This window comes from Physeter macrocephalus, chromosome 12, assembly GCF_002837175.3.
Source record: "Physeter macrocephalus isolate SW-GA chromosome 12, ASM283717v5, whole genome shotgun sequence".
NCBI lineage: Eukaryota > Metazoa > Chordata > Mammalia > Artiodactyla > Physeteridae > Physeter > Physeter macrocephalus.
In genome coordinates this window covers 36,516,953-36,569,728 of record NC_041225.1, presented here as the reverse complement: position 1 = coordinate 36,569,728, position 52,776 = coordinate 36,516,953, and the positions used below count along the sequence as shown (strand labels likewise).

Below are 52,776 nucleotides of genomic sequence, written 5' to 3'. Positions count from 1 at the left end.
CGCGTACCGCAAAAAAAAAAAAAAAAAAAAAAGAAAAAGGGCACCACTTTTATCGAAGTTTTTCTCTACAGTAACCTCTGCTGCATAGTATAATAGCAAGGGCTCCAGCATGAATCTAAACTATATTTAACTTTAAGACACGTATCAGCTGGGCCATGTGCAGAGGGTACACGATGATTTACAGGATCAAGAAACATCTGGTCAGGCCGTTTAAAGCAGCAGCTCTCAACGCATAAGCACCACCGGGGATACCAGGCCCCACCCCAGATGAATAAAATCAGAATTTCTGGAGGTGAAGTACAGATACTGGTATTTTCTTTTAAAGCTCCCTAAGGTGCTCCCAATGCAGAGCCAGGGCTGAGAACCACTGACCTAAGGGAAGGAACCTCATTAAAGGCGGTGGACCAGCCCTGGAAGCCAGGCGACTCTAGTACTGCAAGCACCTCCCTCTCAGGTGTCCTTTTCAGTCATCTTGCTTGAGTCTTGGGGTAAAAGAGTGCAGTGAGAATTAAAGATCTAAGAGCCATTTGTCCGTAACAGCGTTTCCTGATGTGTAGTCTGAGGTCCATCTGCATCACGATCTTCTAAGGAATTTGTTAAAGTGCAGATTCCAGGCCCCACTTAGACCTGGAGATCTCTGCCTGTGACTTATAACTAGAAGTCAGGAGCATTGTTAGGATCAGGTCCAGGCCTATCTGACTCCAGGTTCTTTCCAATTCCCTACCAACACTTTTGACCAGTACAAGTAGAATCTCTGTAAGAAAAATCAGAGCTTTAAATGGTTTTAATGAAAGGTAATTATTTAAATCCACAGGACGTAAAAAACAACAGTAAAAATTCCCCTGCCACTCCTCCCACTAAAGGAATCCTCCATCAATTACTCTGGAGGAGCAAAATACTATCCCTCCCTTTCCTTCCTGTTCCACTGCATTTTTTCCCTTTTAACAAATATTCCTTTTTCTCCCAAATAAGGTCACCTGGAAAAAAATTCCTGATAGATGTCAGCATCTATAGGGAAATAATAAAAGTATTACATAAAGGAAACTACCCCAGATCTCATGTATATTTACCTACACATTTTTCATATTTTACATATCTCATTCAAGCTGTGGTAAAGTATACAGTTCCCTCTTAAGGCAGAAGAATAAGGTGAAAAACTTGACTGCGTAGTTTTGCCCATTTAGAATTGGCTCTGAACCAACTTTTATTTTTGAATCTGGACCGTTCTCGATCACTGTCTCACACACACACTTCTACCTTAAAAAGAGAAGGAAAGAAGCCTTGCACCTTATTTACAGTAAATTTGGATCCTTGTTTGTAGCATAATGATGGCGGTGGGGCAGGAGAGGGGAGGGCGTGGAGGCTAAGGAGTCATGTGCAAAGAAGCTGCCGGTTGGACATGCGGACCTCCACTCTCCAGCACCAACTCACACAGTGTGTGAAGAGACAGGACAAAAGCAAACTTTAAATGCAACAAGTACTATTTCAGTTTGTAAAATAAGTTGTACAGAGCTCTTCCTATATTGTTAATGTGAACGTCGACCGGTACCACCCTTTCAGAAAGCAATCTGAAAATGACCCTGAAAAATCTTCATAAGCTTCATTGGTTTTAATTCAAGAATCCAGTTTCTAGGAATCCAGGTGAAGGAAACAATCCAAAAGAGAGAACGAAGATGTTGACGGTAACACAGGACAACTGTAAACGGTGTAAATACCGGAAAATGTGGTATGAGTGCCTCTTATCTGCTGACTTGGGCTGAATGTTTAACATAATCCTGAGTGATGAGAATTATTTTCACCATTTTTATAAACAAAGAAACAGAAGCTTAGAGAGCTGAGGACCTCGCTTCAGTCACCCTGCTAGTAGGGTCAGAGCCGGAATCGCATCCGGGCTTGACATCTGAGATTCACATCCTCTTCAGTTTCCCTCAAAGCTCATGAGTTACAGACCACAGCACTTTCAGTGGATTATGCAGCCATTAAAGTATTTATAACAAGAAAAATTCTTACATTAAATGAAGATATTAAAATTGTACATATAGGTAAGGTCTAAACTGTGCACCAAAAAGTGTACAGAAAAAAAGAAATGAGCCAAAATGTTATTTAGTGGTGACTTTCTCTGCGAGTGGGAATATAAGTAAAAAAGTCGGAAGGGGTGGGGGTTACTCTAACCTGAAGTTCTCATTTCTGTTTATAATAGAAAAATATGTACTAAGAACCAGGTACAGAAAGGCTTTGGCAATCTATAACTAATCCCACTAGCTGGAGTCCTTTAGAATCAGTTCTCTTAAGGCAATCATCCCTAGGCAATGAAAGCATTTGGTCCTTCTCTTCAGTTTTCGATGTTCTCTCTCGGGTGGCTCTGTCCTAATAAGAGGCTCCCGGTATCTTCCAGATTAGCAATACCGTGGAGACATAACCCAGAGTTAGAGAAGCTCATGTAAGTTTATTCGAATTTGGACAGAAAAAAAAAAATCCCCAAACACAAAAGCACTTGTCACTATGAAAAGTATAATTCTAACAGAGCTTGAAGGTAGCTTTGAAGGGAATGAATGGTGAATAGAAGACGAGATGCGTGACAAGGAGAATGTGCTGAGACTCATAAGACCCGAGGGCATGTCTATGAAGTGTTGAAGGTGGGGCCGGTCTAGGCATTTCTGTGCAGAGGGGAGACTGACAGTAAGAGATCTGTGAGCACACTCATAAATTCTTACTCTATACAGTAGGCAGAGCTGACTCCATGAGTCGGAAACACTAACATTTGCTCGTTGATATTTTAACATTTTCTGGACCTTCAAGTGCCTCTAGTGTCTGTGCTAACTGGGGACCTAAACATACTGTACCAGGCAGCCTCTGAGAGAGGGTGGCAGCTCTTCCACAAGGCCACCCAGGTTCCCTCTGTCTTACTGCTCTGCCACTTCCCAAGGGTAACACTTTTCTAACGGTGGACACTGCCTCACTAATACACCAGGTTCCGGCCTGAGGGGGGAGGGAAAGGGCAGGTGGAAGGACGTGACACATCACCCATCTCAGACCTCACTGACCAGAACCTGGGAGGGACAGTCTCCAGCCAGGTAATCTAGTGCCAACTGAAGCTCAGGAGGCTCCATTTCTAATAGGAAGGAGGGCCGATGAGCATCTCTCATGGCTCAGTGACCACAACATAACCAGAATTTAACAATCATTCACATCCTTAGCGTTAATCGGAGGCTGAAGAACGGGCACCCGGAAGCAGGGACCCAGGGACTTCCCTGGCGGTGCAGTGGTTAGGACTCTGCGCTTCCACTGCAGGGGACACAGGTTCAATCCTGGTCAGGGAACTAAGATCCCACGTCCCGTGCGGCGATGCCTAAGAAAAATTTTCTTTGTAATTAATAAATTTTGTTTTTAATAAAATGGAAGCAGGGACCCAGCATAAAGGGAAGGATTCATGGTGATGTGAGTGGAAAGTCAGGTCTCCAGGCAATCCCTCCCCTGGTCTGATTACATGTCACTTCCTCTTTTAAAAACTCCATTGTCTGAGTAACGGCATTTAGACAGTACTTTGAGGAGAAAAACCAAATACCCCTCCATGGACTCCCAGCTCTATCTAGCATTCCTCTCTAACCTCCCCATTTGGACCTGAGAATCATCTTCCAAAGGGAGACCCAAGAGTAAAAGCTGAAACTAGGAAACCCAGGTTCTGGTCCTGGTTCTACCAACCGGGCTGTGTGAACACATACTCCTGGAAACTCAGTTTCTGTACCTACAACACGAGAACATGAACAAGATCAGAAAGACCTCTTCCAGCTCTAATCTTTTTTTTAAAATTTATTTTATTTTTGGCTGCATTGGGTCTTTGTTGCTGCACGCAGGCTTTTCTCTAGTTGCAGCGAGCGGGGGTTACTCTTTATTGTGGCGTGAGGGCTTCTCATTGCACTGGCTTCTCTTGCTGTGGAGCATGGGCTCCAGGTGCGCGGGCTTCAGTAGTTGTGGCTCGCGGGCTCTAGAGCGCAGGCTCAGTAGTTGTGGCGCACGGGCTTAGTTGCTCCACGGCACGTTGATCTTCCCGGACCAGGGCTCGAACCCATGTCCCCTGCATTGGCAGGCGTATTCTTAACCACTGTGCCACCAGGGAAGCCCAGCTCTAATCTTAAATGCTCTAAATCTCAAGACTTTTCCTTGCCATTATGTCAATTCAAAACTTGTTTCTAAAGCAGTGATTAATAATGGGCATGAACACGGCAAGGAGCTCATCACATAGCTTTGAGATTGGTTATGGTAGTTCTAGGAAATCACCAAAGACAGTGGTCTAACTAATATGTATAAAATAGATAACTAATGAGAACATGCCGTATGGCACAGGGAACTTTACTCAATGCTCTGTGGTGACCTAAATGGGAAGGAAATCCAAAAAAGAGGGGACATATGTATACATAGAGCTGATTCACTTTGCTGTACAGTAGGAACTAACACACAACATTGTAAAGCAACTCTACCCCAATTAAAAAATAAAGTTATGCCAAAGAAATATTATGCAAACATATGAATAACTATGTGTAAAATTGTTCTCAGTATTGTTGAAATTAGTGACAAATTGGATTTACCCTAAATATCCAGCAATAGAAGACTGTTAAAATAATATATGGAACACCCAAACAATAAAATACTATATAGCTATTAAATAATTTTTTTATAGAAATCTCTTTGCTTTATCTCTTCACTTGTTTTACTTTTGTATCAATATCTGGAAAATAATATATACAATGTTAAAAGTGTGTTTCCCTGGTGCTGGGATTTTGAGTAACTTTTATGTACTTCTTACTTACAGATAACGTATTATGTAAATTTTTAAAAAACTATGTAATATAAAAATAGAAAGATCACTAAATATATGGAAACTTATTCTTAATAGCTGTTAATTAAGAAAAGTCACAAAAGTCACAAAAAAGAATTAATCTATTCTGTAAACCACCCCCCTTACTTGCTAAATAAAAGAAAAACTACTTGTTCTATGTAGTAGAAGTAAAACAAAAAAAAGCAAAGACAGTGGTCTAGATATAAGTGAAAGAATGGAATCCTCATAATCATTTCACATAAACTATGACTCAATATACTAGGTAATGGTTTTCCCACTGCTTACACAGTGAATTTCACTCAAGATTTTGTTTGAAGAAAATATTTCAGTGCTAAAAGATGTAAAAACCACCATATAAGAAAATTATAATAGCCTGTGCTATTAAGGAATCTCTAGGGTAAGAATAATTTTCCCAAAGAAACTACTTTATAAACAAGTGTCAAAAGGTACAAAGCAACAATTCAATTGTATCTAATATAAATCTTCCCTTTTCCTTCTGGTATTTTAGTCAAGAGGATTTGAGGAAACGTATCTCAAAGAACGGCCTTTAAATTTAATTTTAAGACCTAGAGGGACATCGGAAGAGTTTTATCTTTACAGTATGTATCACCAGGAAAGAAAGGTTCTGAAAAAGAAGACAAACCTTCAGAAATACATCTTCACTGTCACCATCACCAAATCAGTCATCAGTCCTTAGACACAGAACCTTTTGTAAGTCCCTAAAAAACTCTAGGCCTCCAAACTAACCTAGCTGTCCTTCCACCCGAGGACCATACACTTTTCTTTCATGTCACGACTCTTCCCTAGCTTCAACATATACCGAGGCGACCATGATCGTCTCAAGGCTGTCTCTGTTTAGGACCACTTCTTGTGAAAATTCCCCACAGGTCCTCTGCCGAATGCACATACCCATAAACTTTACTTCATAAACCCAGAGCTTTCTTGAAAAACTATAAAATAATTTTAAAATAAGACACAAACTTTCATGAAAATATAGTCATCAAATTTATTGTTTTCATTAGGTTGCCATTCTATGAAGAATTCCTAAGACTGATGTTTCTTGACATGCAAGAGTTAGCATTGTAGCTTAAGTTACTATAAATACTGCTGCTTGGAAGCAGTACAACTATTTTAGAGTTTTAAGACTATAGACTTTTATTATTCAAATCTTATTCAGTGTACGTTAAAATCAGATCAGAAGGTTCTGAACAACTGGTTAGGAAGGTAGCCAAGATGCAGGAAAGACGTCTGTGCCTCCTTTTCAAGGGCAGCCAGCTCTTGAACCGTAGGTGCCAAAATATCCACATGGCCTTTATAGCTTCCACCTGTATCACACACACGAATCACAAAGTAATGTAAATGACATGCTTGAAATAACTTGTCAGCAATGCTTTGGCTCAATTACATCAATTTAAACGTTGCTCCTAGCAATAAAAATGTACTACTGAGCAAGTTATCTACAAAACTGAGTTCTAAAAGTGTTAAATCAATTAAAATAAATGATTAGGCCTTCCTTACTAACAGCTGTCCCAATACCCCTACCAACCCCTCCCCTATTCTCTTTTCCTTGGTTTAGAAACCACCACTTTAGCCTGAATCTTTAAAAAATTTCAGGAATGAGCTAAGAGCATTGCAGGCAAAGGGAATAAATAGTATCCTGGGTTACCCCTTGTTCAAAATTACCATTCTTCTCGTTTCCTAATAATTCCATAAATTTTCAACTACTCTTATGACATTAACACCTCAAGAGAAACAGCTAAGCTGCTGTCCATTCACATACAGATCACACAATAAAAAATGCTGCAAGACAAGTATGAATAAAGTGCTATAAGACTAATAAGGAGGGAATGATTAATATGCTAAAAATATACACTAAACATTAGGAAATGAAATACTCTCTTCTTAAACTGAAGCTCAAAAAAGGGACACATTCACATTTAAAACAGAATTAAAAGTAATTCAAAGCTTACCACCAGCAGTTCTTTTTTGACCATAAGTAACTTTCCCATCAAATTCATCCACTGGTACCTTTATATCTGGCTCAACCTGAGAAATGGTACAGTTCAGATGTTCTTCTATCTCAGACAGCAACTAAGAAAGGGAGAGGAAATCGACAGAGTTGTGTTTTACCAGCATTAAATAAAACCAGGAAGGCTAGAACACTTAGTATAAATGGAAGTAAGATTTCTGAAGAGATGAATTCACAAGTTACAATTTATGAACTTCCATAACATAATCACTCATTAATTCTCACAATTCACAAATAGACAAGAGCTGATACGTAACTTTTACATATAAATGCAGTCGATTCCTACCAATTTTAATAAGACTCTGTGAGCCTTACCTGCATCTCATTGTACCATATGGTACAGCCACCATCTTCCTTGAGTCTTGTGTTGTAACACCCTTTTCCACGGCTGCTACATACGTGGTACCAAACCTACGAAAATTAACATGTACGGAGAATGAAACATGCTAGATATCTTTGTTCTCAATTAGTTTTTTAACATTTTCTGTCCTCAGAGCACAAGAAAAATAGATTGCAGGTATGGTCTGTCATCCAGTTACTACAACTATTAGTAGCTCACTAACTAGGTCTTTTGAAACAGTTCTTTTTGAAAGGAACCCAAAAGTTTTTCTAAAACAGATGTCAATTACAGAAAGGAATTCTCAGATAAAAATAATGAGAAAAGTAAATACTGGAGAATGCTTTATCAAGATTAGTATCAAAAATAAAGTTCAAATGTTTTCTATAAGATTTTTTTAAAATTTTTTTAATAGATCTTTATTAGAGTATAACTGCTTCACAATAATGTGTTAGTTTCTGTTGTACACCAAAGTGAATCAGCCATATGCATACATATGTCCCCATGTCCCCTCCCTCTTGAGCCTCCCTCCCACCCTCCCTATCCCACCCCTCTAGGTGGTCACAGAGCACCGAGCTGATCTCCCTGTGCTATGCGGCTGCTTCCCACTAGCCAACTGTTTTACATTCGGTGGTGTGTATAAGTCGATGCTACTCTCACTTTGCCCCAGCCTGCCCCTCCCCGCCCAGCGTCCTCAAGTCCATCCTCTACGTCTACCTCTTTATTCCTGCCCTGCCACTAGGTTCATCAGTACCATAAAGCAAATAGCAAAAAGCAAAATGAACAAGTAGTTTGGGGAATGAGTGTGTGGGAGCTCCTTACTCTCGCAGCTTTTCTGTAAATCTGTATCAAATTATTGTATCAATTTATATCAAAATAATAAGTTAACCCTCTCTCCCATAAAAAGTCTACCATGGCATGATGCCAGAGAGGGTTTAAATACTTTTCACTGAAAATTATATGAAAGCTATTAGGGAAAATTACATTTCATATTTTTCCTTTCTAAACTTCATCCTACTAGTCGTCCATTCAATGAATAAAGAGAAAAAGATGCCATTAAAAAGTTCATTTATATTCCATACGCAACTGAATTCAATGTAAATGAAAAAATCAAACTGCTTTTATTTCCAACATCTAAAATGACGACACAAACAATGAGTATAATACAGCACTGAAAAGATTACCTTCTCTTTTTCTGTTGCCACCAGGGAAATGGCCAGCCCCATCCTGAAAGATTTTAAAAGTCTTTATTAGACTTTATTCCTGAAGCACAGAAGCTTAAAAAGGACAAAAAAAATGACAGAGTACCTTTCAGCTCTTCCTACTCTGCCGATTCGATGGACATAGTTTTGCTTTTCATCAGGCAAGGTGACATTTATAACTGTAAATAAAAATAATTACTACCAACTGACATTAGTTCCTAAAATTTTCAAACATATGTGATGTTTGATGTTCTGAGTATTTCAAACATATTAAATGGTTTCCTTTGAATTCCATAAAATTCAAACTGCAAGCATAAAAACTTTCTTTTTACCATAAGGAACACCATGGATATCAATTCCTCTGGCGGCTACATCTGTGCAAATCAAGAATCTTACATCTCCTTTCTAAAGAGAACAGAGAGGAGAGAAAGGACTTTATTAGTATATATACTAAAAAAGAAAAACCCCACAAATACCACCTTTCCACTAAATGAGACCTCTAATAACTAATGTATTCGTATCATATTAGCGGTCCAGTCATTCATAATTCACTGGAACAAGTATTGCATTTTTAAGTTATAATTTGCCGAAATATGACATTTAAGGTGAATAAATCAATGACTGGATTCATCTTTGCTTTTTTTCACAGAAAAGTTCTTAAAACATTGCTAAAATTTGGCTTCATCTTTAGAAATCCTGACTGGTAATTCAAAACATAAGACAGAATAAAATGTAAAAACATAAGCTTTACTTTTACCCTTGTATTAAAATAACTCAGAATACTAGATATTTTACCTCAAGGTTACACTTTTTGTGACAACAGATAAAATCCTAAAGAGACTGGGCCCCCTGGTGTTCTCACCAAGAATATACCAATTAGCCTTCAGATGTCATTTGTGCTGCAAGGCACAGCAAGGTTAGAGATTTGGAGGGGGTGAGGGGCATACCGACTTCTGGTCCAACAAAATGCCAGGACAGAGAAGGGTGGCATAAATGCTGAAATGAGACCATGTGATTTTTTTTTGTTCTTAATTAATTAACTTATTATTTTTGGCTACGTTGGGCCTTCGTTGCTGCGCGCAGGCTTTTCTCTAGTTGCGGCGAGCGGGGGCTACGCTTTGTTGCGGTGCGCGGGCTTCTCATTGTGGGGGCTTCTCTTGTTGCAGAGCACGGGCTCTAGGTGCACGGGCTTCAGTGGTTGCAGCACGTGGGCTCAGTAGTTGTGGTATGCGGGCCCTAGAGCGTGCGGGCTTCAGTAGTTGTGGCTCACAGGCTCTAGAGCACAGGCTCAGTAGTTGTGGCGCACGGGCTTAGTTGCTCCATGGCATGTGGGATCTTCCCGGACCAGGGCTGGAACCCGTGTCCCCTGCCTTGGCAGGCAGATTCTTAACCACTGTGCCACCAGGGGAGTCCCCCACTGTGATGTTTTAACATCCACACCAATTATGCTCAGCATGGAAACATAATCCAAAATATTTAAGCCCAGTACTTCCTACCTTTTTTCATATTATGGGTCTGAGAGCAATGATATTTGTACTATACACTGGGTAAACACACTGTGATAAATGATGAGAATGCTTGTGGGTGGAGGCCACTGACCTTGAGTTCTAAATGGCTCAGCCCAACCCATCTACACCAAAAGCTATACAACCTGTTCATGTGCTGAAATCACTTAACTGTGACAGTCTATCCCAAATAATTCAAAATATATTTAATTCTACAAAACAGGTATTCTGATACCTGTCTCAATCTACAAATTAAGTTCCCTATGGGTATTGTTACAAATTATTAAAAAAAAAAAAGGCTCACAGACATGATTTATGATTTAACTATCTAATGATACTTCTCTTAAAAATATCTACCTGAAAGAATTTAACTAAAACTTCCTTAAGTTGAAAATTCTTATCAAGAAGTGTTGTGCTGATGGAGAACATGTAATTTACCATTTCCCTGTTAAAGATGACAAAGCCCTGCTGTGATGAGGATGTAACAATAGGGCAGAAGTATTTTGAAATTTCTAGGACACGAACTGCTTTAACAATATTAACTGGAACTGATTAAAACTAGATACAACTGCCCTGTTAGGTTGGAAGGAAATGCAGAGTCACAACTAAATATCAGCACCTTGAATCTTTCCAAGTTTTGCTTCCTCTCGTGAGGCTTTCTGTCACCATGAAGACACACACATGAGAACTGGTGCCCCTTTCTATCAGGTCCTAGTGAAAAGCACATTAAACAGTTAACCTTGGAAAAGGTTACGACTAAGACGATGTCAAAAAACCCAGTAACATTTAGACTACCAGTTGGGGTATAATTCTATGGAAATCTATACCCCAACTTGTCATAAACCATGGTTAACACAATTTCTGTCATAGGTGAAATACCCTTAAAATGAACTCCATGAGCATTAAAACTGATTTGCTTTGAAGGACATTTTAAGTAACCTTTCCCAATCTGCAGTGGTAGTTCCTGTGTACCAGGAACCTCACCTAACCCATGTAAAGCGAAGAACCAAAAAGTAAACAAAAGAGATTATTCTTGGAAGAACCAAAATAGGCATCAGGAGGTTCATGCCCTTACTAAGAGGCCACGACCACAAGCCTGCGCTCCTCGAGGTATTCTAAACAACTTAGTTATCTGGTTTCCTGGCCAAAGCAGATTAGAAGCGGCAAACTGGAAGGATGGAGAAGTGGTATTTTAGAGGCAAGTGCAGTGGTAGCCAATCCTAAAAAAGAAAGTCTTCAAGTAGACACAGTAACAAAAAGCAGTGCAGTTCAGACCAGAGTAATAATAGTCACTGTGAGAATTCTTTCAATTTTGCTACATGTTTGAGACTATAATAAGTGTTGGGAAAATATATAAAGTAAAAATAACCATTAACATTGACTATACTTGCTTTACCACATATCCATCCATCCCTCTATCCCTCTATCAACTCACTTTTATATTTTTGATGCATTTCAAGGTAAACCGCAGGTATCAGTACACAGTTCAGCATGCATATCATTAACTAGAGTGCAGTATTTGTTTAGGTTTGTTTTCTTGTTGAGGTTAAAGTTACGCACAAGGAAATGTACAAATCTTAAGTGTACACTTTCTGAGTTTTGACAAATGCATACACCCATGTAGCCCAAAGCCCTATCAAGACACAGAACACGAATGTCATCCACAAAGTACCTTCATGCCCTTTCCCAGTTATCCACACTCCCACCTTCCTGGGGACAGCCACTGTTCTGGTTTTTTTCTCATCATAGATTAGTTCTGGCTCTTCTAGAACTTCACACAAATCAAATCATACAGCCTGTACCCTTGTGTAAGAATTCTTTCATTCAGCATAATGCTTCTGAGATTCACCCACCATTGTTGTGTCAATCAGCCGTCCATGCCTTTTCAGCGCTGAGTAGTAAGTATTCCACTGTACAAATATTTTGCATTTTGTTTAGCCATTCTCCTATTAATGGCCGCTTAGTGTACAGTTTGGGGTCATTATAAATTTAGTGCTATGACCATCTTGCACACATCTTTCGTCAATATATATTCTCACTTATCTTGAGCCAATACTTAGGAGTTGAATTGCTAGGCCATAAGACAGCAATGTTTAATTTTATAAAAAACTGTTAAGACCTTTTACCTAAGTGACTGTACTTCAACAATGTATGAGAGCTCCAATTTCTCCAAATCCTCACCAAAATTTGGTGTTTTAAGTGTTTTTTTTTTGATCTAGTCATTCTGAGTGTACAATTGTATTACACTATGATTTTATTTTGCATTTCTGATTATACTGAACATTTTCTCAGGTTGGCTTATATATTTAACGTTAATTGTAAGGAGCATAAAATTATAATCATTATATCTTCATTGTAGATTTAATATTTTATTACATAGTGACCCTTTTTATTTCTACTAATATTTTTGTCTTAAAGTCTATGACGTCTCCATTAATATAGTCAGACCAACTTTCTTTTAATTAATCTTTTAGCTGACACATACATATATTTTTTTATTCCCCTTCCTTTCAATCTATCCATGTCCTCAGGTTTTAGGTATGTTTCTTGTAAACAACATACGGCTATATTTTATCCAGTCTAACACTCTATGCTCTTCATCAGAAGACTTCAGTCCACTGATAAATACTATAGTGTTTACCCATACGCTCAGATTTTTCCACCAGCCGTTATTACTCTATAATTTCCAACTGCTCTGCTTTTTCTCATTTTCCCCCCCTTCCTTTCTTACCTGTTTTTTAGATTAAGGTTTTTTTTCTCATTTATTGATTTAGAAGATATACATTCTATTATTTAATGATTACACTTGAAATTTTAACATTAATCAAAAACTTTTCCCTGCTTCCAAATGATATAAGGGCCTTAGAATGCTGTGATTCATCTTCACTGTAGTGAAACTGTACCTATGTGGAAAATCATCTCATTGTTTTTCCTACAGCATTGCTTTGAAATCTGGGCATCCACGCTATACCGCATCAACATGAGACTAACGATCTATTAAGTGAGAAAATAAACACAACTCATTTCAAGTGAGGAAACATTACCTCCTCCTTGTTGCATAAAATACTGCTCTAAGTTATCACAGTCGATCTTGGTTCTACAGAAAATAATTGCTTGATCCATCTTGTGCTCCTTGATTGCTCGGACAGCATACTCCCCCTTCAGGATTTTAACAGCTTCAGACCACATCTCTTGAGTAACACAACAACAACAACAACAAAAAACAACAGAATTTCAATCTGAAATTGTCATGAACACACATAATTACACAGACTTACCGCTTCACTCACCTAAAAAACTCTACTTTAATACAAGTATTATAGACAAAACCAAGAAATAAAAGTATAGGGTGAAATGGTGAGATAACCCACTTGCTCATTTATTTTTGTTTCTCTTAATGTTTTTTATGCCAGTTTATGGGATACCAAAACACCTATAACCATACCTCTTAAAAGGGAAAATGCACATGTACAAACACACACACACACACACACAAATAAACAGAAATACATACCCACAACAAAACTTTGTTCTTACCTCTCATTGAGAACTAATCATATTCTGCCTTGCATTAACTTCCCGAAATGCTCAATAAATGTTTACTCAATTACTTGAACCTCTTTAAAAAGTAATAAATGTACTTTCTAAATCAATCTAAACACCAGAAAGTTCAAACTTCACTCTATGAAATAAATATTTGACGTCAAACCTAGTTAGTAACTTCTTAGTTGCCACCCTCCAAATGTCTATTTTTCAGTGTGAAGCTGGGGTGTAGTTAATCTGCAACTATCTAATGCAAAATTTTAATTTTGTAATCCAACATATTTCTAAGGTCTCTCTAGTCATCTCTAATTGTGGTAAAAACTAAGCTAAACTTTTACAGGAAAAATATATGAGGCAGTAAAAAATTTTTATTTTATAAAATGCATTCCCAAACAGTGGGATGATACATTATTATCTTGACTATCAGTGTCTGCTCCTCTCCAACAATAAGGCTGGCTGAGCATACACCTCATAAATTTGGAGCTACGCGTAAAACTGAGTTCAAAGGAACTGTCTTTAATCAAAAATTCAAATAATTCACCTTTCAGATACTTGTTAAAAATCTACCAATGGGGCTTCCCTGGTGGCGCAGTGGTTGAGAATCTGCCTGCCAATGAAGGGGACACAGGTTCGAGACCCGGTCTGGGAAGATCCCACATGCCACGGGGCAACTGGGCCCGTGAGCCACAACTACTGAGCCTGCGCGTCTGGAGCCTGTGCTCCGCAACAAGAGAGGCCGCGACAGTGAGAGGCCCGCGCAACCGCGATGAAGAGTGGCCCCCGCTCGCCGCAGCTGGAGAAAGCCCTGGCGCAGAAACGAAGACCCAACACAGCCAAAAATAAATAAATAAAAATAAATAAATTTATTTAAAAAAATGTACAGCTTCTCTTAAAAAAAAAAAAGAATATCTTAAAAAAAAATCTACCAATGAATCCAACTATGAAAGAAATGCAGTCTAACCCTTGCCAATGATCCACTTGAGACATGTGATATCAGACATGTGGCCTAATGGGTTTCAGATCTCTTCTAGCTTCTCTAAACACTATCCTTGTATCATGCTGGATCTTCATATATCTTTGAAATATTAGGTACCTGATACAAACTGTCTCAATTCTGCATAGAAGTATCTTCATTGAATTAATTAATTTTAGGCTTTTTAAAAATTGATAAATATTTAATGATATGGAGTTTCAGTATGGGAAGATAAAATAGTTCTGGAGATGGATAGTGGTGACGATTGCACAGTAGGAATGTACTCAATGCTACTGAACTGTACACTTACACACAAAAAGAATCATCTCAGGATCATTGCTGTATCTCTCACAGGCTTGTAGCTAAAGACATGTTCCTTTGTTACTCAATTGCCAGGTATTAAGAATCTACATGACATTTCTCTTGGAATTCAGGGCTAAAATACAACCTGTAGCCAGAGAAATCTGCTGGCTTCCTGGAAAAATGAGAATTGTATAATCCAAAATATTTGTGATTTGGATGCCAGGAGACTAATATCTTAAGTTCAGTGATTAATATTCCTCTAAGTTGACTGATATCAGCTTTCCCCCCATTTTAAAATTATTTTTGTTCCTTTTATTTTCAGATTTCCTGTTCCTTCATGAGAGTAGACAGGGCATAAATTCAGTAAAACAGATCAATTCGTTTTCAAAATCTTTCCACACATTTTATTGACTCTTCTAACTTACCTGGACTGTTAGCACCAGGTCTTGTATTATCTTTTGCATGTACTTCATCAGTCTGTCAAAAGGAAAGGATAAAAAAGAAGTGGGGAAGGGTTAAGTAATGATTCAGAACAGGTATCTTTTTATAAAGGGAGAACTGTATCTAACTTTAGATAGCATTTCAGACATACATCTTTATAATCTATAGGCAATACCATTCTTCAGATTGAGAAAAACCCTTTATTAGGCTAATCAATTTTAAATATAATAATAAAAAAGTAAAGGTGGTTTTCAAAACATTGTGTATTTAGAATAAGCATACCCTTATTATATAAAGGTAAATCTAACAATGGTGAAAAAGTGAGATGATGGACTCATGAAACTGATATTTAGAAAAATAAGGCACATCAAGAAGATTCTAGAACACTACTAAAAATGGAAATCATTATATCAGAAATTAGACCTATATATACACAGGTAATCCTATTTATTTACAAAAACCATGTCGAGAAAGATGATCACAAAAGTAACTTTATATAGAGAGAAAAGTAAAGTATGAGCCCATCACTTATCCCATACCTAACAGACCGAAACTCTTCTGGTCAATGTGCCAGACTTCTCTTTTCTTAAAGGTACAATGTCTGGTTGCTTTAAGCATCATGAAGAGCTCAAGGTTAAACTAGTTTATGAATGCTTTACTCTATACAAATGTGAACGTTATAAAGTACTTACCCTAATGTGGTTTTTCCCAAGCCTTTCCCAGAGTCTGTCAGCTTTGGGATTCACTGGGACAACAACATGGTGGACAGTATCTGGAACAGAATCTTCTCCTTTCAAATCAACCCAGGTGGGAAAGTGCATGATCTTCTCAGACAGTTTCTTCACATCAAAAGAGTGCAAAGTGGCTGAGCAAACAATCACCTAAGAATAGAAAAACCAAAATTTAGATAAGCTTTTATAATAATGATTCTAGCATATGAATACAGATGTGGGGCACGAAGTACGCTCAGCCTGGAATCTAAGACAAGCTCAATACCTGACTCTGTAGCAACAACTAGTGGTGTGACTTTGGGTGGGTTAATCTCTCTGAGCTTCAGTCCCCTCACTGCCACAGAAATCATGCCATCTATTCCTCAAGGTCCTATAAAAACTAAGTAAGATGAAAAGGTTTTTAAAAATCTAAAGCCATAAACTTGTCCCCTTCTCTTAAAAGCCTCTCCTCTTGAATTCTTCCTAAGAAAACAGAATGAGAAAGAGTAATATTTTAAGAAATAATTACTAAGGAAATAACTGTTTTTCAACAGTTCAAGACATTTCTCCTTCAAAGAGGAAGCAGTACTCAGTCTTGAATATAAACCCTAAATGCTCCGTAGAAAACAAAAATAACGATTAAGAATTTTTTACTTATAGTCTTCTGTTACACCTAAGTAACTTCCTCAAATTCCCTTCACCTTTATTTCTAAAAGCAGCTCATAAGACTGTTTCCTTTGTGTGTACTACTTAATCAGTTAATGAAGAAAACGTTTCATACAGCAGTTAACGTAATCAGAAGACACTAAAAACGTGAATGTAAAACAAAAAAGGTAAGCGTTAATATGTAACAATTGTCTACATGTATTTTAAGATGCATTAGTTATTTCATACCTGAAGTCTTTTTCCATCAGAGGTAATCTGAGGAATCTGATTGTGAATCCTATTTATAAAATCAGAGTAACCTTGAGAAAGAAGCCCATCCTGCACGAGAAGCAAAGAAGAATATAAGTTTTTTAATCAGTATCTAAATCTTTCTTTTCTCAATCAATTGCAAAATATAAGATATAGAAACTAATTCATACACATACATATCTCCATACTTTCAAAGTAATTATTTTCTAGTGGATATTTAAAGACAAGTTGTAAATTCAACTTTAAAGCCCAGGTGACTCTAATATGAAAAAGCTGACAATAAATAACTCAAAAACCATACTCTGGTATTCTAAAATGAATACAAGAGTTAATAACTCCCACATCTCCTTAAGAATACGACTCTAATATGAAAAAGCAAAGACCTTCAATGTTGAAAAACTACCTCATCTTGAAAATAACTTGGAACTATATCTCAAGAGCCCAAAGCATATTAATGTAATTTGTAATGTGTAAAAAAAAAAAAAAAAAAAAAAAAGATGTACACACAAGATAACTATTTGGAGTACAAAACAAACCTACATGTCTAGTAATAAGGGTGGTTAAATAAGCCATGAAGTGTGCATATAAGAGACCATTAGACAGCCTTTAAAAATCGTTCATAAATAATGACATGAAATACTTATGTACCATATTTTTCTAAAAAAGATTTCCCAGATTCTAAATAGCCTGAGTGCAACTACATAAAATAGTATTTACTATAAGTATAAGCAGTGAATGAAAATACACCAAACTGGTAACTATGTTTCTCTCTAGGTACTGGGATCATGACTAAATTGTATTTTTCCTTCATCATTTCACATATTTTATCCCCCAAAACATAAGCAAGTATTTTTTTTAAAAGCATGAGTATATTTTAACATACAGCTTCATCCAGGACCAGGAATCTAACTTGCGATAAGTTCAGCTTTCCAGTTGACACCAAATCATCCAGTCTTCCTGGAGTGCCAACAACTATATCTACCTAAAAAATATCCAAAAAAAGCACCTTAAGAAAACGGAAGAACTCTTGTCGTCACCTTAGAATAGCAACCAACAACGGTCTCTACTTAAAATAAAAACGCGCGCTGAAGCACTCACAGTCAACTTTAAGTCTGCAAAACAGGAGTTCTGGATAATGCGCTGTATCATTAACCTTGTACCTGGTTTGAAATTAGTGTGAAGAGTTTGGCAACTGATTGTAACATTTTAAACTGCTATAGACAGTCTAGTGTATAAAATTTGTTTTCCAAGTGAAAAATCAAATGAATTTATAGGAACTCTGAAATTAAACCAGGATCCAAATCCCAGTCCTACCATTACCCAGCTGTGTGACCTCAACTTATTTAATCTCTTCTAGCTTCAATTTTCTCATTTTGTAAATGGGCGGTTGTGATAATTAAGAGATGAGACAGGTACTGCATTTGATGCCCAGAGTGCCAGGTGCTTGATAAATCTGGTTATAATTAATAATGAAGATGACCTGACTAATCCAGGAAAAACAGTAATAATTACTATTTGTCAAGTGCTTATAATGAACATGTGCTGTGCTAACCTTTTACAGGTATTATATCATTTCATGTTACCACTAAGGAAAACACTACTATTATTAGTCCTGTTTTTAAATGAGGAGACTGAAGTTTAGAATTCTAAAGTCATAAGAACTTAGATGATACAGCTAGTAAGTACCCCAACTGGGATTCAAACTCAAAGTCCAAACGTGAGCAAAGGTCTAATTCAAGTAAGGACAAGTTTTACATAACTTTTTATTATAAAAATTTTAAGACATCTACAAAGAGAATATGAGCCGCCAACACCAGTACACCCAATTAACCACATTTTCCATTTTCACACACACACCTTTTAATCAAGTCCATGGTATAGTAATTAGGAACATAGGCTTTGAAGTTAAGTTCCACCTATGAGTTGTAAGATCTGGGGCAAATTACTTAATATTTGGTATAAGGTCTCTTCCTAATCTGTAAAAATGGGGAAGAGGACCATCACAAAGGGCTATTATGGGAATTGAATAAGAAAATGTATATAATGCACTTAGCAGGGCCTGGCCCATTTCTAAAAGGTAATCAATAAAGGATAAATATTTTTAAAGTGTGTATATGGATGTATGTGTGTGAGCACAATAAGGTATTATATAAAATCATTCAATAAATCAGACAATTCAAAACGTCTACTCTCTATCAACAGGCATAAAAAATGACTTCTTTTTCACTTGTGTTCTCCACTCTAGACTAAAAACATAACTATCTCCTAACAAATTTATTACTATAGTCTCAGTACTTCAATATCTCACCCCTTGAAAAATTGAAAAAGTACTGTGCTGAATGGACTTTTAATTTGATCCAATAGAAGGCATTTAAACTTCCATAAAAAATGAAAGACATTTCTGAAGCTATTGTTTCAACTATGTTGATAACTGTAAGCAAGTCTCAGTTCAGTCTAGAAAATACTGTCTGAAAATAAAACCCACTCAATGTATTAAGACTGTACTATGTGCCAAGCACTGTGCTGGACACAGCAATGAATACAATACTACTCTGGTTCTATGGGTAATGTCTCTTTACCAAAGGATTCTAACCCACTGTGCGAGTTTCCGCCCTCCTCAATTTCAGCAGGTAGTCAGCATGAAAACAGAAACTCGGTCTCTCAGGTTTAAAAAAAAAAAAAGTCAAATTGGAAAAGCCTGAGAGAAATAGCTATATGACTTGGATAATAGCACCAACCACTTCTTCGGGCCTAACTGCACACGTTGCATAACTGTGCAACTTTAAAAGATTAAAAAAATTAAATAGTTCTATTCTCTGACTCCAAAGCTGACTTCTGCCTGCAGCATAAGACATAACACAGGGCTAAGGGTGCCAGAGGATGGTGGGAGATAACAGAAGTAGAGAACGTAAGATGGAAGAAGAGCAGAAAGAGAATATATTACATCCCCTAAGTAGAATGGAACTGAATCCTGCCAGGAAAGCTATGGAATAACACTCCCTTTACTTTGCCATTAGCTTCAGCCAGTACCAAATTTTAGATCTGCCTTGCAAAAGCAGATCTAATTCCCTAAAAGCTCTGTAGCTGAACAATGTAAGTTAAGAAACTTAATAACTTACGTGGAAAATGAATTTGGGTTTGAGGAACCAAGATAGGGAATGAACATATTAAATTTCTCTTATAACCATTAAAATATAGCAAATCAAATAAGAACATAACAAAGCTATGTTACTATCTTAGAATAGTATTAAGTACAGTAATGATTCCTTGCTCGTAATATGCCACACCAAGTCAAATCAAAACCATTCAGCATGAAATTTCATTTGACAACAGCACCAAGGCAACTGAGGGGAGAACATATTTGCTCACCATAACTCAGTATCAAGCAGTTTAGATTAAATGATAAAATATTTCGGGAAGGAAATGAAAGAGAAGTTTGTAAGCACGAAGTTACTTCACACATACAAAATATTTTATGAAGTTCTACCTGTACCTGAACTGACAGGCAGTTAAGAGTGTCCCAAACTTCTTCCCCAGTAATGAGGATCACAGTCCGAGCTTCATCCTTGATAATAGCACAGACTTTAAGACTTCCCCTGAACAAATCTGAACTCATCTCCCCTCCTACTAGAACCACTGCCTTATCATCCTTCAGCCTTCCCAAGGATCACTGCCAAAACTACCTTCTCTTTGATCCACCTTATCCCTATTTCTATTCTTAACTCCAGCTGCTTCTTTTTCAATTATCCCCAGAGGAAATGACTCAATGCATGAAAATGCAAAGGAAATTCGCAGGTGCTCAAAAGATAAACCACAAAAAATTCACATACGTTGGAATTTTGCATGAGGTGTTTGGAAGAAACTACTATGCTGTACACTTTTGGGAAAAGAAAAGGCATACTTGTAAGATGTTTTTGAACATACATACACTCTTGACCTTGTTTAATTTCAGCCTCATTTGACTTTTCTTGAAACACAGCAGAACTATATTGCCAAAATGACAACACATAGTGTTACTTTTTAAAAATTAACAGTACAACTTACCCCATTATCCAAAACAGAGAGCTGATCCCGTGCTGCAACACCTCCAATTATCAGAAGCTCCCTGAAATAAATAGCAGAATAATAACGTAGAAAAAGATTAAAGCCTGCTTTATCGTTTGGTTTTTTTCAATTTTGGGGAGGTGGATATTAAAATTGAATAACTGAGAAAGAATCTACAATAAAGTTCTGGAGAAGGAAAGAAACAAGGCACTTCATTTCCAGGAGGTACATAATATGTTAATACATGGTAAAGTAACTGAGGAGAATGTGAAAGCTTGGAACCCAGAAAACATCAGTCCTCATCTATATATCTTTCTATATTAGGATAATTCCAGGTACCCCAAACTCTAGTTTCAATCAACCTTTATAGACACATGTGGTTGTACGTGTATAAAATATATACTCTGAAAGAATACATAAATATTAATTTTTAAAAGTTGCCTCCAGGTTGATAACCAAAAACTGGGGAATGGGGTGAAAGGAGACTTACTTTTCACAGAATATCCTTTTGTGTTTGAATTTTTCTCACTCCAAATACTTCCAAAAATATGTTTAGATTAAAAAAGATTACTTTGGGACTTCCCTGGCAGTCCAGTGGTTAAGAATCCACCTCCCAATGCAGGGGACGCGAGTTCGATCCCTGTTCCGGGAACTAAGATCCCACAAGCCGCGGGGCAACTAAGCCCGCATGCCACAACTACTGAGCACGTGGGCCACAACTAGAGAGCCCGCGTGACACAACTACAGAGGCCACGTGCCACAACTAGAGAGAAGCCCGTGAGCTGCAACGAGGAGCCTGTGCACCGCGTCGGAGATCCTGTGTACCACAACTAAGACCTGACGCAGCCAAAAATAAATAATAAAATACACTCTCTTAAAAAAAAAAAGAAAAAAAAATTGCCTTATGCCAAGACAATTCTATGGGGGGAAAGAACAGTCTTTTCAACAAATGGTGCTAGAACAAATGGATATGCACGTGCAAATGAATGAAGTTAAACCTCTTCTTTAGGACACACATAAAAATTAATGCAAAATGAATCACAGACCTAAATATAAGACCTAAAACTACAAAACCCTTAGAAAAAAAGTAAGAGTAAATTTTCATGATCTTGGGTTAGGCAAAGTCCCTTATAACACCAAAAGATGAACAAACAAAAAAGCAACAGATGAAAAAATAAATTGGACTTCATCAAAATTAAAAACTTTTGTACTTCAAAGGACACTACCAAGAGAGTGAAAAAGCCCACGGAATCACAGAATGAGAGAAAATATTTGCAAATTATATATATCTAATCATAATACTACAGGTATATATCTTACAACTCAACAATAAAAAGACAAATAACCCAACTGAAAAATGGGCAAAGAATCTGAACAGACTTTACAAATGGCCAGTAAGCACATGAAAAGATGTTCAACATGATTAGCTATTAGGGAAATACAAACCAAAACCACAATAAGATACCACTTCACACCCATTAGGAGGGCTATAACTGTAAAGACAGATAATAAGGTGAGGATGTGGAGAAACTGGAACCCTCACACATTACTAGTAGAAATGTAAAATAGTGTTGTCACTTTGGAAAACAGTTGCGTGGTTCCTGAAGATGTTAAACATGAAGCTACTATATGATCCAGCAATTCCACTCCTGGATGTATATTCAGGAGAAATGGAAATGTATGTCCACACAAAAGTCTATATACTAATGTTCATAGCACAGTAGCCAAAAAGTGGAAACAACCCAAACATCCATCAACTAATGAGTGGATTAATAAATATGTGGTATATGTATACAAATGGAATACCTTTTGGCAATAAAAAGGAACTAAGTACTGATACATGCTATAACATTGACGAACTTTAAAAAAACATTATGGCAAATGAGAGAAGCCAGTCATGAAACAGCATACATTGTCCAATTGCATTTATATAAAATGTCCAAAACAGGCAATTCTATACATGGAAAAGAGATCAGTGGCTGCCCAGGGGTAGGAAGGTGTGAGGGAAATGGGAGTGACTGCTAAAAGGTAGTGTTTCTTTCGAGGGTGATGAAAACGTTCTAAAATTGGTTTTGATGGTCACACAATTCTGTGAATATAATGAAAACTAAAACAACCTGTACACTTTAAAGAGTGAATCGTATGATATGTGAATTATATCTCACTATAGCTATTCACAAAAAGATTGTCTCCTTTTTATAAATAGCAGACAAAATTACTTCCTGAGGCAGCCAGACAACTTTCAATCAGAAGTAGCTATCAACTATCTTCATTTATTAATTTTACTCTTATTTAATCAGTCATTTAAAAAATACCATAAAATACTGGGAAAGTGGATGATGTTAACACGGAGTCTCATAAATTCTATGACTGATGAAAAGAAACAGCTTCATGGTTGCCTACTGTCATCTGAAGCGATTTATATAGTGTTTAAAAAAAAACCAACAGCTTTCTAGTCTGTGAATGTCCATTACTTTGGCATAGTCCTTAACCACCTACCACTAGAGCCATGTTTCCTCAATCTGGTAACACCAGATGCCAGATTGGCTACTTAAGAATCACCTGGAAGAGGTGCCATTCTTCCTTAAAAAACAAAGAGTTCCAATTCCTATTCCCTGGAAAATCTGATTCAGTATATACAGAAGAAGGACCGATAAATTTGTATTTTGAAATAAGGTCCCTTAGTTCCCAGGTTTGGTAACTATGGTCCTAAATCTATCACTTCTTCTATAAAGCTTTACTCTTATCCACTTTCCTAATCAGATACATTTATTTCTACAAATTTAGCAGAAAACTACACATACACATAACAATCTATGCTTATGTGCAAAGCACTGTAGGGTTGAGGAACATAGAAGACCAGCCCCTGTCTTACGGAGTGTAAAACTGAGCTGGGATGAGGAAAGCTATGCACATTTAAAGCAAGAAACACTAACACATGACGGTGCATAGGGATTATGGGGAAGCAAACACAGCGGTATCCGAGGAGGGAGAAAGGACCGGGCTGGCACCAACATATTAGCTTCACAGAAAGACCAGGACTTGAGCTGGGTCTTCAAAGAAGGAAAAGCCTCATTTGTACTGAATACCAAAATGAGTAACACAATTTTACCAACTTAGCAAATAAATTGATTTTGTCATCTATCTTCCCTTCCAGGCTTTGTCCAGATGCACGATAATCTTTACACATAATTAGAGCACAAAAATCAACTTATATTAGCATTTTACATTCTTCCCAAAACACTCTCTTGTGAAGAGTTCTGAGACTCTTACACTAAGAAGATGCTCTGGTGATGTACTCTTGTAGTGACTCTCCCTGTCATATCCTTAAAGCATTTTATCACATTTCTTTGGTTGTTTCTCTGCCTTCCACACTATCTCCAGACTCCTGCACATAATTCTGTAAAAGCAAAGATGAATTCTTGTTGTTACATCTTGATCCCTAGCCTAAGTCTTCACACATGGTAGGTATTCAAATAGTTACTGAAAGAGTGAAATGCATCAATCAAGACAAAATTAGGAATTATTTTACCTAAAAAGTTTTACTAAGTATAAATTTATCCCTGAATAAGTTTAACTTATGAGAAAGATCAACATTTAAAAGATGGGGGACTTCCATGGTGGCGCAGTGGTTAAGAATCCACCTGTCAATGCAGGGGACACGGGTTCAATCCCTGGTCCGGGAAGATCCCACATGCTGCGGAGCAACTAAGCCCGTGCGCCACCAACTACTGAGGCTGCGCTCTAGAGCCCGCGAGCCACGACTCCTGAGCCCGTGAGCCACAACCACTGAAGCACACGCGTCTAGAGCCCGTGCTCCGCAACAAGAGAAGCCACCGCAATGAGAAGCCCGCGCACCGCAACGAAGAGTAGCCCCCGCTCGCCACAACTAGAGAAAAGCCCGCGCGCAGCAACGAAGACCCAACACAGTCGGAAAAAAAAAAAGCTCAGACATCAAAATAAGATTTCTAAAAATATAAATAAATAAACAGATGGGCCCACGGGACATCAATAATTCAGAGTTTCTGAAGTTAGATAGTGGTGATGGTTGCACAACCTTGTGACCATATACTAAAAACCACTGAATTGTACACTTAAATGGTGAATTTTATGGTGTGTGAATTATATTTCAGTAAGAAAAATTAAAAGAAAAATTAATAAAAATCAAGTGTCAAATCAACTGACAGAGCAGTTTATTCAGGCTTTCCTCAAATTAAAAGGGATTGCTACTGAGCCAGAAGTTCTCCAAGATCACTAGACTTAGGGTCTCCCCGCAATGGCAGAAAGAGCCCTCGAACTAGAGTGACCAGTGTGAATGCCCACAGGGAAGATGGTCACCACTAGGAGACAGGCTAGAATTAACCTCACCAAGTCAGGTTTACCAACACACTAGACAGAGAGTGATACATTTTCTATGCAAATGAAGTGATGAAGCTAACATTAAATGAAATGGCCCCTTTAAAAAATTAATTTTTACTCTGATATAGTTTTGCAAACCATGACTCTTTATATAAGAGACACAGGAAAAATCTCAATTTACTTTTTTTTTTTTTTTTTTTTTAAGGATATTTCTTTATTTATTTTCGGCTGTGCTGGGTCTTCGTTGCTGCTCTCGGGCTTTCTCTAGTTGCGGCGAGGGGGGGCTGCTCTTCATTGCAGTGCGCAGGCTTCTCATTGCGGTGGCCTCTCTTGTTGCGGAGCATGGGCTCTAGACGTGCAGGCTTCAGTAGATGTGGCACACGGGCTCAGGAGTTGTGGCTCGCAGGCTCTAGAAAGCAGCCTGAGTAGTTGTGGCACACGGGCTTAGTTGCTCTGTGACATGTGGGATCTTCCCAGACCAGAGCTCGAACCCGTGTCCCCTGCATTGGCAGGCGGATTCTTAACCACTGCACCACCAGGGAAGTCCCTCAATTTACTTTTTTTTTAATAGAAGTCTTCTCACTTAAACAGGAGTTTTATATAGAAACTAATTGCTACTATATGTCAAAGTTAAATATATTTACACACTCATACACATGCATGTGTACACACTCTGAATTTCTACCTCATTTTTTTTTTCCTACTTTACTCTTCTTCTGAAACACCTCTGACCTAAAGACAATAGGCATTTGAGCACAAAAGGAAGCTTTACCTTAATTTAGGATTATCGACGTATTTCTTAAACTGCTTGACGTTATTCAAAGTTTGTTCAGCCAACTCTCGGGAAGGTTCGACAATGAGAGCTTTTGGAGCATTGGGGAGAAACTTCGTTTGTGCCACCTGAGCATTACCTTAAGAAGATAAAAAAGATTAGAATACATTCAGATCACACCTCATGATACCTTCATTTGTAAAACACGAGCACAAATCCTCCAGTACCAACATTTTAAATAACAATTGTCCAGTGGTATAGGTGACAGTCAAACTAAACAAAATAAAGATGCTTAAAATGAACTACAGATTCTTTAAATCTACTTGCAGTAATTTTAATTATATGCTTTGTGATAAATTAAATGAGCTATGAAATGTACTTTCTTTAAATAACTGGAAGCAGATTAGGCAGCACAATGGGGTGAGAGTGTGAGCTTTTGAGTCAGGCTGCTTGGATTTGAATTCAGTTCTACCACTTATTTGTCCTGTGACCTTGGGCAAGTGACTTCAAGTCCCTACTCCTCAAGTTCTTTGTCTGTAAAACTACCTTACAGGGTTGTTATGCAGACTAAATAATGCAGGTGAAGCACTTAACACAGTGCCATGGCACTTAATAAGCACACACATTATAAATACTAGAGACCATCAACATCGTGATCAGCTTCCCCAAAATGCGTGAACTGAAACCAAATACTTGGAGTTTATGAATCAGGTTTTGAAACTGAATTTCACTGACACGTTCAATAAAGATGCAGGACTAAACAGGCAAGGGGAGTATCTGTACCTCACTACAAGAAGCCTTACTTACTGGAGTTTCCAATACCCCATTCTTGAAATCTTTACCCTCTCAGGTGCTATACCTGTGTGCTGTGATTTGACAATGAAACTATCCGGTGCCTTGGAAAGGGCAACAAAACCATCTTTTGGCGGAAACTTAAATTCTTCTTCCCCGAAGTTGAATTTTAGTTCAGCATTCTAGCATTGAATAAAGGAGAAAATGAAAATGCTTAACCTAAGAGCAAACTATCCAATATGAAATAATGAAGATCAAAGTAGCTTATAATCACAGCAAAATGTCTCTAATTACCTTCAAAACACAGGCAGGAAAGAGGCCTTGGTTCTTCATATGTGGTGGTATTTCAAATGCCAGACCAAGGTCTTTTCCTTTAAAAACAAACAAGAGCGAGAAATTGAATTAAAACTACCAGAAAAGAGCCTCCACGTGCTCACCCCATCAAATCTGCCAGCCTATGCATATTCACACCCCCCTCCTGCTACTGCAGATTAACTGTGCTAATACCAACCTCTTCACTTTTTTACTTTGCTCCTGAAATTGTCCCCTCTCCCCCTCTCCAATTTTAATTATTCCCTTCCTACGGGATTGCTTCCAGTAGACACTTGAATTAGACGAACCTCCCTGAGCTCAAAACTTCCTCCATCTGTCCTTTATTTTTTCTTCTCCTGTTTGTAGTAAAACTGCCTGATTTCCACGTTGACTGTGTCCACCTCATTTCACTCCATTCTCTGTTGAACTGATTCCCAATCAGGCTCCCCCTACACACCCCTCGTTCCACCACAACAGCTCTTTGTCAAGCTCATTAATGACCTCCACTTGCCAAACACAGTAGTTCTCATTCCTCATCTTTCTAGGCTAGACCCATCAGCAGCACTGGACACAGTTTGATCATTCCCTCCTCCTTCAAAAGCTTTCTTCACCTGAACTGCAGGACCTCAACCTCTTCTGGCTTTCCTCCTCATTCACTTCTGCTGGATTCTCCTCAATTTGCCAACTTCTAACCACAAGAATACCCTGGGCCTCAGATCTCTCCTCTTCATTACCTACTCTCATTCCCTAGGTGATCTCATCTAGACCTACGACTGGATCATATATAAGCCAACAACTCTCAAAGATGTATCAATATCTCCAATTTTGATCCCTCCCCTGAACGCTTAACTGTACATTTAACTACTTACTTGATTTCATCACTCAGATGTCTAATAAGTATCTCAAACTTAACTTGCCCCAAACAGAACTCTTAGCATCCAACTGGTTCCCTACCTATTGTCACCACCCAGTGTTTTCAACAAAGCAGCCACAGTGATTGTACTGTTAAACTGTTAAAGACAGACGATGCCAATTCTCTACTCAAAACCTAATGGCTTCCAATCTCGGTCAAAATAAAAAGTCTGTATCATAGCCTGTAAGGTCCTATATGGCCTGGGCTCACCACCTCACTGACCTAAGATTCTACGACCCTCCCCCATGCTCAGTGTGCTCCAGACCCACTGGCCTCCTCGCTGTTTAAATACCCCAAGCAGCACGCTTTCATCCCAGGGCCTCTGCAATCACCCGTCCCTCTGCCTGAAATACTCTTCCAAGACATTTCTACTCAAATGTCACCTTCTCAGAGAAGCCTTCTCTGACCACCCCAGAACGCTCTCCATCCCCTTACCCGGATCTATACGCCCCTCAGTGCACTGTTCCCACCTAGCACACATATTGGTCTCTCTCCCTATCAGTAGCTAAGCCCCACAAAAGTGTACATAAATTTGTCTAGTCCATTTTCTGCTGTATCTCCAGCACCTACCAGCATGCCTGGCACACAGCAAATGCTCAATAAGTATTTGTTCAAAAGAAAGTCAGGGAGGAAGAGAAAGAAGATTGAAGATGGTGAGGAAATTTTAAAAATCACAAATAATGAACACCATATATACTCTCTAACAAAATGGTCCCTAGAAAGCTTACCATTTTTGGAGAATTTGACATGCCCTTTATCCATATCTAGGTAACATCCAATGGTATCATGCATAGTGAATTCCTAGAAAACCAGAAAGTCAAGTGCTGTTAATAAAAAGCAAAATTGAAAATAAGGTTAAAAGGTCAAATATAGCTGCATCCAAAGTATGTGTTAGTGTTGCGTAATGCTTCCTTAAAATTCTAATGTAGATTTTAAAAATGCCTAGTATAGCATATCATATATAATAGTAGAAGCATCAGACAGACTTTTCAGAATCAACATGATATTAAGGCTCCTCCACATTACTACAGATGTTGGCTACCAGAACAAGTATATTTAGATTTAACATGATTCAGAATAAGAAATGAGAGCAACACAAGTACTAAAGTCAAAGCCAAAATCAAAATGGGGTGAACACAGAAAACAAAGTAATACACTTTGGAGGGGCTAACAAATGGCGTAAAAGAAAAATATTTTTCTCATTTTGTAACATTTCTTCACTGAAGTCCCAATCTGAACTTTCCGTGGAAAATATTCAGAAAATTCACTTGAATTTCACAATCATTTCTACACCCTCAGTCATGTCATGAGTGATCAAGCAAGTATGCAAGAAAACTTACTAACACTACGATTAAGTCATTAATACAGCTTACCTCTCCATAATTATCAAATTGTTTATTGTGAGATTTCTTTCCTGTTCCACCAAAGCCAAATCCAAACTTGTCAGTACCTAGATTTTAAAAGTATCTTATAAATGTGGTAAGAATAAAGTTAAAAGCACCATAAAAGTTCACAGGTTGAAGATAATTTGAAGCATCTACACAGTATTGTGTGGTACACATTAATGCATACTAACTTTACTGACTTCATTCATACCCTTAACCTTATTCCTCCTGATTTTATGATGTTATAATATCTATTTTTTTGATACTTCAAATCTTTCTTGGAACGTGGAGGGTATAGGTAAATATTATTATTTCCATGTCTCTAAATATAAACTTTGTATGGTTTACTATTTTGCTCCCCACTAAAATAAAATGTTAAAAATTCACAAATGTAAAACAACAAATCCAGTTTATTTTAGAAACACTTACCTAGGTCTAGGGAAGCCTGCATAGAAGACCACCCAACTCTGCACAATCCTTGGTCATGACAGGATACTTCATAGTAGTGTTTCCCTGCAAGGGCAAAATACTTTGAGATTTTTATAAATTATACACTTATGATTCATTTACCATGTAGCTACTTTCCCATTGTTTCTGAATAACAAATTGTATCCTCCAAATGAAGAATTGTAGATCTTTTTGTAACATTAAAAATCTTTTCAGATCCTCGATTCAAAGCTACTTTAAAGAAAGTTCATGTATTAATACATCACCCCAAAAGTTCAGACAAGTACAAATGTTGTTTAAATACCTTTCGTTAATCCTTTAGTAGCTCTACATCCATGCCATTCCTTTACTTCTCTGCTCTGACAGCAAAGACCATCTGACCCAATTGCTGGATTTGAGAAAAACACAGAAAACCATGTCAATACAGATTACATAAATCACGCATTCTGAAATAAGTATCACTCAGTCTCACCAATAAGATAATTCATTACTTGGTGCAATGTTCCAGGGACCGAGACTTGCTGATTCCTGAAGGATAGCAATGTCTTCCCCATGAGAAGCTGCCCTCATTCATCCCCTGGAGGGCTGTGGCTTACGTCGAGGACTAGCTTCTCTACTGTTGTCTGTTGGCTAGGACAGGATTTTACCACAACAATTCTAAAAAGGCATCAACAGAGCACCTAACCTGATTTGTACTACCGCAGCTGCACCACCAACACACGTTTAGACAACTATTCTCTACAGTCCTTTAAAGAAACAGATACTAAGGATGACGCAGCACCCACTCATCAATACTTGTTGCTCTGATTTTATGCCGAAATTAGAGCTTGAGTGAACGCTACACCAAAAGAAGAACAGAAACTCTGGCTTGTTCCCTAATCCGTGGATCCAGAAACCATAAAGGGAAAGCAGGAAAAGCCTGAACAAATAACCCTGTAGCTGTTATTTGCTAATATTAGGGCTCTAAAAGATGAAGTTCTATATTATACATCATAGTCAGTCATAGGGCTTATTGGTGCTTTTTGGCGTTAAGTAAAGCATTTGGCTTTTGTCTGTACTGGAAACTATAACTTCTGTCCTGATTCAGGCTTGCAAATCATATTCGCCACCTGAATGTAGAAGAAATTTTTTAAAAAAGCATCTTGTCACACATTTTCCTTCACTTATAAGAAATTAAATTATTTATTCAAAGTATAAATTCTTATTCATATGGGTACATTATATAAACCTCTGAACTTTTAAAAAAGTTCTCGGACAAGGGTAAATCATAAAAATTTTTGTATTTAAAATTCTTTATGCATATATACATATATATACTTTTACATAAATTGATATCACATGGTAGAGAGTAGCAGTGTGGGGTTGTTTGTTCCTGTCATGATTCCTCAAGGCCCATTTACCTTTCTCTGCATCCTGATTTTCTTACTCATTGACACGTGGAGAAAATTCCTCCAAGTCAACTCTGCAGTTCTGACTTATTCTTCATAATAGCTACACAATAGCCCTTGGATACACCCTAATCTTTGTTTACCATTCTAGCAGTATCATTTACTTTGCTGGCAGTTTTTATCACTACAAATAATGTTGCATCAAACAGCTTTGAAAGTATATTCTTACATACTGGCACTTTCATTCCAATGAGCTTGACCTTCCAGGCATATATGTTTTTTAAATATTAACAGGTAATGCCAAACTCCCTTCCAGAGAGGCAGTAACTTGTAAGTCGGTTATCACCCTTTTGGATTCTTGCCAATCAGCTGGGTATAAAACAACATTCACTGTAACTTTAATTTCCATTTCCCTGCTACCTGTAAACTTGACCTTTGTTTGTTTATTGCCATTTGGATTTGGTTCTTCTGTGAACTGCCTGTTCACATCCTTTGTCCATTTTCCACTGACTGCTTATCTCTTTCTTACTAAAACAGGTAACACTTTATCTGCTGTCAACACAAGAACCCCTTACCAGTTTACAAGGATTCTTTATCTTTCCTCAACATTGCATTGAAAACAAGTTTGAGAACCACAAATGTGCTGCTAAAATCTATCCACTCACCAAAAGCAGATCCTCTATCATATGGGTTCATTTGCCATTTGTTCAGCACTAAGCAAATTAAAACAAGAAAAGTTAACCCCAAACAAACATAAGTTAAAACATTCTACAAAAAAGAAAGCAAATATTTTATATTTTATATTTTATATGATATCTTAACTCCTCTAGTTCCAATATGGTTTTACACACTATTTGGAATGTACGATTAAAATTGTTGCTGTTTTTATTAAAGGCAAAACTGAAACTGAAAACTGAAACAAGCCAAAAATAATAGTCACTGGCCCATCCAGGGCAACCTTTTCTGCTCACTTGCTTCAGTGCCTTTTTATTAGATGCACTGATCTTTGTCGTAACTATGAAAGCATTAATAAAATGAAGTTCTGGTGACTTCAATCATAACAAAAATAACCCACCAACATATCAGAATCTAATTATCACTTTATCATTATTAAAAGAAAAGCAAGTCCTTTATTTTAAATAATTCATAAGTCACAAAATATTTTCCTCTTCACTTTTAAGCGATCGGCATTTTCGTTTTCTAAAACATCTAAAGAGTCTGGATAATCAAAGAATCACAATAGCTAAAGAGAATGCTATGTATTTTCAAGCCCAATTTCCACCCAAGGTAGAAATCTTTTCTAGATTATTTCTGGTCTAATGATATCTATCATCTGCTTAAACACCTGGGATGATGGAGAAGTAACGTTCTCTTGAGGGTCTCTATCCACTGTGGGCTCAATCAAGCTACTAGGAATTAAACAGTATTTTCTAGAACAATTATTCTCTCTCCAGATCCCAACAATGATTTAACAATTATACCACCTCCCTTTTTTATTTGTTTCTCCATGTTTAAATATCTAGCTTCCTTACTCCTAATAGGACATGATTTTTGGAACTGCAGCCATTCTGGTTATCCTTCTGTGGAAAAAGACAGGATCCTTCTCTGTCATCACTCTCTCTGATAAATGATTGTTTATAGTTGCTACAAATTCCGCGGCATGTGGGATCTTCCCGGACCGGGGCACGAACCCGTGACCCCTGCATCGGCAGGCGGACTCTCAACCACTGCGCCACCAGGGAAGCCCGAGACTATTTTTAAACAGACTAATAGTCTAAATAGTTCATATCCATTATCTCACAATTCATTTACAAATGAATTCATTCTACAAACTATGTAACATTGTTACTTTCAACTACTGAGAAGAAAATGTTGATATGCCAGCTCACTCCACTTAAGCTTGCAATTTTGTCACAATCCTATTTTGTATCATGAAACAAAAGTGACTTAAAATATAACAAAACCATAGATTACTCAAGATAGAATGGAATTCAGAAACCATTTAATAAAAGCAACAAAATTTAAGGATGAGAAAACTAATGTAAGATTGTTCATGGCACAGACAGGACCAATCTCCATGGAGATAGGACTGAAAATAAGAAACTGACTTTAAAATGCACACTTTACATTTCAACCTCCTGGGCTCCTTTCTTATCTTAAAGGAAAATGCATGCCTCTTTTCCCTGTAGAAGGCAATATTTCCTACCACCATGGGTTTACACTCTATCAACTATTTGTAAAATCTTTCCTTAATGCCTTTGTAAAATACTGTACCAATTTATCTTCAATATTATGCATAAAAAGTTATCAGGTTAGGAAAACCATTAAAATAACTAAATATAACTTCTAAAATGCCAGTGTTTTCTCAAAGACAACACTGTTAGTATCTTAGGAGGGACAATCTTTCAGTGTTTATGCTCTAAATGACATTTAGCATCCCCGGTTTCCAGGGCACCAAATGACAATACCATCCCCTGGATATTGACAATAAAAATGCACACTCAAATTTCACATCTGGGGCTTCCTTGGTGGCACAGTGGTTAAGTATCTGCCTGCCGATACAGGGGACAAAGTTTCAAGCCCTGGTCCGGGAAGATCCCACATGCCGTGGAGCAACTAAGCCCGTGCACCACAACTACTGAGCCTGTGCTCTAGAGCCCACGAGCCACAACTACTGAGCCCACATGCCACAACTACTGAAACCCGCGCGCCTAGAGCCCATGCTCCGCAATAAGAGAAGCCACCGCAGCGAGAAGCCCACGCACTGCAACAAAGAGTAGCTCGCCACAACTAGAGGAAGCCTGCACACAGCAACGAAGACCCAACGGATCCAAAAATAAATAAATAAAATAAATTTATTTTTTAAAACATCTTCACATCTGTAAACGCCAGGAATGAGAATTACTAATTTATACAAAAGGAAATTAATAATATGCAAAAATTACCTGAAGCACCAGTTTTAATTGTCGCTTTTCCTTTTTTGCCTTCTTGTTGGTCTTTCAGAGTTTCATAAACTATCTGGATAACTGGAATACTGAAAGCCTAGCATATAAACAAGAGTTCTCTATATTAGCATTCAGATATCAATGACAGTTCAATAATCAATATAAATTACAAAAATCATGCATGCACCTTAAATAATGACACATATTCCTGAGCGCTGCTCCAATTTGCCCAAACCCAAAATACCAGTAAGATAACGAGAGTTGACTGAATGAAGGAAATAAGAACCAGCTGATAGCCCAAAACAATAAACAATCGGGACCCAAGGAATGAACTAAACTAAAAAGGATAAATATTATTCTGACAAACCGTTTCTCTAGTCTAGGCCAATAGGAGATCAACCTCTATTTGCAACTTCCTTATTACTAGAGCCACTGCATTAAAATTCAGAAGTGAGTATAAATACTAAAGATACTGTAACTCTTTCTCCGAGACCAGTTTTAAACTATATTCTTAAAGCCATACTCTTATAAATCTTATTTCAGAATGAGCTGGCAACAAAAATATTGTTCTCTGTGGCAAGCAACCACTTTTTACATTTTGGAAGGAGGATACTTGATTACATATTTCAAAGTAAAAACCACTGTTCAAAGTTGCTTTAAAAATCAACTCTTACGGGCTTCCCTGGTGGTGCAGTGCTTAAGAATCCGCCTGCCAATACAGGGGACACAGGTTCGAGCCCTGGTCCAGGAAGATCCCACATGCTGCAGAGCAACTAAGCCCATGCGCCACAACTACTGAGCCTGCGCTCTAGAGCCTGTGAGCCACAACTACTGAGCCCGCATGCCACAACGACTGAAGCCTGCATACCTAGAACCCGTGCTCCGCAACAAGAGAAGCCACTGCAATGAGCAGCCCGTGCACCTCAACAAAGAGTAGCCCCCGCTCACTGCAACTAGAGAAAGCCCGCGTGCAGCAACAAAGACCCAACACGGCCAAAAATAAATAAATAAAATAAATTCATGAAAAATAAAATCAACTCTTACAAAGTAAGTCAATTTAAGTTTATTACTTACACCAGTTTTTCCACTTCCTGTTTCTGCAGCCTAAATGAAAAAGAAAAAAAAAGTTTAAGTTGTCAGTTAAGGAAATCAAATTAATGTGATACCATGTAGAAATTTTTAACAATTCACAAGCTACCTTTATTTCCAGTGTCTCCAGATTATTCAGATTTCCTCATTCAACTTTATTGCCAATCTTGCCATTCCTCTTCCATTCCTCAAGAATCTGTTCTCCCTTTTCCTTTCCCATTACTACCATTCAAATCTAAACCCTTATTATTCTAACCTAGATTATTACAAAAGTATCCTAACAGTATCTCATGTCTTAGAGCTACACTACAAGCTGCTATCAAATCAGTCTTCATTAAAAACACAATTCTAACCGTGCAACGCACCCCTAGTTAAACATTTCCAATGATCCACACTGCCAACACACACCCAAATTCTTTAGCATGACACTTCAGAAAGGGCACAAATAATCTGATCCACTGTGTACTTCTCACCTTATCTCAAGTTACACTCTCCACCCCAGACACACGTACTTTATGCTACCATTGAAGTGAATTACTCTGGGATCATATCCTGCATTCTCCTATTCATGGTTTTTGTTGATGTGCTCTCTACTTAGAGAGCTTTTCTCCTTTATCTTCCCTTGTCCAAAATCTACTTCTTCCAAGCAGAGTCCTTTATGATTCCTCAAGCAGAAGGGTAACTGGACCCCACTTGCATCTTTTCATACTTTGCACCTCTCAGGCAGGTGCCACATTTTCCCTTGCATGACATTTATCCATGTACATGTCTTACTGTGCTACCGGGTTGAAGCTTCTGAAGGGCAAAGACTGCATTTTATTCACCTTTGTGTTCCCCACAACTTCTACCTAATTACTTTGAATGCAGCATAGGTAGCTTAAATGTTTGTGAATAAATAAAATTAATTTCGTGAAAATACCATTTCTAAGCCTATGGAGTTCTTAAAGTGGGTCATAACAGCCCCAGAATTGTGTTTCCCCAGCTTCCAACGACCTCACCACATTTAAACATACCATAAGGACATCACCTCCTCCTAGGATCAGTGGGATGGACTCAGCCTGGATATCAGTTGGGAGACTAAAAGAATCACATTTTGAAGAATTTTAGTTAATTAAAAAAAAAAAATCACCTAAGCTAATTAAGTCATGTTAAACTATAAACCTAAAAGAGAATTTTATTTGGCAAACACTACCCATCTTTTCCAGCTAAAAATATCTCAACGTTCAGAAAGGAAACTCTATGATGTAAAGAATCACAGGAAAAAACTGAATTTCACTTACCCAGCTGGGCCCCAAAATATTTGATAAAAACACTAACCACTATTTAAATTGAAAAACATTGTTGTCACAGGTACATTTACGCTTTTAAAGATGGAGGTACTTACAGCCAATCCATCTCTTCCACAGCTTGAGCAATTTCAGGCATAACACCCATCTCTGAAAACAAACATTAATTTTAAAAACTACACCTACTAAACTTAAATCATATTGCTCTTAAAATTACTGTTCAATGGGGAAACAGGTTTGAAGCATAGCTCAGTTACATAGTATCTCTTGAGTATACATTTTGGAGAAAGACTTGAGCTCAAATTTAAGCTCTCACTAGCAATGTGACCTTGGGCAAGCTATAGACCTATTTCTTCACACAAAATGGAGCTAATATTGCTTATGCTGTAGGAATACGGGACGATTACAAATAATCACATGAATGCATCTGGCACATAGTTACCACCTAGTACGTAGTATCCACCAGTGAGTGCTTCCTCCCTGTGACTGGTGAAAAATCTGCCAGAGTTGGAAAGTTCTAGACCAGTACCATGGTTGTTTCACCTAGAGATAATGTGGAAATCATGTGCCTTGACTCTTTGAGGACCATGTGAATACCCTCAGCGATCTGAGAAAAATGAATAGGCAAGTAGAGAGAGCCCACATTTATAGGCAGTCATAATCAAAACTCTGGTAAACTGAAAAGGGAGGGGCTGCTGGTGAGAACTTGGGTTAACTGGAAATGTCAGCTGAAGAACTACTCTGTTCTTAATTGTTCACATATTTAAGTAATTTACATCAAAGTGAATCCTAAATGAATAGATTGGGTTATTTCTGATTGGATTTTAAAATTTTATCACTTCTCAAATGAACTGTAGAGGGTACACATGGAATAGTGAATTGTATTACTTAAATCTCCTTTCCAAATAAGAAGTGATCTTTCTTTTAAGTCTGCATTTTTAAAATGTAGCTTTTATTATTGTTATCTTTACAAAAGTATATATTTCTATTAAAAAATGAACAACACTCAAATATACCCAAGCCCCAGAGATAACCTATTTGGAAATTTTGTATTTCTTATAATCATTTGTGAAAAGGCATAAAATAAAACTACAATCCACTGCAAAAGTAGCTTTTTCTTTGCATCAGGTGAGAAGACACATACTAGCAATTAACAATAGATACAACACTAACATTTTGTATAGTAAACTAGTTAACAGAAACATTGATGACAAGGGAAAGGGTAAAAATCTTTTTCAAAAAGGCAGGCTCTCCTATCCCCAAATCTCTTAAGAAAAATCAGATCGAAAAACTACTCAAGATCAAAAGTTGTATATCCAAGCTGACCTTTTTAAAAATTGCCCCCATTAAAGTCTAGGTGTATTATCTCTCCTACAACGCAAATTGCTTAAAAAAAAAGGGAGTGATGGTCTTCAGTATGCTGCATACAGAATACTGCAAGCTGAAGCTGCTTGTGAAACTATTATATTGCAAGCAGCAACCACAGGCCAGCTTTCAGCAAATTCCAGGCAATTTCTCGTTCCATTCTGGTCATGTTGTCTGCAGATTTGCTTTGAAACCATGTTTTCTTTAAACAGAACATTTTTAACACTCAAAAGAAAAATAGGAATATTCATGCTCTTTAATTCCACTTTTGTCTATTTCACATCACAGACTCTTCTAGTCCTTTACTCTAATATTCCTGAAATCTGGGCATGACTCCCAAAGAAGTGAACCTATAAAATGACAACCTGGAACTGCTCTACACATCTTGGCTCTGAAATCTGTTTGAGGAGAGAGCTGGGGAAACAAAAACAGCTCCCAGTCTGAGCAGATTTCCCCTTGCCTATTATGAAATGCAACTAAAACAATCAGAAATCCTCTCTCACGACTAAAAACTTGGAATTCCTAATGTTCTAATAGGAGAAAAATGAAGAAAGTAGAATACTGTGTTATATCTGAAGTCATCTTAATAGATTAACAATATTAAAAGATAGTAGGCCTAATTTGATACATTTATTGCTATATAAATGTACGACTTTTAGTCTATAAGGCTTACTGAAACTTGTAAAACCGTGGATGTATAAAGGAAGGTAATAAAGGAAAAGAGAAAAACAACTGTCGGGTTAGGTAAGCCACCTGAAATTCCTGTTTGGAATAAAGGAGGGTATCATCAGCAAATAAACAACGATTTTCAAAATTTGTGATGGGCTCGTGTGTACGCGGACGAAAATGCTTTCCCTTTAGCTTAGATGTTCAACGTTACTGTTGCTATAACAGAGCTTAACAACAAATAAATATCAGGTTTGTGCCTGGAACTTTTAGTTTCGGAAAGGCCTGAAAAAAACTAGATGCAGGATGGTCATTTCCAACTGACCCCTCCCCGAGCCCTGCTGCTTCTCGGCCAGGCCAAGCCCCTATCGGGCGCGGACAGAAAACGGTTCCCGAGCACCACTGCCACGTCAAAGAGCAAGAGGCCGGGGCTCCGAGAGCGGCTGCAGCAACGCCGCCGCATCGTTCTCGCAGCCCCGGGTGTCCCGGCAGGACGGCCGAGTGAAGGGAGACTGGAAGGAGAGAAAGTAGAGAGCGAGCACGGGGAGGCCCGGCCCGGCCAGCACCTGGAGGGAAAGGCTCTCCCTGCAACACCGAGGCGCACCGATCGGGCCTCTCGCGCCGCCACTGATCCGCCCGCAGTGCGGGGACCGAGGGGACCGCTTTGGACAGCTCCCTCCTGTCCCGCGCGGCACCTGTGCGCCCCCGCCCCAAAGGCTCCCCTCCAGCCGGCCCAGGGCCGAGGCGTGCATCCGGCCGCCCGCTCCAGCCCCAGCTCCGCAGACGCACCGGAGAAGGCCGCCATCTTCGCCCAGTCCTCCGCGACTCAGCTCGCGCTCCCTCCCTCCGAAAGGACACGCGGCGCGGTAGCGGCCGGCGCTTCCGGCCCCCGCCCCCGGCTCGAGTGTGTCGCTTTCCAAGTCCCGGCAAGGACCCAGCTCCGAAAGAACTGTTCCGGCCAAAGAAAAGACGCGCCGCGGACTCCACGGCGCGGACCCAGTTCAGATGCCCCTTGCTTTTCCTAAGTAGCCAGGACCCGTCATCGTTAGACGTCCTCAGAGTTACCTTTTATGTAGAGCATGCTGTGTGTCATCAGGAGCACTTTTCCACATGCAAGGAAGCAGACGTTGCGTGATGAGGGTCACACAATGGCCCAGGATGACCTGACAGCAAAACTGTGCCGTCTCCGCTGCCTCACTCAGACCCCGCAGCCTCTCAAAGATAAGCAGAGCTTTGTGGTGTGTGAATGACCTGGAGAGAATGTACTGAGTTCATGGCCCAGAAAACCTGCGCTAGTGAGCGCCTGGCACCCAACAGTCATTTACTAAATACCTTTGACTGATTTCGGTCTCCCAACCTCCCTTCCCCGGTGTTCGATGGAGTATTGATAATTTCACATTTATTTGACGTCCTTACAGTTTGACTCTTCTCTTTGCAGAAAGATAGGAAAAGTAAACGAATGTTTAATCCTGCCAACAACTCTGTCAGGTTGTATTAGCATCTTTAGACGAAGATACTAAGTTTCAGGAAAATTAAGTAACTTATCTAAAGCCATATAGCTACTGAATGGCAGCGTGGTATCTGAGCCACATCCGCCTAACTTCGGGGTCCATGCTGTACCTAATGTGTAGCCTGCCCCAGAGTGACATGAGAAAAGTCAAACCCTCAGGCAAGATGTTTTAGGTGGACTTAGAACTACAACTTCTGGAGCCATACTTCCTGCGTTTGAATTCTAGCCCTGCCATTTGCTAGCTGTGTAACCTTGAACAAGTCTGGGCTTCAGTTTACTCATTTGTGAAATAACCATGAATAATACTACCTATCTTGAAGGATTGGTATGAGGCTTGAACAAGATAGGTAAAGCACCTACAACAGTGCACAGCACGTGGTAACAATATATGTGTTAGCTCTATTATTATACTATTACATGTAATAGGATTCACCTAAAGTTCCAACAAGGACAATACAGTCAGGTCTGCCTGCAGCTTCGCACCTCCAGGGGGCACCATTCACATTATATTCTCATTATATTTTGTATAAATTTATATGTGATATCCCCTGAGAGTTAGGCAATGTAGCAGTTCTGAATAGATGCCATGTACGCCATATTTTTCCTCTCTCAAGGGACAAAGAATTTTCCAGGGGACTACTCAGAGGACTTTGGATCTCAGGAGTTTGGGAAGCAGAAGGCATTCTCTGAGAAGCTGTGACTAGAAGGGCCCAAGGCATCAGGGCAGGAAAAGAGCCAGAGGGAAGAGAAGGCAGCTGTAGGAGCAGACCACGTTTCCAACACCTGTGGGGAAACATGTGACTTTTTTCACCCAGGGCTAACTGGATCTGTGGAGAGTGGACTTGAAGCTCTCTTCAAAGGGAACATGCCCAGGACTTCCCTGGTGGTCCAGCAGTTAAGACTCCACACTTCCAACGCAGGGGGCGCAGGTTCGATCCCTGGTCGGGATCCCACATGCCACGCAGCCAAAAAAAAAAAGGTGGGGGGGAATGTGCCCAAGAAAGCTGCCTGGAGAAGCTAAATGATGCAGCAGATAGACCCCCAAAGGACCCTGTTTTATTCATACCTTTTAACCAGAGGACAGACATCACCTGCTTCATGGAAGTTGCATTTGGAGGATACCAGCAGAAGAATCTCCAAGAAACCAACAAAAAGTACCCCTGAGCTAAAAAATATCAACCTTGGGCATTATTGAGCCAGAGAGCGCCAGATTCAGATCACAAAGGCACCAGCCAAATAAAGGTGGGTCTCCTCCCTGTCCAGATTTTACCACTCCCCAAGGGTCAGAAACAACAGCTAATGGTAGAGGGAAGAGCAGAAAAGAGATTGACTGAATCCGTCACCACACTGCTAAACTGGGGAGGGAGGAAGCTGTCATTTTGGTTAAAGTTGTGAGTTATGATCATGACACGGGACCCAATAGTTTAATTACAGGAATGAGACTATAATTGTGATGAAAATAGCCAGGCAACATTTCGTTATCTGGGAGTGACCAGAGAAACTCTGGAAGATGCTGGAGACACTCCATCTAGGTCAGAGGAAGAAATAGTCTCTAGAGAGGGTTTCAAGGTAACAGATAATGTTTTCTGCTCATTCCCTATCAAGTTTAGCTTATTTAGTAAATATAATACGAGAGAGATATAATAATACCTTCAATAATGTGAATTGGGATATGATGTGATTGGCTCCTCTCTTTGGCAGGTAGGACAAGGCCAGGCAAAGAAGTGGCAGGAAACCCCTTCATCCAACCAAGAGATAAATGATGGGTGTCCCCAGTCCAGTATCCTGCTGGTCCACTCTGCCCAAAACAGGCTGATTAAATGGGCACATACTATCAGGGAGACAGTCCTGGAATCCTTGCCTGGCTCCAGAAACCCACCTACATAAATCATTAGGTAGGAAGAAAACTACCACTAGGTGGCGCCAAACTGCAGTTGATCCCGGTAAAGGTAGAAAGGGACGTGAAACTCCCAGCTGGCACTTTTCCCTGGACATTTATTTCTATAACCACAATAACCCAGCATCTTATTGGGGTGGGTAATTGGACCTTTTGGACCCATAGCCAATCACATGTGGTGGAATTTTGCTGTATTATCCATACACGCAGAGAGATTGTGTTATGTATTGAATTTTCAAGTAAGCTGTACTATAGGCCACTGCAGACCAGATGGATTTGCAGCTACAAAGTCAGACCTACGAAATAGGTCCTTGAGATACCCAGGCCCTTGACAGTATAGAGAGTATTTCCTTAAAGATTAAAAAAAAAAAAAAAAAAAGGAAAGATCTGACTGGCAGATACTCTTTGTGCTCTGGAATATGGACATGGTACCTGGAAAGGCAGTGATGAGCCTTGAAGATGAAAGCTTCATGCTAAGGCTATTGAAGCAGAAAATAGGAGGAGATTGGATCCCTGATGGTGGTGGTGAGCTACCAGCCCAGGTCTGTCTGCCTCAAGACCTCTTGTGGCTGGAGAATGCATTGTGTAGTTGAGCCGCTGTTAATTCTCTCTAGCTTGCCACCCAACACATACCTAACGGGTACAGAAAAGAAAGGAGATGAGACATTCATCAGTATAGATTTTGTGTAATGAATCACTCAGAAAATTTTTTCAAGTGTTCTAGAATAGAGCAATAAGAAACCTATCGTGGCTCCAAGATGGAGGCGACCTTGACTTGAGTCATGAAGGCACCATCAAAAACAACCCTTGAGGAATGGCGGTCCAGCGGTTAGGACGCCATGCTTCCACTGCAGGGGGCACAGATTCGATCCCTGGGCAGGGAACTAAGATCCCACATGCCAAGTGGCATGGCCAAAAAAAGAAAAAAAAAAAAATCACATGAGTTTTAAAAAAAACAGCCCTTGAATATATGGTCATTTCCTCACAACCAAAAATGAAGATGAAATGTGCCATATGTAATGGAGGAAGTGAGCCTGAACCCAGCCTAAGGAATATAATTCAAATCAGGTTGTTTGCTTTGTCCTTTCACTGGCACCCAGCCACACTCCCCAGTCCCTATCCTGGCTCCTTCTGGGCCCTCGTTCCTAGCTCCTAAGGATCCAGCCACCACCAAGAAGAGGGAAGCAGCAAGAGAGGGTTGTTTTAATGTAAAAGAAGTCAGTTAGAAAATGCAGTATCTTCATTACGTAGCCCCCCTCAAATCGTTCCTCACAATACGTAATACAAACCCACTCATCCTGCCACACAGGTGACTGCAACTTATCCCTCCTCAAAGGTTCCCCAGGAAGTTTGCCCTCAGATCTATGTCTTAGGAGAACAGAGAACTTGGCGTCACCTGCTCTGGATCTTGAATCTTGCTGTGAGCAGATGTGGCCACCCTTCCACCAGGACACCCTCTCCACTTTGATACAGCTCTTGGTGGGTAAGACTCCTGATCCCATCTTCCTCAGGATGGCGCACACCAGACCCTCCAAGTCTAGCCTCCTGCTTCCTGCCAGCATGACCCTGGGGGTCATTTTACCCTCCAGCATGTCAAACTATATAGAATTCCTTGGGGACTCCCTGGCAGATGAGTGGTTAGGATTCCGTGCTTCCACTTCGGGGGCACGTGTTCGATCCCTGGTTGGGGTGCTGTGCAGCACGGCCAAAAAAAAAAATGTATATTAGAATTCCTTGCATACGGCAGGTTGCCTCTCACCACTGTGTATTTCCAGTGCTGTTTCCTCTCCCCAGAATAGCCTTCCCCTGTTAGTTTCACTTATCTATTGCTGAGTAATACCCCCAAATGAATACAACGACCAATTTATTGGTCATGATTCTGTGAGCGTGGAATTTGGGCAGGGCTTACCTGGCTGGTTCTTCTGTTCCACACGGCATGACCCGGGGTCACTCACTCGGCTGCATTCAGCTGGTGGGCTGGACTGGAAGGTCTGAAAAGACTTCACTCTCATGGGTGGTGCTGTGGGGCTCCCAGACACAGTCTTGCTCTCTCCACATGGCCAACTTGGATCTTCTCACAGCAAGATTAATCCCAGGGAAGACAGACTTCCTACCTGGTAGCTGGGTTTCAAGAGGATAGGGCCCCAAAATGGAAAGCCAAGGCTGCACATCTCAAGTCAGCTGTGGAAGTAGCCCAGTGTCACTTCTGCCAGATTCTGTTGGTCAATACAAGTCACATGATCAGCACAGCCCAGATTCATGAGGAGTGGAAACAGGCTCTACCTCTTGATGCAAGGAATGGCAAAGGGTGTGCTGCCATCCGTAGTATACCACGCCTCTCTTCTTGGCAAACTCCTAATTATTACCCCGATTCAGCTAAGCTAGCAATTTGCAGCGAATCCCGCTTAATGCCAATCCCCAGCTAACAGATACTGCTAGTTTGCCCCAATGTTTATTTCTCTTTTTCCTTACATTTCTGACGTTAAGCCAGATGTATGGCTTCCCGGAATAAAGACTCCACTTCCTAACCCCCCTGGTAGCGGGGCCATATGCCTGTGTTCTGGCCAGTGGCATATAAACAGAAGTGCCCTTAACGGAGTTGGTGCACCCTTCTTGCTCTTGCTCCTTCCTCTTGCTGGAATAGGGATGCAATGGCTGGGGTTTGAGCAGCCATATTGGACCAGGAGAAGAAAGCCATGTACTGAGGACGGCAGGACAATAAGAGAGAAGTAGCTTGAGTCCCTGGCACCAAGGAACACCGTACCAGCCAGAACTGCGACTCTAGATTTCTTACGTGAGAGAGAAATAAACATCTATCTTCTTTGTTTTGGGTTTTCTCTCCCAAATGACCAAACCTGACCCTAATTTATATACCCCACATTAGTTGTCTATTGCTACAGAACAATGACCCCAAAATCTAGTGACTTAAAACAGTGAACATGTATTTATCACTCACACTTCTGTGGAGCAGTAATTGAGGAGCAGCTTGGCTGGGCGTGTCCACTCCGAGCCATTCTTGCTGTTGTAGTCAAGCTGCTAGCCAGGTTTGCAATCGTCTGAAGTCTAGGGGCGGGGGCGGAAGATCAGCTTGTAAAGGTCACTGGCTCTTATGACTGCGTGGCAATTAGCAGGAGGCCTCCGTCCTCCACCTGGACCTCTTCCAGGGCAGCGTGAATGTTCTCATGAGATGGTTGCTGGCGCCCCCTACACCACCCCCCTTTGCCACCGCAACCAGCGATCCTAGTAAACAAAGCAGAGCGAGTGATATCACTTACAGCCTAGCCATCAAAGTCACACTGCCACTTCTGCCATATCTCATTGGTCACAGAGGCCTGTTCACAGGCATGAGACACACACAGAGGCATGAGGACCAGTGGATGAGGATCATTTAGTTTAGGGACCAGCTTAGAGGTTGCCTTCCACACCCCCCTGCTTCCCTAACAGAGCCCTTATTTGTTCAAGTAGCAGGTGGCAATCCCTCAACATCAGGGAAAAGCCTTTTCGTCCTCTGGGGTAAATCATGTTCCTTCCGGAGCAGCCATTGTTGTCATTAAGTTTGTTGGCTTAGTCTACCCTGTTTTTCACAGTTTACCTGACTCAGAAAGCAGTTTGGAGACAGCGAAGGCTCACGTTTAAACATCCTCTTTCTTTTTCCCCTCTGAATTTCCTACAGCTTCTGAGCTGAGCAACAATCATTGAATCTTATGCTTTTGTCAAAATCAGCTGTCAGAAACGGGTCCAGATCTATTAGAATGCAACATCATTCTCGCTGCCCCAGTGTTCACCTTATGGTACAGGGACCAGAGAGAGCCCAGCAAATGGACATAAATCCAGAGATCTATAATTCTCTGTCCCCTGAAGAAGTGGCCATAAAGTCCCTCACTCCAGATATATGGGAAGCAGAAGACAAAGGACAAGTCGGATGAGTTTCAGAGGGACTGTAAAACAGAAAAAGGGATCTTAATAACTGTGTCGGCCTCGTTATAAGCAAGCCAGGCAGGGACATGATTTATGGCTGGGCGCTGAGTGGCCCGCAGGCATGAACAGCACTCCCTCCCCCCTGCCCGTCAGCTCCTGTGCCAGCGACGCCGATGGCCCGCGGGGAAACGGCTCCACACTTAGCGTCTGAGCAGGACACGGCCTGGAGGTTGTGGGTGTTGACGAACAGACTCTGCACCAGACAGATGTCCTGAATCCAGCTGCCCAGAATCTGCCAGGACCCCTGAGTTCCATTACCTGCAAAAGAGACACATTTTGCACCTGCACCCAGGGTGCAGGCTTTCTTTCTCAGCCCCTCTCCCCGGGTCCTTGTTTTACTGCACTTCCTTCCTATCTGTGAAACTGATCACTTGTTAACAAGGTCTGTGATTTTTTTTTTTTTTTTTTTTTTTTTTTTTTTTTTTGGCCACACCACGCAGCTTGTCGGATTTTAGTTCCCCGACCAGGGATCGAACCTGGGTCCTCGGCAGCGAGAATGAGTCCTAACCACTGGACCGCCAGGGAAATCCACAAGGTCTGTGAATTTTATTTGAAGCAGACTGAAACAAGACCACTTGCTATATTTAAAGAAGGAGGGGGTTGATAAAAAGGGTGGTCAAGAATTCTTCAAAACGATTTATTCATATTGACAGACCCAGGGAGAAGATAAATCCCATCTTCCTGTGGAATTCAGTGTTCCACAGGGCCAAACGGAAGATTTTGGTCTGGAGTTCTGGTTTTGTATTTCTGTTTGTTTGTTCTTAATAGCTGAAACCATCAGTCATTATCGTAAGCCTGACATATTTTTTTCAGTTGCCTTCATAATAGAATTGTGAAGTTCAAATAACAATTATGCAATTGCCAGGGAAAATCCAAAGATCTCTTTTCCAAGACAAATATAGGTTCTATATATATGTTACTCCAGTGGGCAAAGTCCATGTTGATGGGTAGGAGACATTCCAGGCAAAGTCCATGCTCCAAATCTTCACAGTTATTGACAGCTTTGCTGTTCTTATTCCAGGTACATCAGGCATATAGCTAAATAATTGATAGATTATAGATAGATAGGACAGCATCCAAAGTGTATTGAAAATAGCTCATATTTGAGAGAGATTATCTAACAGGCTATTTAATTGCTCTGAGGCATATACTTTGAGTTCCTTTTGTTGAAGCTCTGTATCCTTTTGTGAAGTCATAACAGAAAAGAGAGGGCCATCAGAAAAATTATTTGCTCCAATTTTTTGTATTTTACAAAACTACATTTGAAAAGACTATCCTCTTTGATTTTCAGGTTCTCTTAATACAAAGACCTATAGGAAAAATTTCAATTTGACTTTATTTAGCCTAGGTTAAAAAGAAAACATGCACAGAGCATATGCGACACATTTGCTCTCCCCAATCCCTTCTACCTGCTCAGAACCCTTAGGAAGAAATGCACAGTCTGGGTAGAAAGCAGTTTCCTTTAGGAAATCAATACCATCCATTTTCCTTCAATCTTTGTATGGTCTCTGTTATATTATGATCCCAAATTGCCATGTTTTGTGTTATAGTCACTCATATAGATCTTCTTAAATCCTTTCAGATATAGCTCATAAGCAACATGAAAGCAAACGCTGTGATCTCCTAATCTCCTAATGTAGCACCTAGTACAAAGTGGGATTCTGTAAATATTTACTGAATAAATTAATAAAAGATATCAACATAAAAAAAAAAGAATTCTTCAAAATGCCTAGAGAAAATAATCCTGAATATGGTGGAATTTATTCTGCCTGGTCATATAGTTTCCCCTGATGTTACAATAGCAAGACTGGGAATTCGTAAAGGCTGCTTCAATTGTCTCTCTGAGTAGTGATGTTCCAGTTACTCTGACGGCATAAAAAATTACCTCAAAATGTAGTGGCATAAAAGCTTCATTTATTATGCTTGTAGATTCTGGGAGTGAGGACCCTGCACAGGGCACAGCAGGAAGGGCTTATCTCTGTTCCTCAGTAACTAGCACCTCAGCTGAAAGACTTGAAGCCTAGAGGTTAGAATCATTTGACGTTTCCTTCAGTCACGTGACACACTGATGCTCATGACACAGAAACCCTAGCTGGGGCTGCTGGCCAGCTGTGGCCTCTCCATGTGGCCTGGGCTTTCTCACAACATGGTGGTTGTATTCCAAAAGCAGCATCCCAAGGACCCTGTGGTCTTTAATGACCAAGCTTCAGAGGTCAAGCAGTGTCACATCCTCCTCTTTCTACTAATTGAGGCAGTTACAAAGGTCTGCTAGGTTAAAGGGGATCATAGATTCCACCATTTAAAGGGGGAATGTCAACATTTCATTGTAAGAAAAGCACGTGGGACAGGGTATAAATTGGTGTGGCCATGTATTAGTCACAGTTCTCCAGAGAAACAAAACCAATAGGATGTGTCTATGTAGAGAAAGAGATTTATTTTAAGACATTGGCTCCTGCCATTATGGAGGTCGACAAGGTCAAAATCTACAGGGTGGGCTGTCAGACTGGAGAACCAGGAGTTGCTGATAATGCAGTTCAAATCCAAAGGCTGTCTGCTGGCAGTTTCCTCTTGCTTGTCGGAGGTCAGCCTTTTGTTCTATCAAGACCTTCAACGGATTGGATGAGGCCCAACTTTACCCAGACAAGTTAACACATAAAATTAACCATCACAAGTCCACCCTTTGTCAACTTGGCATCTCCTTAAACCACCCTTAATCTCAAAATAAAGATAATAACGAGGTCATACTTCTACCTAACGTGATACAACTATCCTGTGTACGACTGAAAACTCACTAACCCTTTCTCCAGAGGAGGATGCAACATCCTTGCATGCTGTTTACTCTTGTTGATACTTTGTAACTTGAATACCATGATGTAAGTTTATCAATACTTAAATATTATGACATAAAATAAATACATCTTACGTTGCACGATAAAGGGATTTTTAAAAGGGCAGGAAATGAAGCTATTTGTCGTGTGTGTGTGTGTGTAAATACATACATATATGTATGGATATGAATCACACGTTCATAACAAAATAAGGAAGAAATACTCAGGACAATTGTAGCCCACATTTCCGAAACTGGGCATGTGGTGGTAGCTGGTATTTGTAATTACCTTCCTCCACTACCCATTCCATATCCCCTTGCCCTTGGGCCTCATGCCTTTGTTACCACAATATCCCACTGATTAGAGACCAACCCGATTGCACGTGGAGGGAAATACACAAGGCATGAATGCAAAAGGAGGCTGGGATCATTGGAGGACAATTTGGGGGATGGGCTTCCACACCTGGAAATAACAAATATTTCTCCATTTTTCAGATGTCAAGTTCAAGTCATAAAATGGATAGAAATAAGGCAACAGTGTTCGGACCTGGACACGATCAGGGAGGATTGTGTATGTCAGATTAAGAAGATTGGTTTAATCTGGTAGATGTGTGGCTTCCAACCTCAGTGTGCCCTCACCTGGAGGACTTGTTAAAATGAAGACGTGAGGCCCTCCTCCCCAGAGTTTCTGATTCAGTAGGTCTGGGGTTAAACCTATCATTTGCTTTTCTCACAAGTTTCCAGGCAATGCTGCCGGTGATGATCGGGGGACTACAGTCTGAGAACCTCTGTTGTGCGTAAAGCAGACTTTAAGCAAGACAGTGATGTGACCAGATTTTTCTTTTATGTAACTCTTTCTGGTGATTTTGTGAAGCATAGATTTGTGTAGGCCCCATAACAGGCTTTCAGCCATACACATAAGATATAACTGAAACTTGAACTAGGACAAAGAATGTCCGACTGGAAATGACAGGTAAGAGAAGTATCATTAAATGTCCCTGTTTGACGGCTGTTTGGATTTGATTGGGGTGGGGGGAGGAGAGAAGAGTGGAACGGGAATAGATGAGAGAGGAAAAAAGGCCTTAGTACAACTCTCAAGTTTCTAGTACGGATAACTGGGTGATGGCGTGAGCATCAATTGAGAAAAAAAGATGGAAGCCGGGGGCAGCAGTTTGGCAGGCGGTGCATATGCTGAACTGAGTTGGAAGGAAGGACTTCTCCCGGAGGAGCCAGCAAATACGTGGTTACATGAGTCTGAAGCCTGGAGGTCGAGACACGGATCTGAGAATCATCAGCAAATAGGTAGTGACCCTGGGAATTGACGAGCTCACCCAGAAAGTGGAGCAGGGAGACAGGAGTGAGCCCTAGAGGGGCGCTTCTCCCCTCTACCGTACATAGAAATCACCTGGGTCTCCCTCCCTCCCACCCTCCCTATCCCACCCCTCTAGGTGGTCACAAACCACCGAGCTGATCTCCCTGTGACGCAAGAGGGAAGAGATATGGGAACGTGTATATGTATAACCGATTCACTTTGTTGTAAAGCAGAAACCAACACACCATTGTAAAACAGTTATACTCCAATAAAGATGTTAAAAAAAAAAGAAATCACCTGGGGATTCTGTTCAACTACAGACTCTGATCCGGCTGGTCTGGGGTGGGACTTGAGATTCTGCGTCTCTAACAAGCTCCCAGAGATGCCAAAGGTGCTGGTCTGAGCACACCATTCCTGTAGTAACAGGGCTCTAGAGAAGCCCAGCACTAGAGGGGTCAGAGCAGTGCAGAGAACTGGGAGAAAACTCTGAAGGAGATGCGAAGTCAGAGAAGTATGAAGACGATTCAAAGAGTGCGTTATCACAGAAACACACTCTATTCTATTAAGAGAATAGACCTTCCAGAAGTTCACACAATTCTGAGTGTTAAATGTGTAGGGGAGGAAAAGTATCTGTTTCCTTCTACTCCTCTGAGGTTCATTGGCTGGGGCTCTGTCAGTGAGACCGACCAAAGACAAATTAACAACAGAAAAGCAACAACATTTATTAACACGTGCATCCCACACACAAGTGAGAGAACTCAGAGAAAACTCAAAGGCGTGGTTAGAACTTGGGTTTATATAGCATCTTAACAAAAGGGCAATACAGTTTTAGAATAGTGACAAGACAAAGAAAAAGGACTTCAAATTTCTAGGGGTATGAATTGTAGGAAGGTAAATACATAGGAGAACTAAGGGAAGGTAAGGGCTAGTCAGCAAAGTTTGTTACGTAGATCCTCCTGGTGCTCTCTCTGGGCTGCTAAGGGTCTAGAGTTGTCTCTGGTCATTAACTTCTGTTCTTCCTAGTAGAGAGGAGAAGGGGCCCCCTTTGAAAATGTCTGTCCTGCTGTTGGGCAAATAGGGGAGGGCAGGAAGCTTCTCTTCTATCTGCTTCTCCTCAACTGCCTTCAGCTCAAAATAATCCTTATACCAAAGTGCCATACTTTGGGGTGGCATATTCTGGTCCCCTGTGAACGTCTGGACAGTTTAGAAGAGGGTGGGATTAGAAGCCAATTTGTGGTAGGTTAAGGGCCAAATGGGAAGTGAGTACTTGCCATGAGCATAGACTGCTATTGTGAGAGGTTGAGATGAGGTGAAGAGAAGTTGGGTGAAAATTAGGAATGGATGTGGAGTGAAGAAATGGCTTTATTAATTTTTTTTAAGTAGATGAATTTTTTTTTAAATTACATGAATGAATCAACAGTTTAAATTTTATTTATTTATTTTTGCTGTGTTGGGTCTTCGTTTCTGTGCGAGGGCTCTCTCTAGTTGCGGCGAGCGGGGGCCACTCTTCATCGCGGTGCGCGGGCCTCTCACTATCGCGGCCTCTCTTGTTGCGGAGCACAGGCTCCGGACGCGCAGGCTCAGTAGTTGTGGCTCACGGGCCCAGTTGCTCCGCAGAATGTGGGATCTTCCCGGACCAGGGCTCGAACCCGTGTCCCCTGCATTGGCAGGCAGATTCTCAACCACTGCGCCACCAGGGAAGCCCTGGCTTTATGTTTTAATCCTAATTGTAAAAGAAACCCGGGTGGTAACAGGCTGAGGGTGTGTAGCCGGTAAAGAGGGGAACGTGGAAAGATGGGGATGCCCCCAAAGTAAGCCCAGCTTCAGGGAAAGAAGAAGGAATTACGATGGATAAAGGGAATGGTTTTGATCAGGAGAAAGAGGGAAACCTCATCTCTTTGCCATGGGTATTAGCCCCACAGACCTGGCAGTCTGCAGTGACAGTGGTGTCCAGATGTGCATCTTGATTAATCTCACCGTCCAACATCCAGTCCTAGACAAAGAGAGACTTGCCCACGGGTCAGAGTTCAAGGATGATCAAGCCCTCGGGCCTGGCTTCCATTACTTCTTATCTACAGTAAAGTTTGAAGATCCCTGGTTTAAACGATGCAGTATAAATATGCTTGCTATAAAGTTTCCTCCAAACAGGGGGTGATCTGGGCATAGCACATATGCTCTTTCGACTGCAAAAAAAAAAAAAAAAAAAAAGACTACTTTATCTAAGATGCTTATGATATGCTTATTGTAAGCATGATATTATATGCTTATTATATGCTTATTGGCATGATATATGCTTATTGTTTTATTGTTTTTAAATACATGGAATGTTTTTTCCTTTCTAATGTAATTCTTTTATTTTACCTGTATATTGTGAAAAAAATTTAGTTGCACATAATATAAAAATTATACTTTAATAGGAGATATTAATCCATTTACATTTACTATAGTACTGAAAACACTTAGGTTTAGAGTTACCATGTTATTGAGTGCTCTAATTTATTTATTTATTTTAAAAATATTTAATTTGAGAGGGGCATAAATTATTTATTTATTTATTTATTTTAATCATCTTTATTGGACTATAATTGCTTTACAATGGTGTGTTACTTTCTACTGTATAACAAAGTGAATCAGCTATACGTATACATATATCCCCATATCCCCTCCCTCTTGCATCTCCCTCCCACCCTCTAG

General features: G+C 39.8%; 1 protein-coding gene across 4 annotated transcripts; it reads right to left on the bottom strand.

Annotated features, from left to right (window-relative positions):
* Positions 1-5,928: 5,928 nt before the first annotated feature.
* DDX1 (DEAD-box helicase 1) lies at positions 5,929-45,000 on the bottom strand. 4 transcript variants are annotated; one of them, XM_028496560.2, is made up of 27 exons: positions 44,922-45,000; positions 43,875-44,181; positions 36,626-36,677; positions 36,255-36,318; positions 35,227-35,256; positions 34,153-34,249; positions 31,873-31,920; positions 30,124-30,207; positions 29,802-29,885; positions 29,361-29,437; positions 28,716-28,788; positions 27,057-27,133; positions 26,830-26,944; positions 25,971-26,109; positions 20,840-20,900; positions 17,679-17,777; positions 16,775-16,864; positions 15,863-16,051; positions 15,155-15,206; positions 12,955-13,101; positions 10,530-10,621; positions 8,738-8,810; positions 8,512-8,584; positions 8,388-8,430; positions 7,182-7,277; positions 6,808-6,928; positions 5,929-6,162 (listed from the first exon to the last, which is right to left on the bottom strand). In XM_028496560.2, the coding sequence occupies exons 2-27, from the start codon at positions 43,975-43,977 to the stop codon at positions 6,032-6,034; spliced, it is 2,310 nt and encodes a 769-aa protein (XP_028352361.1). In that variant the 5' UTR covers positions 43,978-44,181; positions 44,922-45,000; the 3' UTR covers positions 5,929-6,031. The 4 variants fall into 4 exon arrangements, with proteins under 4 accessions (XP_028352361.1, XP_028352362.1, XP_007106948.1 ...); XM_028496561.2 differs by lacking the exon at positions 44,922-45,000 and adding an exon at positions 42,398-42,598 and having other exon boundaries at positions 5,930-6,162; positions 43,875-43,936; XM_007106886.4 differs by lacking the exons at positions 43,875-44,181; positions 44,922-45,000 and adding an exon at positions 39,624-39,654 and having other exon boundaries at positions 5,930-6,162.
* Between the last annotated feature and the right edge of the window lie 7,776 nt (positions 45,001-52,776).

Coding starts and splice junctions, on each gene's coding strand:
- DDX1 (XM_028496560.2), bottom strand. CDS start 43,977: ATGAGAGTGAAGTCTTTTCAGACCTTCCAGTCCAGCCCACCAGCTGAA. Junction 26,110..26,829: donor TGTCAAATCACAGCACACAG/GTATAGCACCTG, acceptor TATCTTCTTAAG/GTAATGCTCAGGTGGCACAA. Junction 6,929..7,181: donor TATGGTACAATGAGATGCAG/GTAAGGCTCACA, acceptor TCCCTTTCTTAG/TTGCTGTCTGAGATAGAAGA.